This window comes from Bufo bufo, chromosome 2, assembly GCF_905171765.1.
Source record: "Bufo bufo chromosome 2, aBufBuf1.1, whole genome shotgun sequence".
Lineage (NCBI taxonomy): Eukaryota > Metazoa > Chordata > Amphibia > Anura > Bufonidae > Bufo > Bufo bufo.
The window spans coordinates 213,770,986-213,831,933 of NC_053390.1; the positions used below are offsets into that span (position 1 = coordinate 213,770,986).

Here is a 60,948-nt window from a genome sequence, read left to right on the forward strand (position 1 = left end):
CGGCACTCTAGGTCTTCAAAAATTTCCGTGTTTATTTCACCAAACAAGCGACGTTTCGACTCTTTGAGTTTTCTTCAAGCTCAGTGTGATACAACATAGTAAGACATATATACAGTCAGGTCCATAAATATTGGGACATCGACACAATTCTAACATTTTTGGCTCTATACACCACCACAATGGATTTGAAATGAAATGAACAAGATGTGCTTTAACTGCAGACTGTCAGCTTTAATTTGAGGGTATTTACATCCAAATCAGGGGAACGGTGTAGGAATTACAACAGTTTGTATATGTGCCTTCCACTTGTTAAGGGACCAAAAGTAATGGGACAGAATAATAATCATAAATCAAACTTTCACTTTTTAATACTTGGTTGCAAATCTTTTGCAGTCAATTACAGCCTGAAGTCTGGAACGCATAGACATCACCAGACGCTGGGTTTCATCCCTGGTGATGCTCTGCCAGGCCTCTACTGCAACTGTCTTCAGTTCCTGCTTGTTCTTGGGGCATTTTCCCTTCAGTTTTGTCTTCAGCAAGTGAAATGCATGCTCAATCGGATTCAGGTCAGGTGATTTGCCATTGCATAACATTTCACTTCTTTCCCTTAAAAAACTCTTTGGTTGCTTTTGCAGTATGCTTTGGGTCATTGTCCATCTGCACTGTGAAGCTCCGTCCAATGAGTACTGAAGCATTTGGCTAAATATGAGCAGATAATATTGCCTGAAACACTTCAAAATTCATCCTGCTGCTTTTGTCAGCAGTCACATCATCAATAAATACAAAAGAACCAGTTCCATTGGCAGTCATACATGCCCATACCATGACATTACCACCACCATGCTTCACTGATGAGGTGGTATGCTTAGGATCACGAGCAGTTCCTTTCCTTCTCCATACTCTTTTCTTCCCATCACTCTGGTACAAGTTGATCTTGGTCTCATCTGTCCATAGAATGTTGTTCCAGAACTGTGAAGGCTTTTTTAGATGTCGTTTGGCAAACTCTAATCTGGCCTTCCTGTTTTTGAGGCTCACCAATGGTTTACATCTTGTGGTGAACCCTCTGTATTCACTCTGGTGAAGTCTTCTCTTGATTGTTGACTTTGACACACATACACCTACCTCCTGGAGAGTGTTCTTGATCTGGCCAACTGTTGTGAAGGGGGTTTTCTTCACCAGGGAAAGAATTCTTCGGTCATCCACCGAAGTTGTTTTCCGTGGTCTTCCTGGTCTTTTGGTGTTGCTAAGCTCACCGGTGCGTTCCTTCTTTTTAAGACTGCTCCAAACAGTTGTTTTGGCCACACCTAATGATTTTGCTATCTCTCTGATGGGTTTGTTTTGTTTTTTCAGCCTAATGATGGCTTGCTTCACTGATAGTGACCGCTCTTTGGATCTCATCTTGAGAGTTGACAGCAACAGATTTCAAATGCAAATAGCAGACTGGAAATGAACTCTGGACCTTTTATCTGCTCATTGTAATTGGGATAATTAGGGAATAACACACACCTGGCCAGGGAACAGCTGAAAAGCCAATTGTCCCATTACTTTTGGTCCCTTAACAAGTGTGAGGAACATGTGCAAACTGTTGTAATTCCTACACCGTTCACCCGATTTGGATGTAAATACCCTCAAATTAAAGCTGATAGTCTACAGTTAAAGCACATCTTGTTTGTTTCATTTCAAATCCATTGTGCTGGTGTATACAGCCAAAAATGTTAGAATTGTGTCGATGTCCCAATATTTATGGACCTGACTGTATATATACAGCTTAGAATTAATTGTATAAAAGGTTCAGGAACCACCTCAAAGGTCAGCTCCCCCCCATCATCAAATCACATATAGTCCAAAAAGTGAACATTTACAACCCCCCACAAGATCCAGGCGTGAATCATACACAATAGTGGTACATAATTATAGTGCAGATACTAAACATACCTAGAAGTCATGCTGGTGGAGATATCGTCGGTGGGTCAGTACTGCAGGCTAAGCGCGTGGCGTCTATGTAAACAGACTTTGCATGCGCGCCTCCCTGAAGAGCAAAGCATGCATCCAGGGGGCATTGCGCATGTCTACCTCAAAGGCATGGTAACTTCCGGTCATGTGGGTCTATTAGCGTTGCATCTCTAAGATACCAAGCTCAATCCTGCAATAAAGTGTATAGTCAACCGAAAGGCAAGTGCCCGATCCCTTTATGGAACCGTAATATTGACAAATTACTTTCACACCGACAGTTGTGGATGATAATATAAAAAAGTTTCTGTACTGCCAGCCACACAGTCGCCACTAAACAAATTAACTTGGGATTAAGAACACTCAGGTTGCGCCCAACCCCATTTATGGGGAGGGCACAGTTTCCGGGGCCACCCCATTATCAGTCAGTATACTAGACAGAGTCATGTAAATGTCAAAAAAGCTCATATGGTATAGAGCATATACTAGTGTGTTTAATCCGTATTTAATGGACCAGCCACTATCCAGTTAGTGTGTTTAGACACTGGACAGTGTCGAGTTCTAGAGTAGGCCCTTTAATAGGATCAACCTAAAGTTCCTCTAGATCAGGGGTGCACAACCTATTTTGGTCTGAGGGCCGCAGTGTCGCATTGTTCTGTCTCCTGATATTTACAAATGCCTAAGTAGGCAGAAAAACCTATCTTGGCCCAAGTCAAATTAATATATCACTTTTATTCGGTATACATTAAAAACTAGATGTGTGCATGGAACGCAATTTGCTAATTGTACAGACCATTGAAACAAAAAAGTTGCTAGGGTATTAAAAACAGTCACCAGACCACTGTTAATGGTGTTGGCTTAGTGAGTTTGGGGGGGGACGTGCACAATCCCTAACTCCAAAAGTGAAAGGGGCAGATGTTTGCCCTGCCACGTCTGCAGATATTAACTATGGCTTCATCTAATTGCCTTGCTTATAAGCCTACTGCATGTATACTGAGGTAGGATTCGGATCATCAAACCACCAGGCAACTAGAGATACTAACTGTCTACTGACAGTTAGTACAGACGTGGACTATACAGCTATATCTCCTATAGGTGCCAACTGATATCAATAATGAAGCTGTAATCCATCCGGACTACTGATGAAAAATAAACAGTGGAAAAGTGACCGCATGTTAAAACCTAACACTGCCCCCCTATTTGTCTCTTGAGGACATAAAAAAATAATTAAGCTGCTTAAACTGTAAAAGTTTTCTGCATGAAAACTATAACTTGTTTTGCATCATTAATATTTAGTATACATTGATGCATTCATATAGCAATACTACACAGGAGCAGATGAAGCAGTTGATTATGAACGGTTCCTTCCCAATAACTGCCTGCTCATCAGTTGAGGTGAAGAGCTTCATTTACATTGCTACTACCATCTCTCATCCTCATATAGATTCATTGTTTCTGGATTGCAGAGCTTTGTTCACAGATTTAATGTGCTGCATGACAGATCAATTCACCCAATCGGCAGCACACTTACATAGGCCGATTATCAGGAACAAGCATTCATAGTGACATTCGTACCTGATAACCTACAATCAGGCTGTGTAAACCCGCCATTGGATTGCCAATTAATTCATACTACAATTTTCATGCACCACTGCATGTTTTGAATGGCACAGAGGCCTACTAAAAAGCCATGAAAAATATGAGAAAATTCCTCATAACAGGATTGGGAGTACAAATATATGCTGTGTTATGCAGTTTATTTATGTATCCTGCTCACAATAAACAGAACAAGGCTTACATAACAGTAACAGTTAAATAACATATACTGCACAGTACAGTACTACATAAATGTCAATTAGAGATTAGTAAAATCAACTTTAGGACTGCAAATATAAAAGCAACTGGGTGTTGATTTCAGCAAATTTTTAGTTAAGAAACTCTGATAAAATAAAATTTAACATTAACATTCAATGTTCAACAAAAATGTCTGAGATATCTTTTTGAGGTATTTTTCCCTGCAGAGAACTTCTACAAAATGCTGTGTTTTAAAAACATTTCCCAGTTGAAATAAAATGCGTGTCCTTTATTCAAAAATTTCCATAGACTTTCAGCCAGCTTACGCAGCTGGTATTTTTTCAGCAAAAACACAGCAATGCAAGAAAAAAAAAACCTACAAAAATACAACAAAAACTGTGTGAAGCCAGCCTCAGTGAAAAAATAAGGCTGTGTGAATTAACAAATTAAAATCAATGGTTATGCGGGCTATGCACATGTGACATATGAAAGATGCGTATTTCACACTTCCATGTCCTTGATGACAACTATAGTTGACAAAGGCTCTGGATGGGCCAAAATGCATTCTATTTAACAACCAATGTTGTGATAAAAGCATATTGAAGAAAGCGAGGGCCAGGATTATCTGCTCTCAAAAGACTGGCAATGCATCCGTTCCATGTGCTCCACCACAAGCCTGAGTTCCAACAGGATCTTCTTCTCATGATGACATCCATAACAAGGTGGTCAGTAGTTTGTCCGTGAAGGATCCGTGTTTGGTCCGTGGCTTCTGGCCTCCATGTGTCATCCATATTCCACGTTCATTGTAGGCTGAAAATTAGTTTCCAGAACATCTCCTACTAGTGGTCTGTGAAGACCGCTGACAGAACATGGATGCCATTCATGGTCAGTGGTTTTCATAGATCCATGGACCGGTAGGAAAACTACTCATGTGTAAATAAGCACATTAAAGTCAGTGGGTAAGTGTGCTGTCCATGGAGAACACAAACAGCACGTGTGTAATTCACTGACGTGTGAAAGAGGGGTTAGCGTGATTTCTGGGGTTGCATATTTTTCACAAGTTTTTGGATGTTAGGTCTCAGCTCAGTTGTGGCTAGTTGCAAAATTGACTGAAGATTCTCATTAGTAAATCTGCTAATGTTCATAATAGAAAATGCCTGCTCGCAAGAGTATGTTGACCCAAACAGGCAGGCATAAATAGCTGCTCTTTCACACAATTTTGGATATTCATCTCCTGGCACACATTTATAGACGTTAAAGGGAACCTGTCACCAGTTTTATGGTGTCCTAACTAAGGGCAACATAAATAAGTGACTGATTCTCTTAGCAAAATGCTGGGTCACTTTCTTTAATTGACCCAGTCAATCTGCCAACATCTTGTATTGAAAAGCTCCAGCTCATAATGATGAGTCCTGAATATTCATGAGCTCCTGACTCTCCCCGCCTACCTGCTGCTGATTGACAGTTATTTTCCATATGAATCAGCAGCAGGTGGGCAGGGGAGTGGCTATAGCTCTGAATTAAAAAAACGCTGGACTCACTGACATCACATCATACTGAGTACTATGAATAGCCCTTGGCCCTATCTTATATGAAGGATGGCCTTATGCCTATCCCATGCATGCTTAAACTCCTTCACTGTATTTGCAGCTACCACTTTTGCAGGAAGGCTATTCCATGCATCCACTACTCTCTCAGTAAAGTAATACTTCCTAAATCTACATACATAGTAGTATTATACACATATCCTGAATAGGGACTAAGTTTTGCTATGGGGCCCTTTGAGATCTGTGTATACCCCTGGTCATCAATATCAGATCAGTGTGACTCCCGGACCTCAACAGGTCACCTGTTTGAAGAGGTTGTGAGGCGCTTCAGGAGCATACAAAGCACAGAACTGTACACTGTATAGCATCTGTGCTTGTTATTGCAGCCCAGGCACATTCAATTGAATGGAAGTGAGCTGCACATAGCCCATGTGACCAATGAACTTGACGTCACTGGCCTACGAATAGGCCGCAGTCTTTACCGGGTGCTGTTGTCTCTTCAAACAGGTGATCGGCAGGATACCAGACCCTCACTGATCAGATATTGATTGAGGATTCAGGAGGTAAGAATTATTTAAAGGGGTTGTCCAAGTTATATTTATTGATGACCTATCCTCAGGATTGGTCATCAATATCAGATCGGCGGGGGTCCGACACCCGGCATCCCCGCCGATCAGCTGTTTGAAGAGAAGGCACGCACCATGCCAGCGCCACCTCCTCTTCACTGTTTACCTTCTAGCCGTTGCATCTGCAGGCGTAATTACACCCAAGCCGTCCCTTTCATTTCAATGGTACGGATTGCTCCTATATAAGTGTATGGGAACGATCCGTCCCATTGAAATGAATGGGACGGCTTGGGTGTAATTACACCTGCTCACCACTGCAGATGCAATGGCTAGAAGGTAAACAGTGAAGAGGAGGCAGCGCTGGCAGGGCATGCGCCTTCTCTTCAAACAGCTGATCGGCGGGGGTGCCGGGTGTCGAACCCCCGCTGATCTAATATTGATGACCTATCCTGAGGATAGGTGATCAATAAATATAACTTGGACAACCCCTTTAAGTGTTGGTGGCTCCTATATAATACACGCATGGTTCCCAAGTTCTTGGGACAAGGTCTGCAATGTCTCCACTGATTGCATTTAGTTTTTTATACTGTATAATATCATCCTATAGAGCAGGGATAGCCAACCTGCGGCTCTCCGGCTGTTGTAAAACTACAACTCCCTCCATGCCCTGCTGTAGGCTAATAGCTGTAGACAGTCTGGGCATGCTGGGACTTGTAGTTTAGCAACATCTGGAGAGCCGCAGGTTGGCAATCCCTGCTATAGACTCTATCCTTTACCAATGAGGGTGCTATCAGGATCTTTCCATTTTACAGTTATGTGAATTTTGGTTTCAAAGCATGAATGTTCTAGAAATTTATATACTTAGGGACATATTTATTAAGACCAGCATTTTAGACACTGGTTTTAATAACCCATAAACCCGGTGGTGGATCCGCTGAAGTTATGAATAGGCGCTGGCTTCAATATAACTTCGGCGGATCCTCCTCCACTTCTAAATGTAAGCTTCCTAGATGTCTTACATTTAGAAGTTTCTGTGCCTAAAACAGGTGTAGAAAATGGTAAATGGCTTGGCGTCCTGTCCCCTAACCCCCCCCATGCTACGCACACTTTTTTTAGACCTGGCGTGAGCGGTGAGAAGTCGCAGACTGCGTCACAAATGACCTGTGCGGCGCAATCTGCCCCAGAAATACGCCTAATTTAGGTGTATTTCTGTTTGATATATGACCCCCTTAATTCTTGAGTCTAGGAGATTGATGCCCTAGAAAGTGAAATGAGGCTCTCTTGGAGAATAAAAACTGGAAAACATCAATAATTATTTTGGACATAGAAACCCAGAATCTAGAAAGAAAAGTACATGTGGACATATAGTACTAACCATACTACGTGAAATTTAGAAAATATAGCTATAGGTAAAATTCATTAACATTTTCAGACACAGACTATTTTTATTTATTTGTTTTAGTTATTTCCTCTCTGCCTTCCAAGAGCCATCATTTTTTTACTTTTTCGTTCTCATTCTATTTCCAGGGCACTTTAGGGTCAGATAGGGCTCTAGGTTCCTGCGTATGAACATTCCTACCATCGAGGTCTGTTCATACTGATAGTAGTCAGAGCTCGGTTTAGCGATTCACTAGGTAGTGACCTTTCCCCTTTCCCTAGTTTCCAGGCCTAGTACCTTTTCCCTTCCCTCCTGTGTTCGGTGTGGAGTTTACCACCCACACCGTGCTGTGACAGAAGCCATTCGTGAGAACATGATCGCACCTCCTGAGACCTGGCACAGATCATGCTGTTCTACTGCCTTATAGCTTCAGGCCTAGTGGCCTGAAGCGTGGGGATGGGAGCCGTAGGAGGTACAGATATTGCGGACAAGAATAGGCATATTCTATTAGTGCCGGCGATGTGCGGTCCGCAAAATGCGGAACGCACATTGCCGGTGTCCATGTTTTTGTGGATCTGCAAAACACGCTACAGATGTGTGAATGGACCCTAAAACACTTAGACACTGCACCCCCCCCCCCCCCACACACGTTTTGACAGAGCCCTGGCGTCTTCAGGGGTTTAGGCAGGGGCGTTGCTAGCGTCTCAAAATCAACCCCCCCCCCCCCCCCGGAAAACACTAGCACTGAAGACAGGGGAGTTGCTAGGGTCTCAAAAGATCCGGGGCCCAAGCCCAAATGCATATTGCCCAATTCTCTAAGTCGACCAACCGACCACTAAGCCCACTATAGCTATACAGCTATACAGCTATACAGCAGCACGTACCACTCACATCCAGTGTCTCCCAGGTGACGTCTCCTCTGATGTAGATCTTCTCTGTCATCATCTTCTCCATTTGGTCTGCACAACTTCTCTCACCCGCACCTCATCTCTGTACAGTGTGACACACATCGGACATCTTAGCTTCCTCATATTTCTATCATAATCTCCCAACTGTGTTATCCTGATGATCACCGTACCCCCCAATACCCCAAATACTATCCTGAAGAAAAATGAGTGCCCCCCATAGTAATAGTGCTCCTTATAGTCCAACCAATAGTAATTCCCTTCTAGAATGCCCTCATTAGTAATACTGCCCCCTACAGTGCCTCCAACATTGATAGTGTTCCCCAAGAGTGCCTCCATTAGTAGAACAGCCCTCCAGTATTAATAATGCCCTTACAGAGCCCCTAGTAGAAATAAGGCCCCCCTATTGTTCCCCCAGTGGCCCCCCATATTGCTCTTAGTAGAAATAATGTTGATCTATAAGTCCCTCCTATAGAGCCCCCAGTAGTAATAAGAACGCCCCAGTATTTATAATGCCCCCTACTGTTATAATGCTCACCCTGAAGTGCCTTAGTATTTATATACCCCCCTACTGTTATAATGCCCCCACAGTGCCACCAGTATTTATATCGCTCCTACTGTTATAATGCCCGCCCTGAAGTGCCCCCAGTATTTATAATGCTCCCTGCAGTGCCCCCTGTAGTTATATTCCTCTGTTTACTGTCCTCAGAAATGATAATTCCTCAGCCCCTCCACCATGGAGTCCCATGTAAATAACATCACACCATATCTCCAGCCCCCTCCAATATACAGTCCCATGTAAATAACATTCCTCTCTATCTACAGCCCCCTCCAAAATAGAGTCCTATGTAAATAACATCACACCATCTCTCCTGCCACCTCCAATATACAGTCCCACGTAAATAACATCACCCCCTCCCCAGCCGTCTTCAACATACAGTCCCATGTAAATAACATCACCCCCCCATACACCTTCAAAATACAGTCCCATGTAAATAAAATCACCCCCTCCCCAGCCACCTCCAACATGCAGTCCCATGTAAATAGCATTACCCCTGAAGGCATTCTAGAAGGGAATTAGTATTGGTGAGACTATGATGAGCACTATTACTATGGGGGGCACTCATTTTTCTTCAGGACAGTATTTGGGGGTACAGAAAAATTAGGAAGCTAAGATGTCTGTGTGTCACACTCTGTAGAGACGAGGCGCGACTAAGAGAAGTTGTCCGGACGGAATAGGGAAGATGATGACAGAGAAGATCTACATCAGAGGAGACGTCACCTGGGAGAAACTGGATGTGAGAGGTACGTGCTGCTGTATAGCTATAGCGGGCTTAGGGGTCGGTTGGTCGACTTAGAGAATTGGGCCATATGCATTGGGGCTTGGGCCCCGAATCTTTTGAGACCCTAGCAATGCCCCTGGGAATGCCACAACATAGAGTCATAAGAATAGATGTTCCAGAATTGTTATTACATGGGAAATGCATAAAGCTATTGAAACAGGCATGTCAGGAACAGTGAAAGCTCCTCTTTAAAGCTTGTTTCAGCCTGCCGGATCCGTGAATACCTCTCGCTGCCTATATACTGTCTTGCCCTATTCACTATAATGGGGACCGGCGGAGATTTGGCTGCTACCCGGCAAATATGCCAAGAAGGGGCTGGATGAAAACTGCTGCCCGCAGCAGTATTTGTCCAGCTGCTCCTCTGCATATTTGTTGGGTTGTGGCCGGATCTGCGCCGGCCACCATTATAGTGAATAGGGCCAGACGGTATCTAGGCAGCGCACAACAGTGCCAGGTATTCACAGATTTGGCAGGCTGTTCCCATAACACAAATGTGCAACAAATCTAATTCATTTACATGAAACAGGGAATTACTACCTAGCAAAGATTTTTTCTAGGTGACCATCGTTGTAAAAAAGCCACCCTGCTTCAGCCCAGAGATTTTGTGCTCCTTCTCAGCCCTCCCCTGCACACAAGTCTGTTCCTGTCCCTGCTGCCTCTGCCGATATTACACAGTGGAGAGCCTTGCGCCCCATGCAGGCACTTGGGGCTAGAAACAGTCCTGTCCCAATACATAAGAGAACATAAAAAACACATTGATTGTAGGTTAGCCAAGAGTGGGCCTCCTGGAGAACAACTGATGAGATCCCTGCTCGCATTAGGCAACAATTGTAGGTCTTGGCATTACTCCATCTATGTGGGTGCATGCCTTTCTTCTTCCTAAGTAAACAAAGTTGTAGTTTTGCAAAAACAAGTTGCCTCTTGTGGGCCCCGCAAGAGGACAATGCTGAAAATACTGATCTTATTAACTTATACTCTGAAAAACACAGAACTTCTCCAAATCATTATGAAGGCTTTTAGTTAAAAAGGACCTGCAACCTCTTCTGACATGTCTGCTTTAATAACTACCGGTATTTGCATTCTGAATTCTGGAGCACCAATTCTTATGACTTTACGATGTGGCAGACCTTTATTATTCCTGCTAGAAATTCTGAATGAATTGCCAGCAGTCTACAGTCGTGGCCAAAAGTTTTGAGAATGACACAAATATTAGTTTTCACAAAGTTTGCTGCTAAACTGCTTTTAGATCTTTGTTTCAGTTGTTTCTGTGATGTAGTGAAATATAATTACACGCACTTCATACGTTTCAAAGGCTTTTATCGACAATTACATGACATTTATGCAAAGAGTCAGTATTTGCAGTGTTGGCCCTTCTTTTTCAGGACCTCTGCAATTCGACTGGGCATGCTCTCAATCAACTTCTGGCCCAGTTCCTGACTGATAGCAACCCATTCTTTCATAATCTCAAGTTTGTCAGAATTAGTGGGTTTTTGTTTGTCCACCCGCCTCTTGAGGATTGACCACAAGTTCTGAATGGGATTAAAATCTGGGGAGTTTCCAGGCCATGGACCCAAAATGTCAACGTTTTGGTCCCTGAGCCACTTAGTTATCACTTTTGCCTTATGGCACGGTGCTCCATCGTGCTGGAAAATGCATTGTTCTTCACCAAACTGTTGTTGGAATGGTCTCAGGATGCTTTACTGTTGGCATGACACAGGACTGATGGTAGCGCTCATCTTTTCTTCTCCGGACAAGCCTTTTTCCAGATGCCCCAAACAATCGGAAAGAGGCTTCATCGGAGAATATGACTTTGCCCCAGTCCTCAGCAGTCCATTCACCATACTTTCTGCAGAAGATCAATCTGTCCCTGATGTTTTTTTTGGAGAGAAGTGGCTTCTTTGCTGGCCTTCTTGACATCAGGCCATCTTCCAAAAGTCTTCGCCTCACTGTGCGTGCAGATGCGCTCACACCTGCCTGCTCCCATTCCTGAGCAAGCTCTGCACTGGTGGCACTCCGATCCCGCAGCTGAATCCTCTTTAGGAGACGATCCTGGCGCTTGCTGGACTTTCTTGGATGCCCTTAAGCCTTCTTAACAAGAATTGAACCTCTTTCCTTGAAGTTCTTGATGATCCTATAAATTGTTGATTGAGGTGCAATCTTAGTAGCCACAATATCCTTGCCTGTGAAGCCATTTTTATGCGACGCAATGATGGCTGCACGCGTTTCTTTGCAGGTCACCATGGTTAACAATGAAAGAACAATGATTTCAAGCATCACCCTCCTTTTAACATGTCAAGTCTGCCATTTTAACCCAATCAGCCTGACATAATGATCTCCAGCCTTGTGCTCATCAACATTCTCACCTGAGTTAACAAGACGATTACTGAAATGATCTCAGCAGGTCCTTTAATGACAGCAATGAAATGCAGTGGAAAGGTTTTTTGGGGATTAAGTTAATTTTCATGGCAAAGAAGGACTATGCAATTCATCTGATCACTCTTCATAACATTCTGGAGTATATGCAAATTGCTATTATAAAAACTTTAGCAGCAACTTTTCCAATTTCCAATATTTATGTAATTCTCAAAACTTTTGGCCACGACTGTACAAGGAAGGTCCAGTTGGGTGTTACCAGTTGGAGGCGTAGCACTGCACAGCCTAAGGCCTCTTGCACACGACCGTATGTATTTTGTGGTCCGCAAAAAATACAGATGACGTCCGTGTGCATTCTGTATCCGTGCAGATTTTCTGCTTTGAAATCTGCAAGTAAAGATATAGCACAACGAATCAAAAACGCGCCACAAGTTTTACGCCACCCTGGCTAGTTTCCAAAAAGGGGGTGTGGACTGGACAGTGTAAATGATGACTAAAAACCACTCCACTGTAGAGATTAGTGGAACAACACTCCTTGATATATTCTGGAGGTGCCACCCACAAAGGTTCTTCAACTCAAAGTAGTTCACATAGAAATTCCAGAGCGCACTGTCGTAGGCAGTGGATTTTCAAATTGCAAAGAGGAGGCAATGGGAATTTAGCTGTAGAAAGTATAGGCCTTCAAGCCTAGACATTAAGATAACATAAGACAATGTTTTGGTATATACAGTAACTCCTCAAGTCATATCTGGTAGGAGAGGCAGAGACAAATATGTGGCAGCTGCCACCACTGGTAGCTGGAGTAGGTTTCAGTCTGGAGCACGACTGCCGGTGGAGGCATTTAACTTACAGTATGACTCATGCACACGACCGTATGTATTTTGTGGTCCGCAAAAAACGGATCCACAAAAAATACGGATGACGTCCGTGTACATTCCGTACTTTGCGGAACGGAACAGCTGGTCCCTAATATAACAGTACTATCCTTGTCTGTAATGCAGACAATGATAGGACATGTTCTATTTTTTGCGGAACGGGAAAATGGAAATGGAATGCACACGGAAATGGAATGAAAATACGTTCGTGTGCAAGAGGCCTAACACTGTCCAATTAGTGCTGCTATTGTCAGACTGTGGGCCCACTGCAAAAAGGGTTAAAAATTTATTTTCATGTAATGCATTTGATTTGCATTAGAGGATGCAAAAAATAGGTCAATTGACCCTTGGATATAGTTGCTAGGTGACTTAGACTTAGGGCTCATGCACACGAACGTATTCATTTCAATGGATTTGAAAAAAACAAAAAACGGAAGTTACTCCGTGTGCATTACGTTTCCGTATGTCCGTATGTCTGTTCCGCATAACGGACAAGGATAGGACTGTTCTATTATGGGCCAGCTGTTCTGTTCCGCAAAATACAGAATGCACACAGACATCATCCGTATTTTTTGTGGATCCATGTTTTGAGGACCGCAAAATACATACAGGGAGTGCAGAATTATTAGGCAAGTTGTATTTTTGAGGATTAATTTTATTATTGAACAACAACCATGTTCTCAATGAACCCAAAAAACTCATTAATATCAAAGCTGAATATTTTTGGAAGTAGTTTTTAGTTTGTTTTTAGTTTTAGCTATTTTAGGGGGATATCTGTGTTTGCAGGTGACTATTACTGTGCATAATTATTAGGCAACTTAACAAAAAACAAATATATACCCATTTAAATTATTTATTTTTACCAGTGAAACCAATATAACATCTCAACATTCACAAATATACATTTCTGACATTCAAAAACAAAACAAAAACAAATCAGTGACCAATATAGCCACCTTTCTTTGCAAGGACACTCAAAAGCCTGCCATCCATGGATTCTGTCAGTGTTTTGATCTGTTCACCATCAACATTGCGTGCAGCAGCAACCACAGCCTCCCAGACACTGTTCAGAGAGGTGTACTGTCTTCCCTCCTTGTAAATCTCACATTTGATGATGGACCACAGGTTCTCAATGGGGTTCAGATCAGGTGAACAAGGAGGCCATGTCATTAGATTTTCTTCTTTTATACCCTTTCTTGCCAGCCATGCTGTGGAGTACTTGGACGCGTGTGATGGAGCATTGTCCTGCATGAAAATCATGTTTTTCTTGAAGGATGCAGACTTCTTCCTGTACCACTGCTTGAAGAAGGTGTCTTCCAGAAACTGGCAGTAGGACTGGGAGTTGAGCTTGACTCCATCCTCAACCCGAAAAGGCCCCACAAGCTCATCTTTGATGATACCAGCCCAAACCAGTACTCCACCTCCACCTTTCTGGCGTCTGAGTCGGACTGGAGCTCTCTGCCCTTTACCAATCCAGCCACGGGCCCATCCATCTGGCCCATCAAGACTCACTCTCATTTCATCAGTCCATAAAACCTTAGAAAAATCAGTCTTGAGATATTTCTTGGCCCAGTCTTGACGTTTCAGCTTGTGTGTCTTGTTCAGTGGTGGTCGTCTTTCAGCCTTTCTTACCTTGGCCATGTCTCTGAGTATTGCACACCTTGTGCTTTTGGGCACTCCAGTGATGTTGCAGCTCTGAAATATGGCCAAACTGGTGGCAAGTGGCATCTTGGCAGCTGCACGCTTGACTTTTCTCAGTTCATGGGCAGTTATTTTGCGCCTTGGTTTTTCCACACGCTACTTGCGACCCTGTTGACTATTTTGAATGAAACGCTTGATTGTTCGATGATCACGCTTTAGAAGCTTTGCAATTTTAAGAGTGCTGCATCCCTCTGCAAGATATCTCACTATTTTTGACTTTTCTGAGCCTGTCAAGTCCTTCTTTTGACCCATTTTGCCAAAGGAAAGGAAGTTGCCTAATAATTATGCACACCTAATATAGGGTGTTGATGTCATTAGACCACACCCCTTCTCAATACAGAGATGCACATCACCTAATATGCTTAATTGGTAGTAGGCTTTCGAGCCTATACAGCTTGGAGTAAGACAACATGCATAAAGAGGATGATGTGGTCAAAATACTCATTTGCCTAATAATTCTGCACGCAGTGTATGGTCGTGTGCATTAGCCCTTAGTAGTAAAGTTGGTTGAAACTAAAACACTGAAGAGAGTGGAAGCAGAAAGCAGCCCTGGAGAAGTTACCAGCCAGCCAGCAGAAGGAAAAGAGACAGAGCCCTAAAACAACCTTTGAGAAGGCACTGGAGTATAACAGCCATTGAGAGGAGGTGCGTGTTACAAAGACTGTGGAGATAACCTGTGTAAAGCTTTTTGACTCCATAGCACATTTTTCTGTCAGAATTGAAAGCTCAATCACTCAGGCATGCTTTAGTGGCAGATTGGCTATCTACTATAGGATTATGCCACTCAGCTGGGCATTGTAGTGCCACATTTGGAGAGATTGAGAGGAAAAGGAGAATAGAGGCTGTAAAATAGAGGAGAAGGACAGAAATATTGGAAGATTGACTGAGCCTGTTAACCCCAAATATGTGGCCTCCAGAACTGTAAGGCCTTATTCACATGTGTTTGGTCAGTTATTTCCATCAGTGATTGTGAGCCAAAATCAGGAGTGAAGCCTACTCAGAGATAAAGTATAATATAAAGATCTGCACCTGTTCTGATGGAAATCACTGATCAAACAATGACTGTGTGAATAAGGCCTAATTCATATGTCCGTGTCCATGATGAAATCCGGGATAAGATGGTCAGTGATTTATCTGTGAAAATTTCCATCAAGAATCCGTGTTTAGTCTGTCTGTCCATTTTTTGCTCTCCATCTGTCATCCATGTTCCATGGACACTGCACTGCACCGTTTGCATAATTCTGAGGAGCATTGCCTTGCACCAGTAACACCCACCAACACCAAGGGCAACCCCAACCACCACCAGGCAAAGGACTGCCCAAACCCAGGGTGTGCCCCTAAGGAACTAAGATCCGCCCTCCTTTCACTGGGCACCGGCTCAGGGAGTGCTTGGGAGGACCATAGCCAACGTCTGGACTATCACCATCCTCTCTGCCACCACTATTCCTGCCCTCACCTGCTTTGTGCTGTGTCTCATTCCACTGTCCGGAGCTACCTGTCAGAGTCAGTAGCATATCAGGGCTGTTTCCAGTCTCCTTAATAGTGATGGGCGAACATCAGCCGAAATGGTTTGCGCGATCAAATGTTCGCGAACCGCAAGTTCGCGGCGGGCCCCATTCACTTTAATGCCAGGCAAACCTGAAAAACCTTCAGGTCATATTTGCAGCCACCAAATACTTACAAGAAGTGCACAAATCGTCCACAACATGGACAGTGACATACCAGAGGGGGATCAATGGCAAAAATTCCCACTAAAAATATGTATTTTAATCAGGAGTCATTTTTATGTGTCTTAAATTGAAACTCTCAAAAATGTGCCCTGCTGGAGCCTAGAAAATTTTTATTTTAGGCCACGGAAGTACAGGCCCCAAGCATTAGGCATTCACTGGACAGAAAACATCAAGTGATTATGTAGCTGGAGGTATATTAGACGGTCATTAGATATCAATTTTACTGCAGGGCAGTGGAGTACAGGCCTCAAAAACATGGCCGGAATGGCCTGCCGGGATACCGGGAAATTTCCCGTTAGGCCGGCAGGCCTGAGTGCCGCAAAGGTCGCGGCCCTGGTGACGAGTGGGGGCGGCCGGCGGCAGGGCACAGGACGATGAGCGCTTCCATTGTGGAAGTGCTCATCTCCATAGTCATCTGTATCGCTGTCATCAGAACGGCGATACAGATGTCTATGCTGCGGCAGGGGAGGGAGAGGTGTGTCCCCTCCTGTTCCTCTGATAGGCTGCCGGCCTAGTGCTGGCAGCCTATCAGAGGCCGGTGCAGGCGGCGCGATGATGTCATCGCGCCGCCTGAGCCGTATAGCGAGGGACACAGGCTGGAAGAGGCCTGCATCGCATCGCTGGAGGTAAGTATGTGTTTTTTTTTTTAATATATACCACTGCTCAAAAAAATAAAGGGAACACAAAAATAACACATCCTAGATCTGAATTAATTAAATATTCTTCTGAAATACTTTGTTCTTTACATAGTTGAATGTGCTGACAACAAAATCACACCCAAAAAAAATATGGAAATCAAATTTTTTAACCCATGGAGGTCTGGATTTGGAGTCACCCTCAAAATTAAAGTGGAAAAACACACTACAGGCTGATCCAACTTTGATGTAATGTCCTTAAAACAAGTCAAAATGAGGCTCAGTAGTGTGTGTGGCCTCCACGTGCCTGTATGACCTCCCTACAACGCCTGTGCATGCTCCTGATGAGGTGGCGGACGGTCTCCTGAGGGATCTCCTCCCAGACCTGGACTAAAGCATCTGCCAACTCCTGGACAGTCTGTGGTACAACGTGACGTTGGTGGATAGAGCGAGACGTGATGTCCCAGATGTGCTCAATTGGATTCAGGTCTGGGGAACGGGCGGGCCAGTCCATAGCATCAATGCCTTCGTCTTGCAGGAACTGCTGACACACTCCAGCCACATGAGGTCTAGCATTGTCTTGCATTAGGAGGAACCCAGGGCCAACCGCACCAGCATATGGTCTCACAAGGGGTCTGAAGATCTCATCTCGGTACCTAATGGCAGTCAGGCTACCTCTGGCGAGCACATGGAGGGCTGTGCGGCCCTCCAAAGAAATGCCACCCCACACCATTACTGACCCAATGCCAAACCGGTCATGCTGGAGGATGTTGCAGGCAGCAGAACGTTCTCCACGGCGTCTCCAGACTCTGTCACGTCTGTCACATGTGCTCAGTGTGAACCTGCTTTCATCTGTGAAGAGCACAGGGCGCCAGTGGCGAATTTGCCAATCTTGTTTTCTGGCAAATGCCAAACGTCCTGCACGGTGTTGGGCTGTAAGCACAACCCCCACCTGTGGACGTCGGGCCCTCATATCACCCTCATGGAGTCTGTTTCTGACCGTTTGAGCAGACACATGCACATTTGTGGCCTGCTGGAGGTCATTTTGCAGGGCTCTGGCAGTGCTCCTCCTGTTCCTCCTTGCAGAAAGGCGGAGGTAGCGGTCCTGCTGCTGGGTTGTTGTCCTCCTACGGCCTCCTTCACGTCTCCTGATGTACTGGCCTGTCTCCTGGTAGCGCCTCCATGCTCTGGACACTACGCTGACAGACACAGCAAACCTTCTTGCCACAGCTCGCATTGATGTGCCATCCTGGATAAGCTGCACTACCTGAGCCACTTGTGTGGGTTGTAGACTCCGTCTCATGCTACCACTAGAGTGAAAGCACCGGCAGCATTCAAAAGTGACCAAAACATCAGCCAGGAAGCATAGGAACTGAGAAGTGGTCAGGTCACCACCTGCAGAACCACTCCTTTATTGGGGGTGTCTTGCTAATTGCCTATAATTTCCACCTGTTGTCTATCCCATTTGCACAACAGCATGTGAAATTGATTGTCACTCAGTGGTGCTTCCTAAGTGGACAGTTTGATTTCACAGAAGTGTGATTGACTTTGTGTTACATTGTGTTGTTTAAGTGTTCCCTTTATTTTTTTGAGCAGTGTATATATAGGTACAATACTGGGTCATGATGGGGGGGGGCTACTGGCACATAATAAGGGGGGGGGGCTACTGGCACATGATAAGGGGGGCTACTGGCACATAAGGACGACTACTGGCACATGATAAGGGGGGCTACTGGCACATAAGGACGACTACTGGCACATAAGGACGACTACTGGCACATGATGGGGGGTCTACTGGCACATAAGGGGGGCTACTGGCATATGATATGGGGGCTATTGGCGCATGATATGGGGGCTATTGGCACATGATATGGGGGCTACTGGCACATAAGGGGGACTACGGGCACATAAGGGGGGCTACTGGCACATAAGGGGGGCTACTGGCACATGATGGGGGGGCTAGTGGCACATAAGGGGGGGCTAGTGACACATGATAAGGGGGGCTACTGGCACATGATATGGGGGCTATTGGCACATGATATGGGGGCTACTGGCACATAAGATGGGGGCTACTGGCACATAAGGGGGGGCTACTGACACATAAGGAGGACTACTGGCACATGATAAGGGGGGGCTACTGGCACATAAGGACGACTACTGGCATATGATGGGGGGCTACTGGCACATAAGGGGGGGCTGGCACATGATAAGGGGGGGCTACTGGCACATGATAAGGGGGGGTGTTCTGCTCATTTTGTGCATAATAAATGGATGTAATGTGCTGTAAAGATTATACTGAAATGTTATGTTTGACGTTGCTGCCATCTAGTGGTCAAAGTTAGTTTCTAATTCGCCAGAACTTTACAGGAAGTGTATTGTCAGAGGCAGTAACCTTTAACCTGGAACTGTATTTCCTCCATTTCATCACTGCTCCTGGATGTGGCAGGCTGCATGCAGAGGAGCTCTTGATCTATTCCTGGACTAATGATGGAATTGTCTTTTTACAAAGTTATTCAGAAAAGAGAATACATACAGATCTGATGTCTCACGTTTCTTGACTTCTGAATTATTGTTAAGCTGTCTGACTAGTGTTATACAACAGTTCAATAACGCGAAGCAGAACAGTAAAAAGACAATCCACTTGGCGGTCTGGAATAGCCAGTAAAAAGACAATCCACTTGGCGGTCTGGAATAGCCAGTAAAAAGACAACCCACGTGGCGGTCTGGAATAAACTGAGACGCCATTACTGCAGCATGAGTCTAAGATCAGGAACACAGTACCAGGCTGATGCCACGCTACCGCCGACACAGCAAGGCAGGGAGAACATTCCCAGTGCCCAGCAAGACGATGCAAAGTCGCATGTCTCTAGAACTTCACGGGCTAGCAAGATGTCCTCAGCAAGTTCCTCAGCAGTTAGAGCTCGTGCCAAGGCAGAAGCTGCCCGCGTCCAGCTACAGTATGCAGAAAAAGAAGCCATGATGATACAGGAGTTAGCAGCAAAGAAAGCTGCCATAGCACAAGAAAGAGCTAAGGAAGCAGCTAAGGAAGCAGCTAGGGAAGCTGCCATAGCACAAGAGAGAGCAGCTAGGGAAGCTGCCATAGCACAAGAAGAAGCGGTTTTAGAATCAAAATTGCTCATCCTGCAGCGACAGACTGCAGTTGCAGCTGCTGAAGCAGAGGCCGCTGCCTACGGGGCAACAAGTCGGTCAGGAAGTGAAAAATCATATAAAGACTCAGAGGTTCCAGAAAAACCTCTATTCTCTGCAGATCGTACAAGTGAATACGTCCAGAACCTTACTGATGCGCATACAAAGGAACAGTCTCTTAAACCTGAAGCAAAGGAATTCAGGCCGAGATTAACATACCCCCTGAGCAGGCCCAATCAACCTCATGAGGTCAGCGGCTGCCAGCAAACCAAGAAGGAAGCACCAGAAACCCCTAAGAACAAAAAACAAGTGTTCCCATCACCTCAACCTATAGATTACATACGCGAACAACAATGTGCAGTGGATGTCACCAAATATCTCATCCGCAAAGAAATGGTTAGCTCAGGCTTTCTCCAATTTGATGACTGTCCTGAAAACTATTGGGCATGGAAATCTTCCTTTCTGAATGCCACTGAAGGTCTGAACTTATCACCAGCAGAAATGCTTAATTTAATGATAAAATGGCTTGGTACTGAGTCAGCAGAGCATGCTAAGAGGATGAGAAGAGCAAACCTGTTCAACCCTGGAGCAGGACTCAACATGACCTGGAAAAGACTAGAAGAAACGTATGGATCCCCAGAGGTAATAGAAGGAGCACTGTTGAAAAAACTTGAAGTCTTTCCCAAGGTGGGCTACAGAGACAACGTGCGGCTACAAGAACTAAGTGATCTTCTACTAGAGATAGAATATGCCAAAGAGGATGGCTACTTGCAAGGACTTTCGTATCTAGATACAGCTAGAGGCACTAATCCCATAGTAGAGAAACTACCCTCAAATCTGCAAGACAAGTGGATGTCTGTAGGAGGTAAATTCAAAGAAGATTATGGAGTTGCCTTTCCCCCTTTCTCTGTGTTTTCTAGGTTTGTCCGACAGCAAGCGAAAATCCGAAGTGATCCCAGTTTCGCCTTCACCACCAGCGGCAATCAATCACACAGACCTGAGAGACCTCACAGACCTCACGGTAGGACCTCTGTATCCACACACAAAACAGCTGTACCTTCAGAAGTCACTGACTACCAAAGCACACACAAGGTACACACCATAGAAAACCCTGATAGACATTGTCCAATACACAAAAAACCACATCCACTAAAGAAATGCAAAGGCTTTAGAAGCAAACCCATTGCAGAGCGGATGTCCTTCCTTAAACAAAACAGCATCTGCTTCAAGTGCTGCGGATCTACTTATCACATTGCCAAAGACTGCAAAATACCAGTAGACTGTACAGAATGTGGCAGTGAGAGACATATTGCAGCTTTACACCCTGGCCCTGCTCCTGCCCCACTAGAGACTGTAGAACCCAGGAAAGATCAGGGCAGGGAGCCACAAGAGACCCCACTCTCCTCTGTAATGTCTAATTGCACAGAAGTATGTGGACAAGGCAAGAGTGCACGATCATGCTCTAAAATCTGTTAAGTGACTGTGTATCCCACTGGCAAGAGAGAAAGGGCAGTGAAAATGTATGCAGTGCTAGATGAACAGAGCAACAGATCCCTTGCAAAGTCAGATTTCTTTGATATCTTTAACCTTAAGGCAAGTGCAGTTCCATACACCCTAAGGACATGTGCGGGGACAATTGAAACCACAGGGAGAAGAGCTACTGACTTTACCATTGAATCCTTCAACAAGAAAGTGCAGTTCCCACTTCCTACCCTAATAGAGTGTGGCATGATACCTGATGACAAAACTGAGATTCCATCTCCAGAAGTGGCTCATCACCACCCTCACCTCCGCTCAATTGCTCACCTTATCCCAGTTGTTGAGCCAGATGTTCCTATCCTTCTACTTCTTGGAAGAGATATCCTGCAGGTACACAAGGTACGCCAGAAAATCAATGGACCTTATAACGCCCCCTATACACAGAGACTGGACCTAGGGTGGGTCATTGTAGGAGAAGTTTGCCAGGGGACAGTGCACCAGCCTGACAACATTAGCACTTTGAAGACGTCTGTGTTAACAAATGGACGCACATCCCTTCTCAGTCCCTGTCACAACAACTTCATTGTCAAGGAAAGCTTTGGCAGGTCAACACAACACTGTGACTCTCCTACACTATATGGTAAAGAAGAAGTCAATTCCAACATTGAGATAGACAATCTAGGGATAACAGTATTTCAGAAAACTAAAGATGATGATAAACAGGCCCTCTCTACAGAGGATCAAAACCCTGCAGATTATGCTACTAGGCCTACTCAAGCAGCATGCCTTCAGAACTCTATATGGTTCTCAGGCCCATCCTTTCTGTACCAACCACACTGTGAGCAGGTAGACACTGCTAATGTTTTTCCACTCATAGAGCCTGAAGCTGACCCTGAAATCAGATTTGAAATTACAAGCTTCAGCACCAGAGCTTCTGAAGCCACACCTCACTCACATTGCTTTGATAGATTTTCTTGCTGGAAGATATTAGTCAAGACCCTAGCCAGACTCATCCATGTCGCTAGAACCTTCCAGAGGGGAACCAGCAGCAATCAGGTCAGAAGGTGGGAAAGTTTCCATGAACAGGACAATCTAGAAGAACTTACTCAGGCAAAGTCTGTTATAATCTCTTCTGTTCAAAACAAACATTTCCAGAAGGAAATTGACTGCATCAAAAAACAAAAGACATTCCTAAAACTAAGCCGTCTTAGGAAGCTTAGCCCCTTTTTAGACAAAAATGGGTTGTTGAGAGTAGGTGGACGTTTGTCTCTTGCAGAACTTACAGAGGAAGAGAAACAGCCTGTCATTATACCTTATGATCACCACATTGCGACACTGCTTGTTAGGTACTATCATGAACAAGTAGTTCACCAAGGGCGACACATCACAGAGGGTGCAATTAGATCCGCAGGTTTCTGGATTCTTGGTGGCAAACGCTTGGTATCAGCTGTCATACACAAATGTGTCATCTGTCGCAAGCTGCGAGGAAGGTTACAAAGTCAAAAGATGGCAGAGCTACCAGAGGACAGAGTAATTGCTCAACCACCTTTCACCAATGTGGGCTTAGATGTATTTGGTCCGTGATCTGTTTTAACTCGCCGCACTAGAGGAGGCAGCGCAGACAGTAAACGATGGGCAGCCCTTTTCACTTGTTTGTCCACCCGAGCTGTTCACATAGAGCTACTTGAAACCATGTCAACATCAAGCTTTATTAATGCCTTAAGGAGATTCTTCTCAATTCGTGGCCCAGCAAAACTGCTCCGTTCTGACAGAGGAACGAACTTTGTAGGAGCCTGCAAGGAACTTAACATTTGTGCCAGCGAATCACAAATGCAAGACTTTCTCCAAGACAGAGGATGTACATGGGTCTTTAATCCTCCGCACTCTTCACACATGGGTGGTGTCTGGGAGAGACTTATAGGTATTGCCAGGCGAATCTTGGACGCTATGTTGCTACAAACTAAAACTGCTCACTTGACCCATGAGGCTTTAAGCACCTTTATGGCAGAGGTTACAGCTATTATGAATGCCAGGCCTATAGTTCCTGTGTCCTCAGACCCAGATACACCTATGGTCCTTACCCCAGCAATGTTGTTGACTCAAAAAGTGAACTCTTTGTCTGCTCCATCCGGAACCATAAGTACAACACAAGTTCATGCAAAACAATGGAAGCAAGTACAATGCTTGGCAGACACCTTTTGGAAAAGATGGAAGAGGGAGTATCTGTCCAATCTGCAACGCCGTAGGAAATGGACTGAGGATCGCCCAAATGTAAAAGTGGGTGATGTTGTTCTGTTGAAAGACAGCCAAGAGAGCAGGAACGAGTGGCCTGTAGGACTTATTGTCAATGCTCTACCAAGCAGGGATGGCAAGGTTAGGAAGGTGGAGGTCAAGATTGCAAAGAATGGGACTTCCAAAATCTATCTTAGACCTATAACTGACATTATAGTTTTAGTTTCCGATTAGCTAGGATTCCATTTCCTGTTTATATGTTTTTTCCTGCATAGCAGTAGTTATTTAGGTAGTGACATAATAATTATGCCAGACAGGGAGTGTTCTGCTCATTTTGTGCATAATAAATGGATGTAATGTGCTGTAAAGATTATACTGAAATGTTATGTTTGACGTTGCTGCCATCTAGTGGTCAAAGTTAGTTTCTACTTCGCCAGAACTTTACAGGAAGTGTATTGTCAGAGGCAGTAACCTTTAACCTGGAACTGTATTTCCTCCATTTCATCACTGCTCCTGGATGTGGCAGGCTGCATGCAGAGGAGCTCTTGATCTATTCCTGGACTAATGATGGAATTGTCTTTTTACAAAGTTATTCAGAAAAGAGAATACATACAGATCTGATGTCTCACGTTTCTTGACTTCTGAATTATTGTTAAGCTGTCTGACTAGTGTTATACAACAGTTCAATAACGCGAAGCAGAACAGGGGGCTATTGGCACATGATATGGGGGCTACTGGCACATAAGATGGGGGCTACTGGCACATAAGGGGGGGGGCTACTGAAACATAAGGACTACTGGCACATGATGGGGGGGGGGCTACTGACACATAAGGACGACTAATGGCACATAAGGACGACTACTGGCACATGATGGGGGGCTACTGGCACATGATGGGGGGCTACTGGCACATAAGGAGGACTACTGGCACATAAGGAGGACTACTGGCACATGATAAGGGGGGCTACTGGCACATGATGGGGGGGCTACTGGCACATGATGGGGGGGTTACTGGCACATAAGGGAGGGCTGGCACATGATAAGGGGGGGCTACTGGCACATGATAAGGGGGGCTACTGGCACATGATAGGGGGGGGCTACTGGCACATGATAAAGGGGGCTTCTGGCACATGATATGGGGGCTACTGGCACATAATAAGGGGGGGGCTACTGTCACATAATAAGGGGGGGGGGTTACTGGCACATAAGGGGGACTACTGGTACATGATAAGGGGCGGCTACTGGCACATAAGGGGCACTACTGGCACATAATAAGGGGGGTTACTGGCACATAATAAGGGGGGGCTACTGCACATGATAGGGGGGCACTCTGGCTACTGGCACATGATGGTGGGGGGGCTCTTATTACTGGCACATGATTGGGGGCATCTATGGGGGCATATCTTACTGGCACATGATTGGGGGCATCTATTGGGGCACTTATTACTGGCAGATAATTGGGTGGCACTATAGGGGCATCTACTGAGGCTAAAAAGAAGGGGTATTTTATATGGGGGGCATTATGGTGTGCTTTATTACTCCCCCATGGTTTGACCCCCTAGTAGCAGCACCAGCCTCTCCCTGCTCTGCTATCCCTCTGCCCATTCTCCAAATCCGAATTATGAAATCTTTCTCATTAGGATAAAACACAACATCAGCTCCACCGAGCCCCCCAGCCAAAGTGTTGAAGTGGCGTCCGAGATCCCCAAGGGCCAAGCCAAGTAATTGTAAGTTTTCATGTGAAATATGTTTGTAGTTGATCTTTGTTATCGATTTTACATAGATTATTTTTTTTTTTTTGCAGCATATGGGTAAGATTTTGTAAATATTTTTATTATTTGGTCGAAAGGCTCATTGGGGGAGGGGGGATTGTAACCGGACTGCAGTTGAATATCTAAAATAGCTGGTCAAGTAAAATGTTTCATGCAACAATTATTAAATAGGTGGCCAACAAAAAAGGGGCGGGTCGAAGGGCGTGGTAAAACACTGTCTGAGCATGCTGAGAGTTGTAGTTTTGCAACAGTTGGAGGCATCCTGGTTGGGAAAACACTGTGATAATATGAACAATGGGGGTTCTACAAAAGAGCTATCGTGGGGCAAAGTTCATATTCGTGTTTACACGCGTGTTTTAAAATGAATGCTTTCTCCTATTATAAACAAGTAAATAATGACGCAATGCTGTGGGGCTGGTATGCAACTTTTTCCAGGGCTGGTTTTTATCCCCAGTCCGGCCCTGCTCAAAAATTATCATTCAATGTACAGAAAAGAACAAGCTTTGTCTTCTTCTCATTGTCTGTCGCTAGTAGAGGCCTAAGCATGGCAGGCAGGTTCCCCCAGAAGTATCTTGCTGGATGAGCAGCCAATACTGCACTTGCATCAATCTTGACAGGATTCGGCTCAAGGTGTAGAGGTATAGTTTTTTTGGAATGCTTTCTCCATCACAACACCCTCCACGTTGTTGAATAAACTGAAGACTGGCCGATTTTCTCCTAAGAAAAAATGTTTATGTTATTATTACATTTATTAAACATGTTATTATGAAATTTATTCCATAAATATTATAAAATTCGGTGTCTTCATGATCAATCTGCAGCGTGGGGGTCCCACACAGGTTCTACACACTTCCAAAATAAAGTGGGGCGAATAGATGACAGATGATCGGGACGCTTCATGATCTTCCCAGGAGCTGCTTTTGGGAGCCGTGGTTCATTTCTGAGACGTCTGTGTGGGAATCTGAAGACCATCTCCATCTCCGTGCACCACAGGATGTCCTCCTCCTGTTTTAGGAAAAATTTAATTTTTATTATAAAATGTATTAAATATAATAAGGATACCCTCCTTTCCATTCCATAATGACTGGGAACCCCTGACGAAGAGACTGGGCCCTGGTTGGTTTAAATAGTGATTACATTCGCAACTCTTCCGGGCTCCAAGCAATCTTGAAGCTTTATTTTCTTCTCATTGTCTGTCGCTAGTAGAGGCCTAAGCATGCCAGGCAGGTTCCCCCAGAAGTATCTTGCTGGATGAACAGCCAATACCGCACTTGCATCAATCTTGAATCTCTTTGGAGCATACGCCTGCACTCGGTCAGCATTTGCTCAGTATTGCTAATGCCAATAAAAAGAGGAGTGGATCTAAAACAGAGATGACACGTGAATGGAATATTTGCATGTCTTTTGTGTTTTGTACCCACTCCCATACAGGCCTTACAGCTGCTACACAGACAGGATCTGTTGTGCATCTCATTTTTCCTTCCTTCTGACAGATCAGAAGAAAGGTCAAATAAATAATGATGTCAGCCAGGCCAAAAGCCAAAATAGTGGCCCAGTCATGAAGTGGGGAGGGTGTAAACAGCATGAGAAGTCCACAGAGTGTCCCTATGGCAGAGTGGTAAGGTGGAAGCAGCATGAGGAGACCACACAGTGGCCCAATGACAAAGTCTGGAGGTGGCGGCAACATCAGGAGGCCACAGAGTGCCACAATGACAGTGTGGAGGTGGCAGCAGTATGAGGAGGCCACAGAGTGGCACAATCACAGAGTATGTAGTTGGAAGCAGTATGTGGAGGCCAGCAAGTGGCCAGGTTACATAGAGTGGACATGGCAGCATCAGGAGGCCAGAGTGGCAAGGTGACATAGTGTGCACATGGCAGCAGCAGCATGATACAACAGAGTGGCATGGTGACATAGTGTGGACATGGCAGCAGCATGATACAACAGAGTGGCACGTGACATAGTGTGGACATGGCAGCACCAGGAGGCCACAGAGTGGCAAGGTGACATAGTGTGGACATGGCAGCATCAGTAGGCCAGAGTGGCAAGGTGACATAGTGTGGACATGGCAGCATCAGTAGGCCACAGAGTGGCAAGGTGACATAGTGTGGAGGTGGGTGGCAATTTTAGTACCGACTGAAGATGGTGGGTGAAAGAAGGAGCACTTGGCATCAGATGTTTTGCATCAGGCAGGTAACCACATCAGAATAGTAGCTGAGGCAGGTAGCCAGAAGAAAACTGTCTCTTTTGTCAAAATGTTGTTGTGGCACCATGGATGGTCTAGTCTGATGCATCAGGCATTGGTGTGTTGAAATCCTGGCTGATCCACGCCTGATTCATCTTGATGCAGTGTTCCAATATAATTCGAAATAATTCAGAAAGATTTTACCGCATATAAGTGCAGCGATTAACGCCGAATACAAGTTTTTTTTCCAATCAAATATTTCAAAAGATATTTTAGCGCATATCAGTGCAGCGCTTAATGCAGAATCCAAGATTTTTTCTGAAGTGAACGGGACGTAGCGGAGGAAGTAGGTCCGCGCTGGAAGAGCGAGACACGGACCTCATGCGGTTTCTGTGCTGCAGAAAAGTCCCACTAGTGTCCAGTAAGAAATACCGTAGATAGATGAGGGCTGGTGTGAATTATTTCGCATTTTTGTGCAGGGTTAGTGCATAGGGTATTCACCTGTATTTGTGCGCCACTCTTATGGACGTCGTCACGTAAGTGCGCAGTGTGTGAAACGTAAATACAAAATTTCCACACAACGTAATTCAGTCCATACCGCAAAAAGGACTTTCCCACATATAACTGCAGCGCTGTACGCTGAAAATATCTTGATTTTTGTACAGAAATACGCCACTAAAGGCTTTACCTCATATAACTGTAACAGTGAACGCTGAATATATTTAGATTTTTCTACTGATATACATCAATAAATGTTTTTCAAGATATAAGTGCAGCAGCGAATGGCGAACATATATTTCTTTTTCTACTGCTATATGTGAATAAAGTTTTTTCAAGATATAAGTGCAGCAGTGTTGGGCATTTTCATACGTATACAATATTATCTAATGACATTATAATCAAAATGAATGCTCATCTCATTGCCTTTAAGAATAAAATCAGCCTGAACCAAAGATTTGTTATGTGGCTGAAAAAAACCAAGATGAATTCATGGCAAGTTCAGTTTATATAAAAAAAAAAAAAATTGTGAACATAAACGGACATTGTATTAAAAGTTAGTGCTAAAGACATGAGACCATCTGTAAGGAGTATGCCAACTCCCTAAAACATGTCTGTCTGGAGGGAACAAGGTTACTTGATAAGGGTTCATGTCCTTTAGGCACACCTGCTGTATGAGGTTCAATTTATATATTCATAATTATATTATATATATATCTCTGCATGGTATATTTAGTTTACAACATATGTTAATCAATAATTCATATAATGTGTTATCTATGTGTAACAATGTATCGATTTATATATATGTTATACCATGTATTTACCATTTAGAAGGTACAGAAACAAGTAAGTTTAAGTTAATTGGATTTCAAAACAATAGTTATTCATGGATGAAGATAAGTGAAATGTACAAGTTCCGATGCCTAGCATCAAAGCCGCTATATACAATTTTCATCAAGTCAACCTATATTTCAAAAAGATATGAAAAGACAGTAAACTCCAACAAGTCCAGGATATAGGTAATTAAAAGTGTCAGGAAAAGACCTTCCTCAATGATTTATGGTAAGAAAGGTCAACAAGTTCATGTGAACATATTATTAGCTATTTAATTTTAATGCTTAAAAGTTGTTATGTTCATCTACAATACCGCAGTGTCATCTGGAGGCAGATGGATAACATTATATTATTTCATTATTTGTTCTATACCATATTACCCAGTTGATACAACGTCATGATGTTATTAGCATGCGAATACACCCACCCTACCTGATTGGGAATCCCTAATTTAAAGGGGATGATTCTTAGATAAGGGGGGGGGAATAATTACTCGTGTGCGGAGTAGCATGAAAAGTTAGCAAGAGAAAAAAAAAAGCGAGCAAGAGAAAAAAAGGATGAATGCCATAATGAGATGCGCTATGATGGACCACCCAGCTTTCCTAGGAGCAGAAGTGAGATTCCTACTAGGACTTGGTAAGAGATACAGAAAATGATATTTCATTTTATTAAGACTAATTTGATAGTGTGGGTGAAATTATACCATCTAGTTTGGCGAATAAATAAATGATTAAATTAATTGATCATCTCCATATTGAGATGTAGTCTTAGGATATTGTGAGGCTTCATTCTACCTGCAGAAGAATCTAGACTCATAATCTAGCAAAGCATTAAATGATTGCTTTTATATACAGTACAGACCAAAAGTTTGGACACACCTTCTCATTCAAAGAGTTTTCTTTATTTTCATGACTATGAAAATTGTAGATTCACACTGAAGGCATCAAAACTATGAATTAACACATGTGGAAATATATACATAACAAACAAGTGTGAAACAACTGAAAATATGTAATATTCTAGGTTCTTTAAAGTAGCCACCTTTTGCTTTGATTACTGCTTTGCACGCTCTTGGCATTCTCTTGTGCCCTGTCAGGTTTAATAAGTGGGATTTCTTGCCTTATAAATGGGGTTGGGACCATCAGTTGCGTTGAGGAGAAGTTAGGTGGATACACAGCTCATAGTCCTACTGAATAGACTGTTAGAATTTGTATTATGGCAAGAAAAAAGCAGCTAAGTAAAGAAAAACGAGTGGCCATCATTACTTTAAGAAATGAAGGTCAGTCAGTCAGCCGAAAAATTGGGAAAACTTTCAAAGTAAGGGCTATTTGACCATGAAGGAGAGTGATGGGGTGCTGCGCCAGATGACCTGGCCTCCACAGTCACCGGACCTGAACCCAATCGGGATGGATTGGGGTGAGCTGGACCGCAGAGTGAAGGCAAAAGGGCCAACAAGTGCTAAGCATCTCTGGGAACTCCTTCAAGACTGTTGGAAGACCATTTCAGGTGACTACCTCTTGAAGCTCATCAAGAGAATGCCAAGAGTGTGCAAAGCAGTAATCAAAGCAAAAGGTGGCTACTTTGAAGAACCTAGAATATGACAAATTTTCAGTTGTTTCACACTTGTTTGTTACGTATATAATTCCACATGTGTTAATTCATAGTTTTGATGCCTTCATAGTCATGAAAATAAAGAAAACTCTTTGAATGAGAAGGCGTGTCCAAACTTTTGGTCTGTACTGTATATATATATATTGATAGAACATTCTTCGCCAAGCTAAGTGATGGATTCCCACAGGAAAGATTTGTTTCAAATCCTTTCCATTTAAGATCCTAGATCCCTGTTATTTGTCTTAATAGTCTTACCAAAGTTATATATGTGAAAATAGTCCAGGATGGGGCGGAAGGATATAGTTATCTCTTCTAAGTTATATCCTTGGATGGATTTGCCCATCTTGAAGTCATGTGTTGTGTAGTTGGTTAGGGGGGGCAGAATGTATTTAGCATTCTTTATTGATGTCTAGGATTAGACATGCCCATCCTGATATCATGAGGTTTTCTCTGAACAGAAGTGATGTATATAACTTATGTTCATATTTTGATATCCTAACCTAATAATAGCTTGGTTATAATGTGACAAGTTATTTCCACTCACATGTATTGTTAAGCTTGTAATGCTTTATATTAACGCTATATATATTCATTAGCATGTATCATCGTGTTTATTTACTTATATATGTTTATAATCTTGTAACCAATAAATCTGCATATTTTTATAATACCTGTGTATTATTGTATAATGCAGACCTACATTTTATCATTAACGTCATCTCACGTCAAAAAGAACTTATTTATCTGAGGAAATAGTCGGACTCAGATGTGAATTGTATCAATTAGGTTGTCTACAATTCACCAAGTCATGATTTTAAGAATTTATGACAAATTTTATAAATTTTATTTTTTTATGGTTAATTATTTTTATGACCATAATTAATAATTCTTAATTTAATTATTACCCCCCGACAGCAGCAAATGGATATTTATTTTTATACTGCAATATGCCAGTATGAAATAACTGCAACAGTGAACTGAGAATATATTTTTCTTGTAGTACTGAAACACGCCCCTATAGGCTTTCACCAGAAATAACTGCAGAAGTGACCTGAGAATATATATTTCTTGTTGGACTGAAATAGACCACTATACGCTTTCAACAGAAATAACTGCAGAAGTGAACTAAAAATGTATTTTTCTTGTTGGACTGAAATAGGCCACTATACTCTTTCAACAGAAATAACTGCAGAAGTGAACTAAAAATGTATTTTTCTTGTTGGACTGAAATAGGCCACTATACACTTTTAACAGAAATAACTGTAACAGTGCAGTGCGTATCTATTTTTCTTTGTTTACTAAAATACGTCCCTATACGCTTTCAACAGAAATAACTGCAGAAGTGAACTGAGAATATATTTTTCTTTGTTTACTGAAATACATCCCTATACGCTTTCAACAGAAATAACTGCAAAAGTGAACTGAAAATATATATTTCTTCTTGGACTGAAATAGGCCACTATACGCTTTCACCAGCAGTGCGTATGTATTTAATTTTTTTTATGAAATAAGCCCCTATACTCTTTCACCAGAAATGAATGCAACCGTGCAGTGCGTTTAAATGTTTTGTGTATTACTGAAATACCGCCCTACGCCCTTTCCCAAGAAATGTCTGCAAATGATTTTAGCGTAAATAACAACAAAAGTGACCGGCGTATATATTTTTTGTATTGTATTGAAATAGGCCAATAAATGATATCAGCGCAGATAACAGCAATTTTTCCTGAAATTCGTAACGAATTCGACTTCGTCAGCTTCGATTCGCTCATCTCTATTGCAATTAGTTGTTCCAATAGCGTTTGTCCCTCCTTATAGCTGCGGTATCTCAGCAGAACCGCACACAAATGCTTTTAATAAAAATGCACTATATATAACTTTAGAAAATAAAGGTGGAATCTGATTGGTTGCAATGGGCAACTAAGCCAGTTCTACTTTACACCAGTTTGATAAATCTCCCCTACTATTCCTATAGTGCATTGTATTTTAATGTCAGTGCTATACAGAGAGGCGCAGCCTGCTATGGAACACTCAAGATTGGCTTGGGGGCTATACTAGGTCCTGGCCTGCATATACTGTACACACATCAGCACTCATTTGCGGGGTCCAATGGGAAACAGAGGAAGTCCGCTCCCTCTGTAACTGCTTACATATGGAAAACACCATTGCTTGCGGTTAAACAGCCTAGATTGGCACTCCTGCTGGTCCAGGCTGTTAGTGCAGGAAAACAGCTCTCAAGTGTGTGCAGCGCTTAGAGTGGGCCACTGTGAAAAGGCTATGGCCCCTTACTGACCGCCGGAGAAATGCGCATTGGTGGTCACTAAGGGGTTCAAGTCAAATAAAACTATGCAAAAGAAAGGCATGTTTTTTTTCCCCCCAAGACGACAAAGTTTGAAATCGTATTTTCCTCAGTCTGCAGCAGCTTGCATGGCGTTCTGTACTGAATCAAATCTTTGCAAAACAGGCGTCATGTGCAGCGGCAAAGTCCTAGTCTTCAATAATAGGAAAGGTTACGTAGAAGGCAGCATTCAGCCTAAAAATCTGAAACATAAGGCAACAAAAACGTGTTAACCCCTAAGCTTTCAAGTTCAATAAAAAAAAGTAAATGCTTCATGTAAGGAAAAAAAAGGATTTTTTTAAATGTTAGGGTAAGATTACATCTCTGTGCTTTCCATTTTTATATTCTAGCGGATGCAGTGACGAGTTTGTATTAGTATGGGTGAGATCCTTTAGAGCAGGCATCCTCAAACTGCGGCCCTCCAGCTGTTGTAAAACTACAACTCCCACAATGCCCTGCTGTAGGCTACCTGTAGGCTGTTCGGGCCTGCTGGGAGTTGTAGTTTTGCAACAGCTGGAGGGCCGCAGTTTGAGGATGCCTGCTTTAGAGGCTGCAGGGATCATCTCACCTAACAAGCCCTGTGAAGCAAACTCCCTTTTCCCCCCGCTTTAAACTCAACTCTCCACCTTCCATACAAATAAAGACAATACACCAATGTTTTGGGTTAAGTGGGATTGGCCACAGCTTTATTAAATTAAACCATCCTTAAGTTCATGCCCTTTAAGCTAAACACCGAATACCAACAATGTTCTCTATCCAATTCAGCAAGCATGATGACCTCCCTTTCTTTCTTCAGGCTGTGATGATTACCTATAGTAAATGGAGAACTCATCCCTGGCATATCGACCAGGCAACAATAGAAAGAAATCAATAGACTTAAAAATATTAAGAGAAATTAAACAGAACATCAATTCAATATAACGAAATCTAAACATAACATAAATATCATCACTGAATCCTGCCAAAGGTAAGAAGATGGCAGTTTGCAGGTCCATAATTATTCAGTCATATGACGTGTATCAGCCAGTATAAGGGTCTATTCACACGTCCGCAAAATGGGTCCGCATCCGTTCCGCAATTTTGCAGAACGGGTGCAGACCCAATCATTTTCAATAGGGCCGGAATGTGCTGTCCGCATCTGCGGATCCGCACTTCAGCATCCGTGCTTCCATTTCCGCAAAAAAATAGAACATGTCCGATTAGGCATTTTCTTTTACAGTGCCGGCGAAGTGCGGTCCGCAAATTGCGGAATGCACATTGCCAGTGTCCGTGTTTTGCGGATCCGCAATTTGCACTTACGGACGTGTGAATGGACCCTAAGTTCACATTAAATTTACCAGGTTTACACACAGGATAGGATATTAGAAACATAGCTCAGCAGACAGTATCACACATGACAGGATTAGATACACAGCTCAGCTGGCAGTATCACACAGGATAGGATATCAGATACACAGCTCAGCAGACAGTATCACACAGGATAGGATTAGATACACAGCTGAGCAGACAGTATCACACAACAAAAGATTAGATAAACAGCTCAGCAGACAGTATCACACATGATAGGATTAGATACACAGCTCAGCAGACAGTATCACTCAGGATAGGATTAGATACACAGCTCAGCAGACAGTATCACACAGGATATGATTAGATACACAGCTCAGCAGACAGTATCACACAGGATATGATTAGATACATAGCTCATCGGACAGTATCACACAGGGTAGGATTAGATACACAGCTCAGCAGACAGTGGGGCGGGGTGCTGTAGACGTCACTGTTATGGGGGATACTGTTGATATCTTTTAACGACACACAGAAACATTAAATGAAATAGATGAAATATACCCGTGCGAAGCCGGGTCCTTCTGCTAGTTTGTTATAATTTTGATGATTATGGTTTACCGCTTATGAAAACCCCAAAGTCACAATCTTAGGTATCCTTTGCTCAGGGGGTATGGATTAATTAGCTGACTAGAGTGCGACACTTTGAGCCTAGAATATTGAACCTTTTCCGAGTTTCACCTGTATAGTGCCTCGGTGTCCCCCATAATTTGCCAGTATAAAATACCCCTTCTTAGTGCCCACCGTAGATTCTCCCATAGTGCTCCTCTTTCCCCCTTCCCCATAGTACCCCCTATAATGTGTCCCAGTATAAAATGCCCCTATACAGAGCTCCCCCATATAAAATACCCCTTTTTTGTGGCCTCAGTAGATGCCCCCCAATAATGTGCCAGTAAGAAGTGCCCCCATAGCGCTCCTCTCCTACATTGTGTGCCATATAAAAAATAAATCACTAATGCTTACCTACATGCCACTTTCAGCGATGCGATGCAGGCCTCTTCAGGCTACGGCTCAGGCAGCGCAATGACATCATTGCACCGCCTGCACAGGCCTCTATCAGAGGAACGGAGAAGGGAGACACCTCTCCCCTCCCCTGCAGCACAGCCATCTGTATTGCTGTCCTGAGGACGGCGATACAGATGAGCATAGAGATGAACGCTTTCACAATGGAAGCGCTCATCTCCCTGTGCCCTGCCGCCCCCCACTTGTCACGAGGGCTGCGCCACCTGAGGCCACCTGTGCGTCTGTACAGGACCCAGCCCTGGAGCGCTCCTCTCCGTCTGTACATGACCCAGCCCTGGAGTGCTCCTCTCCGTCTGTACAGGATCCAGCCCTGGAGCGCTCCTCTCCGTCTGTACAGGATCCCCCCCTGGAGCGCTCCTCTCCGTCTGTACAGGATCCAGCCCTGGAGCGCTCCTCTCCGTCTGTACAGGACCCAGCCCTGGAGCGCTCCTCTCCGTCTGTACAGGACCCAGCCCTGGAGCGCTCCTCTCCGTCTGTACAGGACCCTGCCCTGGAGCGCTCCTCTCCGTCTGTACAGGATCCAGCCCTGGAGCGCTCCTCTCCGTCTGTACAGGACCCAGCCCTGGAGCGCTCCTCTCCGTCTGTACAGGACCCAGCCCTGGAGCGCTCCTCTCCGTCTGTACAGGACCCAGCCCTGGAGCGCTCCTCTCCGTCTGTACAGGACCCAGCCCTGGAGCGCTCCTCTCCGTCTGTACAGGATCCAGCCCTGGAGCGCTCCTCTCCGTCTGTACAGGATCCAGCCCTGGAGCGCTCCTCTCCGTCTGTACAGGATCCAGCCCTGGAGCGCTCCTCTCCGTCTGTACAGGACCCAGCCCTGGAGCGCTCCTCTCCGTCTGTACAGGATCCAGCCCTGGAGCGCTCCTCTCCGTCTGTACAGGATCCAGCCCTGGAGCGCTCCTCTCCGTCTGTACAGGATCCAGCCCTGGAGCGCTCCTCTCTGTCTGTACAGGACCCAGCCCTGGAGCGCTCCTCTCCATCTGTACAGGATCCAGCCCTGGAGCGCTCCTCTCCGTCTGTACAGGATCCAGCCCTGGAGCGCTCCTCTTCCCTGGCTTTAGTCACTGGACACCCCTCTCCTGTGCCATTCAGCTACTAGGAATAAGATTTATGGGGCGCAAAAACACAAACATGTCACCACACAGCCACATAAGTAGAATATTTAAGATGAGGCATTAAACTCCAAACCACCACATGAAACCAAACCTAGGAGCCACATTCCAGACATACATGCCGTTCAATTCCCTGTAACTGCCTTGAGCTAATTCAGAGCAACATTCCCTACTCCAGACGGTGTAGTTCCTATACCCCATAAACATACTACAACTGACGGCCCCCTGACTTTAGAGACTACACTAAAAAGTCCTAGGACCACTCCTCATGCCACCCCACTCTAGCAGACAGCAGGACAAGTACCCCTGCATGGGTCACATATACCCACACATACCCCACTGACCCCCATATTGCCAGAGCCACTTGTCATGTCACCCCTCTCCTACAGACAGCAGAACAAGAACCCCTTGTTTGATCTGCATGGGTCCCACACACCACATGCCCCCTCACAGATTTACACCCCGTAAAGCCCCCCCACAGATCTTCACCCTCATGTCCCCAGAATACACCACATGCTCCCTCGCAGATTTACACCCCATAAAGCCCCTCCCCCCACAGATTTGCACCCTCATTGCCCCAGAATGCACCACATGCCCCCTCCTCACAGATTTACACCCCATAAAGCCCCTCCCCCCACATATTTGCACCCTCATTGCCCCAGAATGCACCACATGCCCCCTCCTCACAGATTTACACTCCATAAAGCCCCCCCAGATCTGCACCCTCATGTCTCCAGAATACACCACATACTCCCCTCACAGATTTACACCCCATAAAGCCCCCCCCAGATCTGCACCCTCATGTCTCCAGAATACACCACATACTCCCCATAAATCCCCCCTAGATCTGCACCCTCATGTCTCCATAATACACCACATACTCCCCTCACAGATTTACACCCCATAAAGCCCCCCTAGATCTGCACCCTCATGTCTCCAGAATACACCACATGCCCCCCCCCTCACAGATTTACACCCAATAAACAGGGCTCCAGACTGCGCCACCAATGAATATAGTTTATGCTTAATACAAACTCAGGCTGCGCTGTGGGTGCCGGCCATATCCGTACCCGACACCCAGGCTCTATGACTGCGCGATGCCATCCGCTGCTATTAACCCCTCAGATGCCGCACCTGATGGGTTAATAACAGCGGATCGCCATGCGCAGTCATAGAGCCTGGGTGCCAGGTATGGGGTATGGCCGGCACCCACAGCGCAGCCTGAGTTTGTATTAAGCATAAACGATATTCATTGGTGGCAGTGGCCACAGCCCCTCCCCTCCTCCTTGCTTCTATCAGACCATTGGTGGCAGCGGCACAGGGGGGAGGGACTGCCTCCTTCTCCCCTGTGCTGTTGAGAAGAACATGGCATACGCTGACAGCAGAGCGTCCCATGTCAGTTTAATGTGAAAACGGCAGAGCAGCGGAGGGTCTAGGCGCAAATGGCGACAAGACTACAAAATCTTGTTGCCATTTAGCAATTTTAAGTCGCATTGGCGACCATTTTGGTCGCCATCTGGAGCCCTGATAAAGCCCCCCTCCCCAGATCTGCACCCTCATGTCCCCCAGAATACACCACATGCCCCCCCCCAGATCTGCACCCTCATGTCCCCCAGAATACACCACATGCCCCCCCCCCCAGATCTGCACCCTCATGTCTCCCAGAATACACCACATGCCCCCCCCCAGATCTGCACCCTCATGTCCCCCAGAATACACCACATGCCCCCCCCCCAGATCTGCACCCTCATGTCCCCCAGAATACACCACATGCCCCCCCCCCAGATCTGCACCCTCATGTCCCCCAGAATACACCACATGCCCCCCCCCCCAGATCTGCACCCTCATGTCCCCCAGAATACACCACATGCCCCCCCAGATCTGCACCCTCATGTCCCCCAGAATACACCACATGCCCCCCCCAGATCTGCACCCTCATGTCCTCCAGAATACACCACATGCCCCCCCCCAGATCTGCACCCTTATGTCTCCCAGAATACACCACATGCCCCCCCCCCAGATCTGCACCCTCATGTCTCCAGAATACACCACATGCCCCCCCAGATCTGCACCCTCATGTCTCCAGAATACACCACATGCCCCCCCCGATCTGCACCCTCATGTCTCCAGAATACACCACATGCCCCCCCGATCTGCACCCTCATGTCTCCCAGAATACACCACATGCCCCCCCCAGATCTGCACCCTCATGTCCCCCAGAATACACCACATGCCCCCCCCAGATCTGCACCCTCATGTCTCCAGAATACACCACATGCCCCCCCCCGATCTGCACCCTCATGTCTCCCAGAATACACCACATGCCCCCCCCAGATCTGCACCCTCATGTCCCCCAGAATACACCACATGCCCCCCCCCAGATCTGCACCCTCATGTCCCCCAGAATACACCACATGCCCCCCCCAGATCCGCACCCTCATGTCTCCAGAATAAACCACATGCCCCCCCCAGACCTGCACCCTCATGTCTCCAGAATAAACCACATGCCCCCCCCAGATCTGCACCCTCATGTCTCCAGAATACACCACATGCCCCCCCCCCAGATCTGCACCCTCATGTCTCCCAGAATACACCACATGCCCCCCCCCCCAGATCTGCACCCTCATGTCCCCCAGAATACACCACATGCCCCCCCAGATCTGCACCCTCATGTCTCCAGAATACACCACATGCCCACCACCCACCTTAGATTTGCACCCTAATGGCCCTCAGAATACACCCGGATCTGTACTATAAACCCCCAGATTCCACTCCACTTGAACCCCACCTGCCCCCCTCATGAGCTCCATATGCTGCTCCCCATGCTACCTCACTGGGCTGCCTGCAGGCACACACAGCCCCTCCTCCTTACACAAGCTGCTGCAGTGGTTTGTCAGCACTTCCCACATTTGGTCATGTGACCATGAAGGAGCATGTGACCAGTGACATCACAGACCTCCTTCTAACAACTCCACTCTAGCATGTCAGAAGCTGGGAGTCCATCGGCCGTTTCCATGCGGGATGTACAACAGCTTATAGCCAGGAAGGAAGAGATCGAGGCGCAGATAAAGGCTTACTATGAAGTCCTGGAGGATGTAAGTGGGTCGGCAGGTAGCCATTACACCTGCAGTCCTCCCATGTACAGGTGTCCTACGTGTATACCCGCACTCCTCATAACTCTTTTCATTTGCCTTCAGAAATAACACCCATAGTCCAGTATGTAGCCCTGAGTCGCCTGCTGACGGGATAGCTGCGTATTACGCCTGCTAAACTTATTATTAGAGGTTGTTCAGTATTAGATTAAAGGCGTCTGCTTTTTCCATAAACAGCGCCACAGTAGTCCTTGGGCCATGTCTGGTATTGTGCATGACAAATACGCTCTGCCCTCTTGTTTTTCCTCTTGCGCGCTACATGCTTTTTGGTCCTCTGAGGCATCCGGATTTGTAGTCTTCAGTAGCCATAGTTGTAGTCGTTTTAACGGCTGGTAACAATATGTCTGACGCTGGGAGTCCATCAGCCGTTTCCATGCGGGATCTAATCCCATGGACAGAAGTGCTGTTTTGGGGGAGCCGAGGACAGTATTTTTTTTTTTTAAATTTAACCCCTTTAATTTCTCATTGGGAACCTGTCCACTGACAGGCTGCTGTCCACATGTCGGTACTGGTTAACAGCCAGGGGTGGATTGGCCATAAATCATACAGGGAAATTTTCCAGTCGGCCGATGCCTAGGCGGGCCACTCAAGCCCCCCGTACATAATGACATAATGATCCAATTCTCTCTTGCGCACCTAGGCAGCAGCTGGCGGTGACCTCCTTAATTCAACTATGGCACAGGTGGCAGTATATTGTGTGGCCATGCCTGCTTCTGTCATCCCTGCCTAATTATGTTGCCCTGCCTTCTGTCCATTTGGACCCACCTGCAACATGGTACCACTTTTACTATTCTTTCCAGGTCCACTTCTAGTTCCCAGTCCGTCCCTGATAACAGCGCTTCAGCCAATGTCAACTATACAGTTCACTGGAGTACAACGGTAACTGCCGGTGACTTACTGTACTAGCACATGTGACCGCTAAGGCCATTGATTGGCTGCAGCAGTCACGAGACTAAGCCACTTCAGTCCAGCGGAAGCCCCAAGTGGGCTGAACTGTGGAAGGTGTTTTTCTTTTTTTATCATTTTTATTTTATTTATTTTTTTAAAATATAATCTTTATTGGCTTTTGTCATTTTTTCATTCCAACATCATGTCACATTGGTATGATAATTTGACAGGTGATAACACATGCAATACAATACATCTGGGGTAAGATAGACAAAATTACACATGAATGTAGCTGCATTACAACTGGTACTGCTTGCATATTGTCATAATGATCATTCAAATCAAATCGATTCAAATCGTGACATTCTAAGCTAATCTTCTAGCTTTAAATAAAACAGGAATAAACTTCTTGCCCTCCCCCCCCCTTTCCCTTATACCGGACCTCAAAAAACACTATAACCTAATCAGACAGCAATCTTCCTAGCGTTCCTTCCTGCTATTTTACGTTTCAAATACCATTCCGAGGACAGGTTCCAGGTTTGAGTAAACCACTAACATAAAATCTTCCCATCTTTTGAAAAAAGCCTCAATACGTTTTCCTCTAAGGGAATTCGCCTCTACTCTCTCCAAGTTTATAATTTTTTATTGGGTTGGTTGGATCCTAGGCCAGACAACCCCTTTTAAAGGGGTTTGTCTCATCATGGACAGTGGGGGCATATCACTAGGATATGCCCCCATTGTCTTATAGATGCGGGTACCACCACTGGGACCTGCACCTATATCGAGAACAGAGCCCCGCAAGTGTAGGAGGGCGCACTGCGCATGTGCAGCCACCCTCCATTAATTTTCTATGGGGCAGGCGAAAATAGCCGATCACTGGTGTCGGCCCCATAGAAATGAATGGGAGCGGGGGCCGCGCACGCGCGGTACTCTCCCATTCACTTCTATGGGGAGCCGGCTTGGTGGTGGCCAGACCGGAGTCCTCCAGCCACCACCTTGCGGGGCTCCATTCTCTATATAGGTGTGGGACCCGCACCTATAAGACAACAGGGGCATATTTTAGCGATATGCCCCTATTGTCTATGATGAGACAACCCCTTTAAAGGGGTTCTTCAGGAATACTGAACTTTTAGCAAGTGCCCGCAGCCTGCGCAGTCATCACATGATCAAAGATCTCTGTGCAGCAGTGCAGCCATTGAACTGAATGAAGGCGTAGCACAGCTTGCATGTTACAGCAACCCCAGAATTTTTTGAGATTCTGGTGTTACGATCGTAGCAAGTTGCGTTGTGACCCCATTCAGTTCAATGGCTGCACTGCTACACAGAGATCTGTGGTTGCACAATGGGGGTTGCGCCGAAGATCGCCATGTAGCCCCAGAAAATAAAATTGACCATATGTTAGTAAATCAGACGTTGGAGCAGTAGTTAATGGGGCATTCCAAGATTTTGTCATTGATGGCCTAACCTATGGATTGGCTATGCGTATCTGATCTGCGGGTTCTGGCTCCCATTGAAGTCGGTGAGAGCATTGCTGCAGTAACCAGCTGTGTCCACTACACATCGGACAGACCTGTGTATTTCCAAAATCCTGCAATGCCCTTTTAAAGTTTCTCTATTATACTTCTTTTCTTTAACAATATTGCTATTTTTCTGTTTTGTTGTCAGGACCCTTACTGCAAAGCTGACCTGTAGTTACGATTGAACTAGCGTCTCAGAAACAATGGCAGACTGTCATTTAAGCACTCCATTAGATACAGCCGTGTACATGTAACCTAAAACTGTTTTGCGGTCCACAAAATGTTGATACCGGCTGTGCACATCCTGCACTTTTCGCGGGGCTCATTGTCAAAATGCCTATTCTTGTCTGTTTTGCAAGTTCTTTAATCTGCGGCTGCCTGCATTTTTGCGACCCCATAGAAATGAATGGGTTTTCATGCAATCCTCAAAAAAAGGCGGATTGGAAGTGGACCCAATATACTATAATGTTAATGAGGACTTGCCATTAGTTTGTTAGTCTTATTCAAAGGCAAAAACCAGTATGGCTGCATTTCCTGTTGGCGAAACTGCCCACCTCTAAAGAACAGAAAAATGCCAATTTGTACGATCGTTACCGAACTCTGCATCTCGGCTTCTGATTTATAATCTATGGCTGGTTTAATAGTAGTGTATACATCCTCTGTAACATAGGACTACTATGCTGTCATGTGAGGACTCCCTTTTCTGCATCTCCGTCTCACTGACAGCTGGCTCTTTATCTTCAGGGCATTGGTGCTGTTTGAGTAATGCCACCGCTGGGGAATTAATATGAAATACTATATTATTTGCTTTACACTTACACGCCTTTTTTATTTTAATCTTCCAGCAAAAGAATATTGGAATGGAAGGACCCCTGGTTGACATGGAGGGATACCCAAGAGCAGACATTGATATTTACCAAGTGCGGACTGTGCGGCATAACATCATCTGTGAGTTTTACTTTATATTTACAGCAAGTGTGTGTGTAATACAGGGCTCGACAAATCCCAGGTCGCCATGGTGACCAGGAATTTGGTCCTGGCGCTTGGGTATTTGTCAGCCCGTTTTCAAAGGTGCCTGGGCGACGGGTGTGGAGCTCCGGAGGGGGGCCGTTCTGTCCAGAGGCAGCACAGGAGTGGAGATGAGCGGAGAGCTGTGTGACGGTGCCTTAGGTTCCACATATGCGGCTGCTCTTTGGACACGCTCCCTGCCCATGGCTGAGCGTACGCCGCGGAAGTCCACTGTGACAGATGTGGAGTGATGAGGAGAAGCTCCGTCCTGCCCCCAGCGAGCTCGGGCCGCCCATCTGCTCTATAAGCGGAATGCAGAGTCAAGCCTGGCAGCACGTTAAGTGGCTGCTGTGCCTGCTGTGCGGGGCCATAGTGCTGACCTACGCCCTCCTCGTGGCTCTCAGGTTCACCTGCAGGTAACTACCCGCCCCCAGTGCAAATTACCACTACTCTCATCCAAGTGAGGCAGGAGCCTGAGGTGTCAGCACATGTACACTGTATGCCATAGTCCTATATACTGTACATATATCATGGTCCTGTATACTGCATATACCATATTATACAGCTCATGTACACTGCATATGTAACATGGTATACAGCACATGTACACGGCATATGTAACATGGTATACACCTTTATTTGGGGGGGAGAGCACTATGGGGGCATCTACTGGGGACTTTATGACGCAGCTCCGTCTGGCTCCTAACTTTTTTAGCTGGCTCCTAGATTCCAAGGAAATTTGTCAAACCCTGGTGTAATATATATATATATATATATATATATATATATATATATATATATATATACCGTATTTTTCGCTTTATAAGATGCACTTTCTCTCCCCCCTCCCCCTGAAAAAATGGGGGGGGAAATTGCAGTGCGTCTTACAAAGCGAACACTGCCATGTTTACTTTGGTGATGCTGATACATCGCAGGCCGCAATGTATCGGAGGGGACGGAGGCTGGCAACACTCGCGGCGGGGCCCGATGCAGTCACTGTACTGTAATACATCGGGCCCCGCGCACAGCAATTTTCATATATACAGTCTATAATCTTCAAGCAGTGTCTCTGCTTTAAACTAGGGCAATCCTCTGTAGTAGTACAACTCACTATGAAAGCGGCAGGCAGGGCGGCAGCGTAACCTCGCGATGCTCACTCATTCACGCTCCTCCCAGTTCATTCATGAAGGAGGAGAAGGAGCGTGAATGAGTGAGCATCGCGAGGTTACGCTGCCGCCCTGCCTGCCGCTTTCATAGTGAGTTGTACTACTACAGAGGATTGCCCCAGTTTAAAGCAGAGATACTGCTTGAAGATTATAGACTTTACATATGAAAACTGCTTCATTACAATCTGCTTTCTTCTATAACAGTACTCACTATGAAAGCAGCGGTCCAGCCGGCACGTGACGTCACTCACTCGGTCATGCTCCTCCCACTTCATTAATGAAGCTGGCAGGAGCGTGACTGACTGAGTGAGTGACGTCACGTGCTGGCCGGACTGCTGCTTTCATAGTGAGTACTGTTATAGAAGAAAGCAGAGCCATTAAAAGATTTTACATATTAAGTCTGCTGTGTGCCCTGTGGTGTAATGGGGGGCACTATTCACACAGGGACAATATACTGTGACACATATGATACTGTGACCAGCATAAGATTATATTATGCTGGTCACAGTATCATATGTGTCACAGTATATTGTCCCTGTGTGAATATTGACCCCCATTACATAAGATGCTATATGTGTGTCATCCACAACCCCCCCCCCCCCCCGGTTGTAGTGTATCATCCACACATCCCCCCCCATAACAGTGCGTCATACACGGGTCCCCCCATAACAGTGCGTCATCCACAGGTCCCCCCATAACAGTGCGTCATCCACAGGTCCCCCCATAACAGTGCGTCAGCCACAGGTCCCCCCATAACAGTGCGTCAGCCACAGGTCCCCCCATAACAGTGCGTCATCCACAGGTCCCCCCATAACAGTGCGTCATCCACAGGTCCCCCCATAACAGTGCGTCATCCACAGGTCCCCCCATAACAGTGCGTCATCCACAGGTCCCCCCCATAACAGTGCGTCATCCACAGGTCCCCCCCATAACAGTGCGTCATCCACAGGTCCCCCCCATAACAGTGCGTCATCCACAGGTCCCCCCCATAACAGTGCGTCATCCACAGGTCCCCCCATAACAGTGCGTCAGCCACAGGTCCCCCCCATAACAGTGCGTCATCCACAGGTCCCCCCCATAACAGTGCGTCATCCACAGACCACCATTAGTTCAAAACCCACCAAAAGCACACTTTTTGGTTCAAATTTTTTAATTTATTATTTTCCTCCTCAAAAATCTAGGTGCGTCTTATCATCAGGCGCGTCTTATAAAGCGAAAAATACGGTATATATATTAATAATATAATCTTTGAGTGGCTGCCATGGAACGAACTATAATGGCTAAAACGTTGAAATGCTCATTTTCTGGCTGTGACGTTATTGCTTCTTGTTATAGCTTATTCATACAGATCTGTCCAATTTTTCCATGCGTTAAAAAAAAGGATATCTTCCATGTGCCTTCTGCTTTGTTTTTATCGCTCCCATCAATAGAAATACCTATTCTTACCAGCAAAAAATGGACCTGCAGTGAGATCAGATCAGGCGCATAGAACCACTGAAAAAAGCAGATGTGTGAATAGTGTGATTGGTATGCTCTCCTGTTTAAAAATGGATAGTACACAGCAGAGAAATACAGTATCTCACAAAAATGAGTACACCACTCACATTTTTGCAAATATTTTTTTATTATATCTTTTCATGGGACAACACTTGAGGATTCATGTTGAGCGAATAAAACTGTCTCCGTACAGTATTAGAATGTATGGGCTCTGTTGAGCCGAAGTAAGTTATTCACAAAGTTGCGTGTGACTAAATTGATTTAGACTAGTACCTCGGAACCGAAGCGGAGTTCGGTTTCAAGTTTTAAAGTGGTTTTACACTTTAGTTGTCAACTACCGAAGTTTTTCAACGCAATCACGTGTGACTTTGTGAATAACTTACTTCGGCTTATCGCACGTGACTTTGTTGAATAACTTCGGTAGTTGAAAACTAAAGCGTTAAACCACTTTAAAACTTGAAACCGAACTCCGCTTCGGTTCCGAGGTACTAGTCTAAATCAATTACTGAAGTTATCCAACAAAGTCACACGCAACTTCGTGAATAACTTACCGTACTTTGGCTCATCAGAGCCCATACATTCTAATACTGTATGAAGACTAATCTCTGTACAGTATTATTCCGAAGTTTTGAATGAAGTGACTTCGGATTAAGCATCCGAAGTTCACTTTTCTCAACTCTACTGAGGATATGATACTTTGATGTAATGTAAAGTAGTCAGTGTACAGTGTAACAGTGTAAATTTGGTGTGTCTTTAAAATAACACAACACACAGCCATTAATGTCTAAACCACTGGCAACGAATCTGAGTACACCCCTAAGTGAAAATTTGGTGTAATTGCTCCAACTCACTCTCACTGGTCACTGGAAGTTCAACATGGCACCACATGGCAAAGACCTCTCTGAGGATCTTAAATTTTTTTTTGTTGCTCTACATAAAGATGGCCTAGGCTATAAGAAGATTGCCAACACTCTGAAACTGTGCTGCAGCATGGTGGGCAAGACCATAAAGCAGTTTAACAAGACTGGTTCCACTCAGAACAGGCCTCGCCATGGTCAACAGAGACGTTGAGTGCACATGCTCAGCGTCATATCCAGAGGTTGTCTTTTCAAAATAGACGTATGAGTGCTGCCAGCAGAGATTAAAGGGGTGGGGGGTCAGCCTGTCAGTGCTCAGACCATACGCCGCACAGTGCATCAAATTGGTCTGCATGGCTGTCATCCCAGAAGGAAGCCTCTTCTAAAGATGATGCACAAGAAAGTCTGCAAACAGTTTGCTGAAGACAAGCAGATTAAGGACATGGTTTACTGGAGCAAAGTCCTGTGGTCTGATGAGGCCAAGATAAACTTATTTGGTTCTGTTTGTGGCAAACGTGTGGCGGCAACCAGGTGAGGAATACAAAGACAAGTCTGTCTTGCCTATGGTCAATCATGGTGGTGGGAGTGTCATGGTTTGGGGCTTCACGAGTGCTGCCTGCTGTGGGGGGCTACAGTTCATTGAGGGAACCATGAATGCCAACATCTTCTGTGACATACTGAAGCAGAGCATGATCTCCTACCTTTGGTCCGCAGGGCAGTATTACATGATAACGACCCCAAACACACCTCCAAGACGACCACTGCCTTGCTGAAGAAACTGAGGGTAAAGGTGCTGGACTGGCCAAGTATGTCTCCAGACCTAAACCCTATTGAGCATCTGTGGGGCATTCTCAAACAGAAGATGGAGGAGCGCAAGGTCTCTAACATCCACCAGCTCAGTGATGTTGTCATGGAGGAGTGCAAGAGGATTCCAGTGGCAACCTGTGAAGCTCTAGTGAACTCCATGCCCAAGAGAGTTAAGGCAGTGCCGGAAAATAATGGTGGCCGCACAAAATATTGATTATTTGGGCACAATTTGGCCATTTTCACTTAGGGGTGTACTCGCTTTTGTTGCCAGCGGTTTAGAAATGAATAGCTGTGTATTGAGTTATTTTGAGGGGACACCAAATTTACACTGTTATACAAGCTGTACACTGACTACTGTACATTGTATCAAAGTGTCATATCTTTAGTTTTGGCCCATGAAAAGATATAATGAAATATTTACAAAAGGGGTGTGCTCACTTTTGTCAGATACTGCAAGTATCATACTGCTGCAAGTTTCATAATATTCTGATTATCCACTGTTCAGTCAGAACATTAAAATGTTATAACTGCTGACGAAGGTGAAGTGAATTACATGGATTATCTTCTGACAATGGAACATGGCAAGGGTGGGATATATTAGACCGTAGAAGTAAAAAAAAAAAAAAAAAAGGGTTGGTTGGAAAAAAAAAATGGGCAAAGTGTGACTTTGACAAGGGCCAAATAGTGATGGGTAGACGACTGGATTAGAGCAGCCCCAAAATTGCAGGTATAGTGGGGATGTTCCTGGTATGCAGTGGTTAGTACCTGCCAAAAGTAGTCCAGGTAAAGACAAAGATAACTGCATTTAATGGCAACAGGATCATGGGCACCCAAGGCTTATTGATGCCTGTCACGTCTGATCCCACAGAAGAGCTATTGTAGCACAAATTGCTGAAAAAGTTATAAGGTGTCTGAACAGGTACTGCAGCCACAAGGCCACCAAAAGCTCCAACAGTGAGCTTAAGAACTGTATTATGAAGCAGTGGAAGAAGGTGGCCTGGTCTGATAAATCAGTATATCTCTTACCTGAGGATGAGTTTGCACCAACATGGCTGTTGGAAGAAGGGAAGTTGATGGAGACAGTGTGATTCTCTGGGCAACATTCTGCTGGGAACCCTTGTGTTCTGGCCATCATGTGGATGATACTTTGACACGTGCCACCTACCTAAACATTGTTGTAGACCAACTACATTCCTTCATGTCAGCTTCATTCTCTAATAGTAGGATAATGCTCAAGATTTCAGGGTGTTGGCTTGGCTTCCGATTTCTCCAAATCAAAGTCCGAACCAGCATCTGTAGGATGTGCTGGAAAAACAAGTTTGATCCATAGTGGGCCCACCCCACAACCTAACCCTTTCAAGACTGAGACTATTTTCATATTTTTTTTTTCTATGTTTTGTTTCCCCCCTACCAAGGGCCATAACTTTAACTTTTTGTTCACATAGCTATATCAGGGCTTGTTTTTTTTTTGTGGAACATGTATTTTTAATGGCATCTTTTGATTTACCATATCTTTTATAGGAAAATGAGAAAAAATTCTTTGTGGGGAGAAATTAGAGAAAAATTTAAATACTGGCATTGTTCTTTGGGTTTTGTTTTTATGGTATTGTTTTGCTAATAGGGATATGACAGTCTTTTTCTGCTGGTCAGTACGATTTCAGGAACACCAAATTTATGTAGCACAGATAGCCCCAGGAAGCAGAAGTTGGTGTTTCTGGTGAGGAGTGTAACTTGACCAAAAAACAACAAATCGGCTATTTTGTTTTTTTTCCAATTACGGTGATAAATATTTTTAGTATTTATTAGTTTGGACATTTTCAGTTTCTCATTATTATGTTTATTTTTTATTTATTTTTTCTATAGGTAAAATTGGGAAAGGGGAGAGAATTTATTTATTTTATATTATTGTGTTTTTTTTAAAAATAGTTGTTACTTTCTTCTTTTTTTTTGTTATTGTCAGTAGTATAGTATTGCGGACTTTGGGATTTTACTGGCTTCGTGCTAACAGGAATCCTCTACAGTACAGCGCTCAGCTATTTCTGGATCTCCCATAGAAATGAATGGAGTGGCCGCACACATGCCTGACTGGCTACTCCGTTCATTCCAAGGGGGAGGGGGGCTTCACTGGCTACGGCGCCCCCATTCTTGTGATTGGTGGGGATCCCAGAAGTATCCTGTGGATAGGAGATAACTTTATATAACTGGAATACCCCTGTAAGCCTCTTCACAGGCAGGGCTTAATAGGCAGCTTACTATGGCAGGCCTGGGAGCCTTCACAAGGTCCAAGGTTGCCATAGCATCTGATTGGAAACCTGCAATTTTACCTCCAGTAGGTCCGATCGGAGGACAGAGGGAGTCCTCTTTCTCTAACTGCCCAGCTCACCTCCATATGCATCTATGGCCAGCCTAATTTAGCAGGCCGCTTATGTTGTACAGAACGATATTATTTGGTAATCTATTCTACAGTTTATTATTATATATGTGCACTGGACATGATATATACAGTACGTAATTTGATTCTCATATTTTAAGGTTTGCAGAATGATCATAAATCCATCATGAAAGAAATTGAAGAGGCCTTGCACAACCTACATGCTCGGGACAAAGAAAAGAGACAGAAAGATGAGGCCGAGGCCAATGCTGAAGCACTACAAGACCAGCAGTCTTTACCTGATGCATTTGCCAGAGTTGACGCAGTTACTCCAGGATCTCCAGCTAGTATGTGTGTAAGTGAACTTGACTTGGCTTCCAAAAAGAATGGCTCCTGTGCCTTGTGGCAAAGAAATACACTCCTTAACAAAAAAATAAAGCTTCCAGATAGAAATGTCTGGTTACTGCAAAACTTGCCATGCAGTTATGTCTTGGACAGATATGTAAATGATGACAGGTGCTATGCTCTTGTCAGAGAGAGATATGCATACAATGCACTATGAGAGGGGGCGCATCATTGGACTGTGGGACGCAGGATGGTCGTTTCAACGAATTACCTGCCATCTAGGCCATTCTGAGCTAGCTGTTAGGAGCACACACACATGGTGGAGACAGCTCACCAGTAGGGAGGATTGTTGGATCGGCTGACCATCACGAGCAGCTTACACAATTTCTTAGTCCACCATACAGACACAGGTGGCACCTCCATTACACATCCCTGTCTCTGGCCAGACGATTTCCAGGCTCTTTAGCAGAAGGAAATGGTGCCATGGAGCCCATTACAAGTACTGCCATTGACAGCCAGCCACCTCCACCTGGGTTTGCAGTGGTCTATAGGAAAAACTAGGGTGCACACTAGAGTTCTAGCCGCGGCATTAAGGCCAGAAGAGAAATGAAAGAACAACCGCACAAAAAGGCTGCACATCACCCTCTTAAAAAAATTCAGATATTTTTATTAAACAACAAAGCAAAAAAAGGTTAAAAACATTGTATGCAATAAAGATCTTGTGCCGGACCAAAATGTATGTCCAATGCACAACCATATGTACTCCAGGTCCTAAAGTATAGACTAATATGTGTTGCCAGAAAAATACAGAGTGCATGATAAATATGACCTCAAATAAATATTACAAAATATTCATCTAATGCAGGTTCAGGCAAGCATAGTGCATAGGTAGAACGCCCCACGCGTATCACTGGAATCACCAGCTTCCTGGACCCCTGATAGACCCCTGAGGAAGCTGGTGATTCCAGTGATACGCGTGGGGCGTTCTACCTATGCACTATGCTTGCCTGAACCTGCATTAGGCTCCATTCACACGTCCGCAAAATGGGTCCGCATCCTTTACGCAATTTTGCGGAATGGGTGCGGACCCATTCATTCTCTATGGGGACGAAATGGATGCGGACAGCACACAGTGTGCTGTCTGCAGCCGCAATTGCGGAGCGCGGCCCCGATTTTGGGTCCGCAGCTCCGCAAAAAGATAGAGCATGTCCTATTCTTGTCCGCAGCTTGCGGACAAGAATAGGCATTTCTATGGGGGTTGACGGGCTGGTGTGTTGCGGACCCGCAATTTGCAGGTCTGCAACACAGCACGGACGTGTGAACGAAGCCTTAGATGAGTATTTTGTAATATTTATTTGAGGTCATATTTATCATGCACTCTGTATTTTTCTGGCAACACATATTAGTCCATACGTTAGGACCTGGAGTGCATATGGTTGTGCATTGGACATAAATTTTGGTCCGGCACAAGATTTTTATTGTATACAATGGTTTTAACCCTTTTTTGCTTTGTTGTTTAATACAAATATATGAATTTATTTTTAAGATGATGTGCAGCCTTTTTGTGTGGTTGTTTGGTGGTTTGCAGTGGTGTCGTGAACGAGAAACCTGGACTGCTACAGAAGGAACTGTATAGTCTTTAACGATTAATCCGGGTTCTGTTTGGGATCCCTCAATGGTCGGGTTTGAGTATGGAGGCTTCGTGCTGACCATTTCAGTCCTGTCTAGCAACCAGTTAGATTAATCCATTCATTTACCAAGTGAGCTTTGATAAATGAAACGTGGAATCTGATTGGTTACTATGAGCAACTAAGCCAGTTTTCCTTTACACCAGTTTTCATAAACCTTCCCCACAGTGTTTTGTCAAAAAAAGACGTAGTGTGAAACCACCCTTAGGCCCTGTTCACACCAAATCTTTTGCAGGTAGATTTTGGGACGGGCTCTGCGCCAAGAAGTCACCTGGTTGCCATTCGAACTCCGCCTGCCATTGTTTTCACTATGAGGCCTCACTGCTGTTGATGCAGCCGCAGTGTATTGCTGCGACCAGGTTTCCACACAGACTGCTGGAAACAGAGGCAGGTTTCCACTCATGGTATTACTCCATTGAATGGGGTCAAACTGCGAACGGTTGTCTTGGGCTACTTTCACACTTGCGTTTGGAGCGGATCCATCTGGTGTCTGCACAGACGGATCCGCTCCTATAATGCAAACGCTTGCATCCGTTCAGAACGGATCCGTCTGCATATCTGGTTTTTACAGATCAGATTTTTCACTTCGTGAAAACTCAGATCTGACAGTATATTCTAACACAGAGGCGTGGTGATGGGGACGCTTCAAGTTAGAATATACTAAAAGAACTGTGTACATGACTGCCCCCTGCTGCCTGGCAGCACCCGAGCTCTTACAGGGGGCTGTGATCCGCACAATTATTGTGCGAATCATAGCCCCCTGTAAGAGATCAGGTGCTGCCAGGCAGGAGGGGGCAGACCCCCTCCCTCCCCTGTATTAAATGTGACCAGTGCAGCCCCCCTCCCTCTATATTCATTGGTGGCCAGTGCGGCCCCCCCTCCCTCCCTCCCCAGTATTAAATGTGACCAGTGCGGCCCCCCTCCCTCTATATTCATTGGTGGCCAGTGCGGCCCCCCTCCCTCTATATTCATTGGTGGCCAGTGTGGCCCCCCCCCTCCCTCCCTCCCCAGTATTAAATGTGACCAGTGCGGCCCCCCTCCCTCTATATTCATTGGTGGCCAGAGCAGCCCCTCCCTCCCTTCCCAGTATTAAATGTGACCAGTGCGGCCCCCCTCCCTCCTATATTTATTGGTGGCCAGTCCAGTGCGGATTCCCAGTATTAAATGTGTAATTAAAATCACCCCCCCATCATTGGTGGCAGCGGAGAGTTCCAATCGTAGTCCCAGTTTAATCGCTGGGGCTCCGATCGGTTACCATGGCAGCCAAGACGCTATTGCAGTCTTGGCTGCCATGGTTACTTAGCAATAAATAGAAGCATTATACTTACCTGCGAGCTGCGATGTCTGTGACCGGCCGGGCGCTCCTCCTACTGGTAAGTGAAAGGTCTGTGCTATAGGCAATGCGCCGCACAGACCTTTCACTTACCAGTAGGAGGAGCGCCCGGCCGGTCACAGACATCGCAGCTCGCAGGTAAGTATAATGCTTCTATTTATTGCTAAGTAACCATGGCAGCCAAGACTGCAATAGCGTCTTGGCTGCCATGGTAACCGATCGGAGCCCCAGCGATTAAACTGGGACTCCGATCGGAACTCTCCGCTGCCACCAATGATGGGGGGGGGGGTGATTTTAATTTGGGGGGGAGAGGGGAGGCCGCACTGGTCACATTTAATACTGGGAATCCGCACTGGCCACCAATGAATATAGAGGGAGGGGGGCCACACTGGTCACATTTAATACTGGGGAGGGAGGGAGGGGGGGCCGCACTGGCCACCAATGAGTTAAATACTGATTTGAGTTTCACGATCTAACTCAAATCCGATGGTATATTAATAGGGGACTCCTGACTTTACATTGAAAGTCAATGGGGGACGGATCCGTTTGAAATTGCACCATATTGTGTCAACGTCAAACGGATCCGTCCCCATTGACTTGCATTGTAAGTCTGGACGGATCAGTTTGGCTCCGCACGGCCAGGCCGACACCAAAACGCTGCAAGCTGCGTTCGGGTGTCCGCCTGCTGAGCGGAACGGAGGCCAAACGGTGCCAAACTGATGCATTCTGAGCGGATCCGCATCCACTCAGAATGCATTGGGGCTGTACGGATCCGTTCGGGGCCGCTTGTGAGACTCTTCAAACGGAACTCACAAGCGGAGCCCCGAACGCAAGTGTGAAAGTAGCCTTAAGTTGTTTTTAGCTTTGCAGCTACAAAATGCTTTGAATGCTTATTGCCTCTTTTAATGATTGCATCCCATTTCTCACGTAGTTGAAGATAAATCCTGGCTTGTAAGACACGTGTAATGCATAGTTTAATGATGTTATGGATGTGCAAGATAGATATATATATATTATATTACTGATCTTCTGGAGCAATATCACATGAAACTTATGCCAGGCGTTTTCTTACTGTGCTATTCTCTTACAGTAATTGTTTTTGCTATGGCAGGTATGTGGTGCTTTGAGCAGGAATGAGACCTACACAAGGATGCTGCTTTTAATCATTGGAGCGAATGCTATTGATGTTATTGAGAAACCAGTATGAGGCAGTTCCCTGTAAAGAAGACCTTTTACCATCTGGTGTCCATCGAATCTGCTCGTTCCAGTGACATCTGTTGTGGGGTGGAAGGCAGCCCCATCTTCAGTATAATGCTGAGTCAAACCTTCCCCCGGTTTTATATGGCTTTTATGTATCTGCCTTTAGTGTTGGACTTGCATACATTAACTCTTGAACAAGAAAAATGTCGTACTGTAAATCCTAACCCCTTTAAGGGGGTTTCCCACTATCAGTACTTATTGCTATACTCCGCAGTCTGATAGAAGTGAATGGAGACGTGCTCACACATTTGCACCACCCCAAGGGTGGATTTGGCGTTTTTTGAGCCTCCAAGCAAAATTATATCTGGGTGCCCTTGTAGTACTGCTAGACTCAGTGCTGTGACACCGCTAATATGGCAACCACTTATGTGTACCCCCACACAGTATATTGCCTGCTTATATGCTTCACACACAGTATTATACCCCTCAAACAATACATTGCACCCTGCTGGGTGTCTCATTCAGAATAATGTCCCTTACATGTTCCCCAATACACTATAGTAACTGTGCTTCTCGCCCAGTATAACGCCCCCTTGCGCGCGCTACTCGCCCAGTATAACGCCCCCTTGCGCGCGCTACTCGCCCAGTATAACGCCCCCTTGCGCGCGCTACTCGCCCAGTATAACGCCCCCTTGCGCGCGCTACTCGCCCAGTATAACGCCCCCTTGCGCGCGCTACTCGCCCAGTATAACGCCCCCTTGCGCGCGCTACTCGCCCAGTATAACGCCCCCTTGCGCGCGCTACTCGCCCAGTATAACGCCCCCTTGCGCGCGCTACTCGCCCAGTATAACGCCCCCTTGCGCGCGCTACTCGCCCAGTATAACGCCCCCTTGCGCGCGCTACTCGCCCAGTATAACGCCCCCTTGCGCGCGCTACTCGCCCAGTATAACGCCCCCTTGCGCGCGCTACTCGCCCAGTATAACGCCCCCTTGCGCGCGCTACTCGCCCAGTATAACGCCCCCTTGCGCGCGCTACTCGCCCAGTATAACGCCCCCTTGCGCGCGCTACTCGCCCAGTATAACGCCCCCTTGCGCGCGCTTCTCGCCCAGTATAACGCCCCCTTGCGCGCGCTACTCGCCCAGTATAACGCCCCCTTGCGCGCGCTACTCGCCCAGTATAACGCCCCCTTGCGCGCGCTACTCGCCCAGTATAACGCCCCCTTGCGCGCGCTTCTCGCCCAGTATAACGCCCCCTTGCGCGCGCTTCTCGCCCAGGATACAGTACTAATTATATTGTATGAGGAGCACATGTAGGGACTATTATACTGTATAATGTCCCCTACATGAGGCCCTCACACAGTGCATGGTCACTTAGCCCACCTTCCTATAATGACTTGAACACATCTCGCTGCAGATCTGCTTCGGTTTATACAGCGGATAGACGCAATAAGAGCAATTATGTCACTGTGCCTGTCTGCAGCAAACCACTGATTGCAGAGTATATGGTGGAGGAGGGAGATGACGGTTCCCTGCTCCATCGTTGTATTCAATTGTATCCACAGATGCAGATGCAGTTGAGTTAGGTGCTTCTGCCATGCTTGCACACTATAGAAAAAGACGCTGGCCTCTCTGGTGGCTGGGATAATGGTAGTGCGCATAGGCCAATGCTTTTTCCTATAGTCTGCAAACACGACCATCACCGCTGTATTGCAGGGTGGTCGTAACCATGGAAACGGGCCGTGTATAGTGTGATGGAAAAATGAATCAAGCCAGCAAAGGAAGCAATATGGACAATAACAATACATTAGTAAGTGATTAGTATTAACTATGTCTACATGATAAATTACATTTGCAGAAGTGAGACAACCCCTTTAAGCCACTATTACACTGCACAATATTCAGCCAATTATCAGGAACATATGTTCATACAAATGCTCGTTCCTGTTATTTCTCCCATGTAATCGTTCTGCCAGTCAACCAATAAACCGCTCGCTTGTCTGCTGATTTGCAGTATGAATGATGTACAGTTAGCAGCAGTACATCTTCCTGTGTAATCAGGTATGTCATGCTGATAATCAATAGAACTGATTGAGAGGAATGACTGCATTAGCGATTACTTCTCCCACATTCACTTTGAACAGGCCGTGTAATAGGCCAATGGAAACGGGCACCAATCCTTTTTTTTTTTTTTTTTTGCTTTGGTGGCCCCTTGACATAGAACAGTGTGACAAAGATTGTACACCCCCCTGTTCTCAGTGTTACTAGAACTGACTGGGCCCCACAGCAAACTTTTGAATGCCCTATTCCCCCCCCCCCCCCCATTGTCCTCTGCATCTAGGCACTCGCTACACCTGATGTCACACCGCGTCATGTCATAGTGCACAGCTACGCACACTACGTCCTGTCCTGACGGGCCCAGGGAGCGGTGAGTAATACCAGTGTTAGACTAGGAGCACTATACTCACCGCTCCCTGAGCCCTGAAAAAAAATCCATTTGTACTCCTATTGGGCCCCTGAGTTCGGGCCCTGTAACAGCTGCTTCCTCTGCTGACAAGGTAGCTACGCCCCTGCCTGTTCTTTAGTATACGTCTGGATAAAAATTTGCACTGAGCCACCGCAACCATTTAGTAGTTTGCATTATTTGGTCTAGTGTTGAACTGGTTTTAAAAACTTTCTAAGAAACTTCCAGACTGCATGCTTATGATTCCTAAATCAAATATCTGATGCATAGACTGCATATGAAGTGGAGGCCCTGTATGAGAAAGCTAAGCATGATAGTTCTTTAATATGTGATTGCTGATATTTGCTCTCCAACTATTCCCACATTTTCCAGCATATGGAATGGCAGACTCCTTTCCCAAAAAAAGGCAATCTGCTTTACAGATACATCTGCTTCTTTTTAGGAATAAATTAGTGCAATTTAACAACAGTGTTGCTGTGGCTGGAAAGCAACGGGCAGCTCAGTGCTACCAACTTATCCAATACCTCCAATGATAATGGAAATAAATAATGTGCGGCCACCTAAGATGTGCCTACAGGACAATGTGCCACAGCGGGCATCCACTGGCATCTCATTCTCCATTGCTGGAGATGTGGCATTGTAAACTGCTGGTTTAGAGCATCCCATGGTCTCTATGAAGATCTCTGTGTAGTATTACAGCTTATTGTTACTTTTTGATATTTTTTCTTTTTTTCTTTAGGGGTTGCAGGTTGGAGATGAAATAATTGCATTGGGTTCAGTAAATACCAACAACTTTCAGACATTACAGAATATTGCCAGTGTGGTACAGCACAGCGAGGGGGTAAGTGCACGTTCATGCTGCACAACGGATGTCCTGGGCGTGAAATGTACAAGTATTTGTTAATTGTCAGCTCTCTTGTGATTTCAGAGACCATTAAGTGTGACTGTGGTTCGAGATGGAAAGTCTGTTCATTTGGGGCTCACACCTCAACGATGGAATGGCAAAGGGCTTTTAGGGTAGGTCGAATTGATATTATCATCATTTAATCAGTAGGGCATTATTAGGCTAGTTTCACACTGGTGTTTCTGGGTCCGCTTGTGAGATCCGTTTCAGGGCTCTCAAAATCGGCCCAAAACGGAGCAGATCAGCCCCAATGCATTCTGAATGGATAAGGATCCGTTCAGAATGCATCAGTTTGGCTGCCTTCACTGACACAATATGGTGCAATTGAAAACGGATCCGTCCCCCATTGACTTTCAATGTAAGTCAAGACGGATCCGTTTTGACTTAGACTTTTTTTTAAATGAATAATGCAAACGGATCCGTAAGCACTAGACATACAAAAGAACACTACTTATTCCCCATCCTCAGGTATGTGATCCGCGGTTATCCAACCTTTGGGACCCCCAGGAGTCACAAAATTGAAGTTTCCGCAGTCCCCTTTGAGAACGGAGCCATGGTGCGCATGCCGGACCACTGCTGCATTCTCTTCTATGGCACTGCCAGAAATAGTGGCCAGTACTGTACTTGGCAGTCCGGTAAAAGTGAGTGGTTTTCACAAATGCGCACCATGGCTCTGTTTTCATGGGGGACTCTGGGACCTTCATTTTCGTAATTGCTGGGGGTCCCAGAGGCAGGCTGCCTGGCAATCAGATACTTATCCCCATAATAAGCAGTGTTATTATACATGTCAAGAGATTAAAGGGGTTTTATCATTGTGTACCTAAAGGGGTTATCCAATGATTAATGTAAAAAATTTAAATTAGACGACATATGGTACATGATGACCTCTTTCTAACATAGCTAGAACCAGCCCCGATTCTCACATGGATCCAGAGATCTCCTCATTCATTGCTCCAATTGTTCTGCTAGATTTATTTGTGCTGCAGATCTCTCCCATCACAGCTCTAGGGGGGTGTCCTTTCTGCTGCAGCTCTCTCCCATCACCGCTCTGGGGGGTGTCCTTTCTGCTGCAGCTCTCTCCCATCACAGCCCTGGGGAGTGTCCTTTCTGCTGCAGCTCTCTCCCATCACAGCTCTGGGGGGGTGTCCTTTCTACTGCAGCTTTCTCAGTATGACAGCTCGGGGGAGGGGGGTCCTTCTGCAGCTCTCTCCATGTAACTGTCACAGCTTCTAACAGTAGATATGACTGATGGCAGTTGAAGGATGGAACGGAGTATGCGTCTTCGAGGCAGACAGAGAAAAAAGGAAAACCTCAGATGGTGCTATTTAGATCCATTTTATTGAATAGCTTAGTGGCTATACTAAATTTGTATTTACATCCTTTCACAACCACATTGAGATCCAGGTGCTGGATTGCAAAATGTAGAATATTTTTCATGGGACAACCTTGCCACTTGCATGCTCCATGCATGGAAGTTTTAATTCAGCCCGGTCATTAGACAGTGACGCTTTATACTCTACATCCGGTTCCTGTATAAATCCATTTCATTATGTGGCGGTGCTTACTAATACAAGCCTCTTTGCATTGTTCTTCTTTGGAAGACGGCTCCTCCAGTTGGAAGGGATCTATTCCCATAACTGTCCCTAACTTGCTGTAGACTCATTTTGGCTCCTAGACCTCTGTACCCCCTAGAAGCCTCAGTTTCTCCTAGGACTGTACTGGCAGAGGCATCAGAGGGGATAAAATATACATATGGATACAGATGGCTAGGATAGGTGATGACTGAATCTTATTGCAGACATGCACCAAGGTTGTCGACCAGAGTGATGCCTCCAATGTAACGCATTTTAAATGTGACGAGCACAATGACACACTTCTTAAACATGACCGCAAAGGCCGGTGATTAGCCATAGCAGTTTCCGGACCAAGCCACTTCTGGTCCAGCAGGGACTGGGAACGGGCTCTGGTGCAGGAACGATGGGACTACAGACAGATGTTTGTGTTTTTTTTTAAATTGGGCACAGGTTCCAAAGATTGAGCTGGTCGGCTCCTAGACTGGACAACACCTTTAACCTGTTCCTTCTACATGAATCTGTGTGATAAGAAATCTCTGTCTCTGTTCTTCTCAGGTGTAACATCATTCCAATAAAAAGATGAAGCTCTCAAATGTCTAAGGCTGAAGTTGTGTTGCCTGCGGGTAAAGTTTTGGAACGTGGACTGATCTTTAGAAGAACCTGCATTGCTTTAAGAATTGGACTTCTCTTTCTTAGCCTTCTTTTGAAGCTCTGAGTAAAACCGTGTATGATTTATATAGTTTGCATCGTGGAAGCCATGTTGTGGGATTGAGAAATGCTAGTAAAATATCTGAGACTTGCACTGGCCTAATATTCCCTTCTCCAGTGCACATTATGTGGCGACATGAGGGTAAGAGGTAGCTGGTAGTGTCCCCCCAAAATATATTCTTCCAGTATTTCCGTAGGGGTTTTTTCACACTTGTGTTGTTAAGTACGGTATTGAGATCCGGCAGAGGATCTCAATATGGAAATTAAACATCCGTTTTGATTTTGCACATCAGGATGCAGTTGTGTGAAATCAAAAAGGAAAAAAATGGATCCGTCACTAAATACATTGAAAGTCAATAGGCTTCTAAGAAAAATTGATCCGTCATCATTGCCTTACATTGTTTTCAGTGCCGGATCCGTTTTTTTCCTGTTTTTATGACCGGACATAAAAAGGAATGCTGACGGAACGGAAGACATCCTGATGCATCCTGAACGGATCTCTTTCCATTCAGAATGCATGAGGACTAAACGGAAACGTTTTTTTCCGGTATTAGATCCACTGCCGGATCTTAATACCGGAAAACAACAACGCAAATGTGAAAGTAGCCTAAAGTGACCACACTTGTCTCTACAGAAGGGCTTACTGCCCTGAAATCTTATTTTAGCACTGCCTATAAAGCTGTACAGTTTATTGCGGGAGTTAGGCTACTTTCACACGGTATTGAGATCCGGCAGAGGATTTTAATATCGGAGAAAAGCGCTTCTGTTTTGTCCCCGTTCGTTGTCAGGGGGAACAAAACAGAATAGAACAGAACGGAATGCTCCAAAATGCTTTCTGTTCCATTTTGGTTGCGGTTTTCTTTCTGTCATGGGATGCGGAGCAAAACGGATCCTGCATAACCCACAATGCAAGTCAATGGGGACGGATCCGTTTTCTCAGATGCAATAGAAAACTGATCCGTTCCCCATTGACTTTCAATGGTGTTCATGACTGATCTATCTTGGCTATGTTAAAGATAATACAACCGAATCCGTTCAGAACAGATGCAGATAGTTGTATTATCAGTAACGGAATCGTTTTTGCTGATCCCTGCCGGTGTGAAA

General features: G+C 45.3%; 1 protein-coding gene across 1 annotated transcript; it reads left to right on the forward strand.

Moving 5' to 3' along the window:
• Positions 1-39,307: 39,307 nt before the first annotated feature.
• Positions 39,308-60,103, forward strand: PSMD9 (proteasome 26S subunit, non-ATPase 9). The gene is made up of 6 exons (XM_040416137.1): positions 39,308-39,464; positions 42,772-42,874; positions 49,794-49,987; positions 57,398-57,499; positions 57,587-57,675; positions 59,692-60,103. The coding sequence occupies exons 1-6, from the start codon at positions 39,351-39,353 to the stop codon at positions 59,717-59,719; spliced, it is 630 nt and encodes a 209-aa protein (XP_040272071.1). The 5' UTR covers positions 39,308-39,350; the 3' UTR covers positions 59,720-60,103.
• Positions 60,104-60,948: the final 845 nt, after the last annotated feature.

Bases quoted from the DNA above. Each gene is read 5' to 3' on its own strand.
- PSMD9 (XM_040416137.1), top strand. From the start codon at position 39,351: ATGTCAGAAGCTGGGAGTCCATCGGCCGTTTCCATGCGGGATGTACAA. The intron at 49,988-57,397 runs GTAAGTGAACTT...TTTTTTCTTTAG, and splicing joins GATCTCCAGCTAGTATGTGT to GGGTTGCAGGTTGGAGATGA. The intron at 57,676-59,691 runs GTAGGTCGAATT...TGTTCTTCTCAG, and splicing joins AATGGCAAAGGGCTTTTAGG to GTGTAACATCATTCCAATAA.